We start from the raw sequence: 60,948 nt of genomic DNA on the forward strand, positions 1-60,948 counted from the left end.
CCCAGAGCTCCATCCAAGGTATGTTCAGCACTGTGCCCCAGCTGGGCAGCTGTGACACGGTTCTGCTCAACATTCTTTTGGGGGCAAGTGGCAGCCCATGTTAAGAGGAAAGCCAAAAATTCACTCTTGGTTTGACAAAAATCTGAACCGTTGACAATCAGGAGTGTGATTAGTCTAGAATTGGTCCTGCAGGTACATGACCTGCAGGGGCCTGGGCATGCACCGGTCACTGCCACCTCACTGGGACATGGGCATCCCCCAGGGATCCTCGCTGGGGCATGGGCACCCTGTCGGGATGTGGGCTGTTCCTCTTGGGACATAGGCACCCGCAGTGCACCTCACAGCCATGACCCAGCCAGGGTGGCTGCAAAGGGCAGTGTTGGAAGCCTGGCACTCTGTGCCACTGGGCAATTGCATCAGGCCCTGTGAACTCTGCCCCTTACTCCTAACTCTTAGTGTGCCATATTGTGGGGCAGGTGGCCATTAGATGTGGGCAAGCTTGTCAGGTACCCACTTTTCCTTTAAAGGGGTCCTGAGTGGCTGGGAACTTAGGTGGGACTTAGACCAGAGCTGCTGCTGCTGGATGGCAGGCCCGTGATCCCTCAGTGGTTGGTGACGCCTCCACCATAGGCCTGAGTCAGTTTTGTACGCGAACTTTGCACTCAAGTTATGGTTACTTTGTTAAAAGGACCTGATCTGCAGAGGATCTCCAATACTAGTTTTGTAAAAGGACCCAATCTGCAGAGGGTCCAGGTTAAAAAAGTTTTGATTGTAACAACTTTTTGTGTCATTGTTCTTTCTACCAAGGTCCCCAATAAATCTGCCTGTCCCCATAGCATTGGGTGACAGAATAAATTGGTGCAGTCGGCAGGATCCTTGGGTTAGAATGACGACTGATTCCCCTGATAAATGGTATCTATTGAAAAATAGTTTTATGGAAAATGGATGGCAAGATCCTAAGTGGGATAAAGAGTGACTAAAGGCAATAAGCCATGATTGAAAGCTGTATGGAATGAATTCAGTAATTGGAAGTGTATGTGTAAAATAAAGACAGAAGGAAGGGATGTGCTGACTGCTAGCTGCAATAAGGAAAACTGAGAACTGACAGGCTGAGAAGTTAGAAGAAGAAACTAGGAAGTGAAAGAGTGAATTTTCAATAAAGGATTGAGAATTAAAGCTAAATTAAAGGCTGGCAGCAAGTCTGAGAAAAGGGCACATCTCAAAAAACAATTTGTGCCACAGGGTACAGAGAAAGCAAGAAAACACTGTGAAACGCTATTACAAGGTAGCAGTTTAGACCACATAAAAGTCTGCACAGCTATGTATGACAGCAACTGGGATGGAGACATTTGGAATAGGCCAGATGGATCTGATGAGGAAGTAAGGAAAATAAGTGACTCTGTACCCACACAGCCCCTGGTTAAACAAGAAATCACTATTGATGACCCACTTGGAGACGAACTGTAGAGATGGGATACCACTAAAGTTCATTATTTTAATACAGATGATCTGTGAAAAATTCAGATAACGTGTCAAGAACAATCTGGGGAATCAACAGTTGAATGGTTATACCAATTTTGGTGTGATAGGACAGGAAGAGTGTCTGTTTGCGAGAGAGGCAGAAGATTTAGACCCAAGACCTGGAGTTTTCCTCACCCTCCCAGAAGATGCCATTTGGACCTTATGGACTCTACCTATTAGATGGGCAAAAGGGGTCCATTATCAAGACTAGGGTGAGGAATCCATTTTCTCTTGGCAGGGACCAGATGAATCGCAGAGAGCGTTGCTACAAGTGGCTGTTGTGACATTGCATTGAGCCAAAGCCCAAGGTGATGAACCTAGTCCTTGGAACATTCCTGCTATATCCCCTGATTTGAGATCTGTTGGGAAGGGGGCCATGGGGACAGGAAAAATAGTTTTGATGCAGATATGTCAGGGGCTACCTGTGGAAATCTCCTTTCCACAAGTGCTCAGACAGACTGTTTTGCAAATGCAAGAACTAAGCCCTGACAATTAATACGCTGAATGGCATGAGATCTTAATCATCTTGGCCTGACCTGGAAGTTGAATGAATGCTCCACGAGACCAACAGATTAATCCAATCAAACAAAACAAGACTGTTAGTGGATTTACCAACCAGACTGAGAGCGAGCGAGCCACATGAAATGAGTGGCGGCGCGCTTTTCTAGATCAGGGGTACACTCGCAACTTACTTCATGTTTATAAATGACAGGACAAGAGGAAAAGGCCTCAAGTTGCACAAGGGGAGGTTTAGATTGGTTATTAGGAAAAACTACTTCACCAAAAGGGTTATCAAGCACTGCAAGAGTCTGCCCAGGGAAGTGGTTGAGTCACCATCCCTAGAAGTCTTTAAAAGTCATGTAGACACGGTGCTTAGGGACATGGTTTAGTGGTGGACTTGGTAGTGTTAGGTTAACAATTGGACTCAATGATCTTAAGAGTCTTTTCCAACCTACATGACTCTATGAAGTACAGAAGAGTCTTCGGGTCTAATTCTGGTTTTAATTGCATCTGTGTAAAACTGTTACTCACAAGCTCTGCCTGCAAGCTAACTGAATCAGAAGGTCATGTGTAGCCTGTGGGAACGAGAATTTAGAGCCATTATCGTCCCTCTGGAAGATTACTGTGAAGCCTGCTACAAGTTCTGCTGGTGCATTTGCAGTCCCCGAGGGACTGCATTTTTCCTGGAGTCTGATAGAGACTTGGCTCCTATCACCATTTTAATGAGCAGTCTTTTCCTGTATGTAATGACTCTTGGAGCAGCTAGAATAGAAAATTTATTTATTAACTGCACTGTATAGCTTTATGAATGAACACAGTGAGAAGGATCTGTGGTACCACTTCTATTCTGCAGTTTCTCAGAAGAGCATTGCCCTTCACAAAGGAGGAAGGTTGGAGGCAAAATGCGAGGTACAGATCAGGTTTGCAAGTTGTCACAATATATGGGATTGTTCAAAGATGAGGTTTTCTTTCAGGTGCCTCTAGATAAGGAATTATCTTGTTTAGTTTCATCACACCAGATGTCACTAAAGTAATTTTGAAGTTCAGCGGCTAACATGGAAGATTTACAGTGTAAAGCTTTGCCAACAGAACATTTGAAGAGCACAAGGGCCGCTTCAAAAATAGACATGGATCAATAGCGGCAGAGTTCATTACGACGACAATTTCTTTATTATGTTAGGAAAAGGCATGATAGCTTCATTAGCAATAAAAGGAAGACTCCCTTAGAGTTTACAGCTTACTGTATTAGTGTTTATATTACTCGTAAGGAATTGATATTTAGGCCTGTTTCTTGGCTTTATCTTAGTTGCTAGGTAACAAAGTTGCTTGTGACATGCTAATCTTTAAGGATCAAGATGTGAGAAAATTATATCCAACAAAGATATGTGTGAATCATTGCTCTTTTCTCAACCCCACTCTAGGAAAAAGAGGAGCTGGGAGAACACACTTTTACCAGCTCTTGGAAGAACTCAGTCAAGGTTACTCTGCCTGCTCCGGTCCAATGAAGTTTTAACATCACATGACTGGAAGAATAAAGTTCTTTTCTCACATTCCCTGAAAGTGACTGAAACCAGCACAAAGGCAAATGACCACACCATTTGCTCCTCTGCACTGGGTGCTGGGAGCCTGGTGCCCTGCCATTCTCCCAGCTGCCTTTCCAACCCTCCGAGCCTTGTCCCAGCTGCCCACAGCGGTTGCCGCAGACTCAATCCCTCCACCCCCTTAACTGTGGAGCGGAAGGGAGTGCCAAGGTCAGGTGGCATGGCTGCAATTTTGCTCCCTGGTATCTGGCTGCCAGAGTTCAGCTTTGAGATTTACGGGTGAGGCAGGCTGCAGTGGGTTTTTCTTTTTCCCCCATGCTCTGGTGGGCTGTCAGTCACCTGTCAAAGCAGACGAAACAGTGGCAGAAGCAGGTTTTAATGTCATCAAGCACAAGTCATTAGCCTTAACTGGAGAAGAGGAACAGCCTTCAGGGATCCATTGTTTTCTCTAAAGGAGTTGGAGGAAATGAAAATGTGACATGTCTCTGTGGGGTCTGTAGAGCTCCGAGTTCATTTCTTTCAGTGCCTTAGGAAAGGAAAATAAAAGATGGATTTCAGCTTTTAGTGCTTTGCTACTAAGATTAATGGTTTGTAGCTCTCATAACAACTATATTATTCTTGTAACAATAAGAATTATTATCTAATGGTTTTCACACTGTGCTCCCCTTGTGCTTGCAGCTTTGGTGTATCTGTCACACACCTGCTTGGTTGGAACAAGGATAATGAATGGTTTACTTCACGATTTCCAACTTTCTGCTGGCAAAGAGCAAATGCCTTTCTCAGGTAAAGGGATCAGCGCAGTGTTTTGAGGGCTAGCTCTTCTTCTGTTGATTGCTGGCACCTGATTCTGCCGCTTGTTCACATTGTTTACAATGGTTTCCACAAAGAAAGGCAAACTGATTTCAGCAGACATTTCACCACTTAACTTGCAAAGAGACATCAGCAAAGGCACCAGACTAAGGCCACTTCTGAACAGTTTCTTGAAAATACTGAAATGTGAACTCCGTTGTGTCTTTCTAATTGGTTACAGAAGTCATGTGTATCATTTTTGTCCCACAGACATAGCAGTGTATCTCTAAGAATTACACTACAGTTACAAAGATTCTTCTAATTCAGGTAAAAGAATTTGATCATTATTTTTTAGAACATCCTGTATGTGAGGATCCATGCCCACTTACAAGTAAACAAAAGAAATGGGGCAGGGGGGACTGAAGCCAGATCTTTTATATTTGTATTTATATAATATTTTCAGAGTACCTTAGCTAAATGCCTAGAGGATGTAACTCACAAGGTGCGAAGGCACATTAAGTCAGGTATTGCAACGCCTGTGCTGTGTTTTACATGCCTGGTTCCCAGAGGGAAATCCCAAACCCGGAGTTAGGCATTTACCTCTCCCAAGCAGCTGACATTCATTAAGATGAATCCCAGCTCCGGTTAGGCAGTGCCATAAATACAACCAATTAGAAATTGTACAGAAAAGTGTCTCAACTCACTCCCTTTTCAGAAGTTGAGCTCCAGCCCCTTGGGGTCTGGAGCCTACATCTTTTCTCCTACAGCTCTCTTTCAAAGAGTTGGGGAAAAAATTACTCTTTTTGTCTGTCTCCCTGCAAGAGTGTGAGATGAAGATCCCTCATCCCACAGGCTCTCGCCTAGGAAGTCGGAAGCTGGGACATCGGTCTCTCCTACTCTGCCATGGCCAAAACCTCACCACTCTCCTCAGCTCCTTTTTCTCCTCTAGCCCCGCAAAATGTTCATTTAAAACATGAAAACAGCTGTGCCACTTGTGCTCTCAGACAAATGCATCCAGGGCATTGCTGGGGCTATATGTCCAAGGCTGGATGGTCCAGGTGCCTGGAGAACAAAGTGGGTGTAGGGTTGCTCCTGCCAAGGCTGCTGGAGACAGCCCTGTGGGGACCAAAGGACCTTCGAAGTCACAAAATCCAAGGGTTTTGCCCTCTAACTTTAAGTGTTAACCCAGGTCACTTGACGTCCTAACAACAGGATGGTAATATGGGGTTTTAATTAACATCCTCCTACACTCTAACCAGTCAGAAGGTAACCACTGGATTTGGCTCTTTGTTTTGCATCTAATAGGTACTACTGGCAGGTTTGGGAGGATTTATTTGCATTGTCATAAAATCTAAGTACTGCGAGAAATTAGGAGTACATATTTATTTCTTCCAGATCAGGCTAAAAATACACAAAATCTTCCCAGTTTATGAAAAATTATTGCAGGTTTTTCATTTCTTCCTAGCTTAACATAAAAGGAAACTCAGTATAAAATCTCCTATGAGCATCATTTTATACTGCATCATTAAAAAAGACTGAGCAGATTCTACTGTATTTGAATTATACTACATTTTTATGCGCATATTGTCCAAGCAGATAGGTGAATAAATACACACAGAGTGAATCACACATGCACAAGCCACTACTTTTTTCTAGTCATAAATATATCTTCCTTTTGGGACTATCATTTTCTTTTATATAAAGCTAGTCCCCAAAAGTATACAAATTTTCTTTAAGTAATCAGCATGACATGGAGTGAAATTCTGAATGATTTAACAAACCGCATAGAGCCATTCAGTCTGATTCTCCATTGTACACTGCAAACGATGTAAAATGAAGGTGAGTGAAATCATAGCCTGAGTTGTTCACGCATGGCTTGTGGAGAATGATTGTTCAAAGTGAAAAGTCAAAGACATCAGACTTTTGGCGGAATGAGGAATGTGGAAAGGATTTTGCCCATTATGCCCATTATGATATTGGTAAACATATACAATCTCCATGACTGCAGCTGCTGATTGGACAAGAGTTGCAATGAACAATAAAGATGTCATTTTGCATTAATCTGGATCTGCAAGAAATTGCCCATTTAAGGGTCTGGGGTTTTTTAAGTATAGAGTAGGAGAAGGTATACTCCTGCAACATGTTTCAAGAGAAGACTTGCGCACTGTATTTCTCTTGTTTCAATGATGATTTCCCATTTAGATCTGCAATATATTTGAGTAATACAGCCACTGTAATCCTTGAAATCTATAAATATGTACACTTACCTCTGTATCTGCCCAGCTATATAAATATGTCTGTCTATCTATCTAGAGGTATCTATCTGTGCATAGATAGATAGCCACAGCATTTACAGGATGGCATGTACATATGTATCTATCACCAGGCAGGCCTGAACCACTCACATCTTCTCAAACATTCAGAGTAAGCATCAGAAACCTTGTAGCCTGGAATCTATGGGAACACTCATCATTTCATGCTTACCATGTCACCAAAACTTACTTTTAATTTAAAATTATTTATTTTTTATCACAAAATATTTGCCACTTTTTAACAATAGATGTAACATGGTGGCTTTATTGTTATTAATAATTATTCATACTATCTGGTGCAAATACACACAGTGATACTAACCACAGATTGGCCTGCTTACATCTTACCTTCATCTTGCAGGAGACTGTGCACTTCTTACCCTAATGAAGCTGTTATTCATTTCTGTATTTCTCACAGATTTAGGACCCCAGTAGTACTAGCTGATGGAATCATTCTAACAGCCTGCTGAACCAACTTATTCAAACCCCCATTCACAGTAGTTACTATTAAAAATGCAATAATTCAGCTTCTTTTTTTAATAATTAGGAAACTTTCTGCACTCTTTTTCCTGAGTCCAAATTTTGTTTTCCAGTTTTGCGCTTTCATGAGCACTCAATATTTGTCCTCTTTTTTCCTCTGGACCAAAGAAAACAACCATGATAAACTGACTTTAAGGTTTGCACTTAAAGTCTTATACCTCCTTTTCCTGGGCCTAGGAGGGTCCCAGTGTAGCTTAGGCTGTCACAGTGGAGTTACAATGGGGACCTGAGGGAAATAAAGTAATTTTACAGAAGGCAGTGTTTTTTGAAGCAGCACAGGAGTCAGTTGGTGAGCATCACGCTGACCAACATGCTCAGTGATGTTCATCCCAGAGGAGCTCCCTTAGGCCCAGTTAGTTCCTGCATTGTAGATTAGCGGATCATAGCAGAAATGGTAGGTGATGGACTCTAATCCGTGCCAATAATATAGCACAACTTGAAAGGACTAGATTCTTTCCTGAATTAATCAGGAAAGGCTTTTGCTGTGACCTGAAATGCTTTCGTGCAACCATAAGCCACCTTCTTTGTGACCTGGAAACAGCTTCTGTCATAGAGGCTTTTCAGAAGATGGGGTCATTCACGATGCACTCTGTACTGTCAAAGGCACCAAATCAGACCTGAGTGGCCAGCTGCATGCTAAAACATGAGCTACACAGTGCCTTGATTGTAACCTAGAAATTTATGTCAATCATCACGGAGGTTTTTGTTGATTACCACTGAAGAAACCTCAGTCACCTACTCCACCACACTCATTCAAGCTCAGGTTGTTAGTTCAAGTGGGAAAGAAAGGAGGGCAAAAGCAGTTAAACTTTATTGATGTGGCTGCAGCCACATATATATTTTTATATATATATATATATTTTGCAGTTTATATATATATATATATTTTGCAGTTTGCAGGCACCACTTGTAAGTGCATGCTTTGGCAGCCCTTTGGTTCAGAAGACAGGGCTGTCATGTAACACATCAGATGACTGTGTACTGTTACGCCAGGGGCTCAGAGGAAACACACAATTGCTGTGTAGCCCCCCCAAAAATAAAATCCTCCCTAAAATGCCCTTTGCAAGCACAGAACTTAGAACTACAATAGAGACCATCACAAGGAAAATCACACCCACCATTCGGTGCCATCAGAGCAAAGCCAGGTCTGTGCCTACCAGACTTCATCTTTACAGACCTCTGTTCTCCTTGATTAACTCTTCTATCCATCATGTCCCTTCTCTGTGCCTACCTACTGTCCCCTTTCCCCAGTCTGATTCTTGACAGTTTTCTACCAATCTCTCCCCTCAATTTCAACTTCAATGCAATTTTCTGTAATACTTTAGTTCCTCTCTTGGGTCACCCAACAATAGCAAACACAGAGACACCAGACTTCTGAATCATCGTGGAGACATGCAGAGTGCTATATACCTGCTCTGCTAAGGTACTTCTTTCTAAAAGCAGGCTGCGATAGTGATACTAATAAGGATTCGAGCATCTGAATCATTTGAATATTAGAAGCTGTGCATAATTCAGTGTTCAGCTCTGAAGAAAGATGAAGGCAATTGCAGGGTTATGTCCTGACATGCACATTCACACCCACACATCACACATCTCATCTGTTTAATTTCAGATTTAAGAAATTAAAAGGGAAGTCTTCAGCTTGAGAGATGTAAAATTGGCATCTATTTCTCGTACCTGCATAAGGTATTGCAAAAGTCAATGAGTGTAATTGGGATGGAGGAGCTTTTCCTCTAAGAGAATTTGCTTATGTTATTGTTTTTCTGTGATTAATGACAAATCTGTCAACTCAATTTCTTAAGCACCTAGTAATAACAAGTCAGCATTCATATGTGATACTGGACAAAATAAAATTCAGCGAGGAACCAGAGGGTTTTTCATGTTCCTAAGGGGAAAATTATTTTAAATATTCTGGAAAGTACTTTCACCTTTTCCTTTCCATTTCCTTTGACTGGTTTTGAGGTTTTCATTCTCCTAATGATGACCAGAGGCAAAAGCAGATGACAGAAGAGTCTCATGTCAGACAGAGCAGGTTCTGCTGATCACAGAAAAGCGACTTAATTAAAGCCCTATCACTAGAATGGTGCGGTTATTTGTCACACAGGAGAGATTCTTCAACACAGAAATATTTGTACAGTCCGTTGCCGGATGTTCAGGGACAAACACCCAGCTCCACATCTGCAGGCGGCTTTCACAGCAAGTGTTGATGTCAGTTCACTGTGAAATTTGAATGCACCAACCAATGAAGTAACAAAACTATTGTTCCCAGCGGAGAGAAATTTCTGGCTTGAAGGAAGATAAATATTATAAATCCAAGATAATCTGATCCTGGAAATGTTTTTATAACATGCCTGTGAGGCTTTTAACTCAGGTTATCATTTTCTGATGAAGAATGAGATAGATACCACCCTCTGAAGTGTGAATTTTAATTTGATTCTTGAACTTAAGTAATCCTGCAACTAGTTTTAACTCTTCTTTGAATTTTAAGTTTATTCCCAGTAATGTATTTGACACCAATTTTGAATAGCCAGTTCAAAACCTGGAATAGTCAAAAGTTTCTGCCTTTGGAGTGGTGGAATACTACATTTATAAGTATTGCATATTAAGTCTGTGTAATACATTGTTCTAGTTACCATGACTACCTCTAATAAATGTTTGTATACCTCAGCAGTGTCTACAGCCAGTTAAAAACCCTTTAATGACATTCACTTCCTGCTGCATTTGGCACAATAAACTGAAGCCAGGAACAATTACGATTTTAAAGGAAACAGATACCGCATGTTCACACTTTCAAACCTGTTTTTTTCAAAATCCCAGGTGGTTAAAGTAGCATATACACAATTAGAGCATGCACAATTATTTCAGTCATTTATGGAGCAGCCAGTAGGAGGGCTGATGCCTGATTTGGGCATACAAAAACATGCTCAGGCAAGCTTTAGTACCTGGCTCAGTAGTGTTAGTTGTGTTACAGTACAGATTCCTATGCAACCTGGAGCACAAAAGGTTTTATAAGTCCTGCTTCATGTCTAATTATTTTGCCTGAAAATATCACAGGCAATGGATACAAGTTGAGACTAGACTTTAGGAAAAACTTCTTCATAAGAAGGGCAGTGCAGCACTGGAGTGAGGCTGCCCAGAGGAACGTGGGATCTCCATCCCTGGAGGTTTTCAGGACTTGGCTAGACAAAGTCATGGTTGACCTGATCTGGTGGTGGCAACAGACAACAATTTTGTATGGGAGGCAGTACACATTGACCACCAAAGTCTCTTCTAAGCAACATTTTGATGACATCTGTCTGCTTTTTAAAGTTAAGAGACTGGATGCTGTAAGTTTAATGTTTCCATACATTCACATAGCTGTATACATGCACAAATATGCTTTACATGTACAGAAATTGCAAGTAGATATACAACCTGTACTTTTAAGAACACTAAATATGCATGCATTTTCATTCATACCTCTGCAGACCAGTTCCAAACAGGACTTCAAAATATCTGCTTGACATATGTGTGTGTATCATTTTTGCTCAAATTGTGGTTGTGGCCTCCATTGGGGTTTGCAAGATGATTCAGAGAAGGGAGGGTTGCAAAACGTAGAGTGCAGCTGTCAGCAGCAGCTCAGGTCCTCCAGGGTGGAGGCATGAGTGTGAACAGCTGCTGCAGACATTTTAGCTGGTTCTTACTCTCCTGCCCAGGAGGAGCTGAACATCTGCTGGCTCAGGAGATGGCACAAAGATAAGATAAAAGTGTGTCACATATTCTAGGGCTTTGAAAGGTACTGATATTATCTGCCTCTTGCAGCACAAGACTTCTGAGTTTTAAGGTTGGATGCATTGGATAGGTTTATTAGCATTGGACTCCAAGCCTCCGTAAGGGTAGGCTGGTTTTGACAACTAGACCAGGCTGTGAGTAAGGCATGTTCAAAGAGGAGCAGCTCTTTTGAGCAACCTCAATAAATCTTTGGGTGTCTGGAATGCAATGAGAAGGGGAGTACGCCTCTGTGGAACAAGGCCAATCTTCCATTAAGTGAATTTTGCTGTGCTGGACTGATGTTAATTTGCAGTGTACATTTTGATGGGAAGAAACCATCATTTTAATTGAAGAGTTGGTTACGCTCTAAGTCTCTCAGGCACTGCAATGCCACTTGCAGAAAAATTAACCTTTGGGCTACAGTTTCTTGTTCTTTAGTCAAAAGCAAATACTTCTAGAAGTTTGATAAAGTCTACTTTAAGCAGCACATACAACAGGCATTTTATCTGCTTTCAGAAATATTTGCTAGCCTCAAAAGACACTTAACTGTAGATTTAATCACCTGTGTATAAAGTTTACAGAAAAAGAAACAAATCCTGCAGAGCTGATATATTTTAGTACACTCCTTACCCACAAGACTGGTAGCCAATGTGTCTCTATAAGGATCTGTTTTAGGGTGTCCTTATGTAGAAAACTTCCAGCAGCCAAGTAAGCTACAGTGGCAATGCAGCATAAAAATTGTTCAAACACTGACTAGCATTTACTCTTTTGACTGAACTGCAGCACGGGATAGAAATACATTGTTAATACATTTTTTTAAATTCAAAATTTACTTAATATTAGTGTCATTATTCTAAATACTATTTGCTCCAAAGTCCTTCCTCACAAATCCTTCCATTTTCTGTCCTCTATTCTCAGCCAAGATACCCCTTGCAAAAGTGGGCTTGGACTCTCTGGTGCACAGCAAATTCCACACCTTTTCATTCACCTCTCCCTGATCCCTGATATTTCTGGCTCAGTGCAGTTCTTCCTCTTTCCCAGACCTCAGTTTTCCAATACATCCCACCTACCTCAGCTGGTTTTTGGCAGAAGGGGGACAGTGGGAACTGGCAGCTGGCAAGCAGCAGCTCCCAGCAGATGCACAGCACAGGGAAGGAAGGAAATCCTGCGGCAAATGGTGCAGATGGAGCCTGACCCTATTGTGTTCATTTGGCCTTGCCATTCAATGAACAAATCCTTTCCTGAGCTCTGAGCAGCTCTTTCTGTGGCTGCTGCAAACCCAAGGCTAGTCAACAACTCATTACACAACTGGACACTAAGAGTTTGTTTTCTTAAATGTCAGACTTGCCACAGGTTTAGTCTGTCATGAGGAACAATAGCTTCTGCACATATGAAGAAGTAACTTTAGAAACGGTAAAATAATGGGAAATCACTAAGAGTTGCTTTAACAAGGTGTTAGGTAGGAGGCATTCCAGATGAAAATGCCTCAGTACCTCTTTTTTTTTTTTTTTTTAATAAACACAGCTATCTTATTGCCACAGATTCCTGGCAAGCAAGGCGCACAAGCGTGTATTACACATAATATGCAACAAGCTGTACTAGTAAGCAAAAAACAAACCAAAAAGTCTAAAATCTATCTTCAAAAAATGTAAGAGAGCTTTTATATTAAATCGTAGTGTTACATCCTCATAGAATTCCCAGACAATTTATTAAATGATGTTTTCTATTCAGCCTTAACCTCAATTTCATGTTTAGTTGGAATTGTAGCATGTGGTTTATTTTAAGTCTTGTGTTTGTTTTCTTTTCTTTTATTTTTTTTTTCCCAAATTATTTCAATGACTTGTAAAAGCTGATAGGGAAGTTTGTTCCAAGAACAAAGTAAATGAAGGCAGCAGATCTTGATTCCTTACAGAATTAGAAAACTGTGTCCATGGAAACAAAAAGAGAAGTAAAACCTGAGATTCCCCTTTTCTTCTCTGCTGTATGACATGACGAGAAATAATCAGTGCAGTGGTATCTGAGGACAAATATTTTGTTGTTGCAACTCCAAGGCATGAGGTGCCAGGAAACTAGCATCAGACAAGGTCCAAGTGATGACACATACTAAAAGGTAACACCTGCCATTTCCCCAACTACTGTGCCTTGGCATGCAGCTTTGCGATGAGTATCCCTAAGCTATTGCTCTGTGGGTTTGTATTGGTTTTGTAGCTACTGGTTCTGTATAAAAACAGAAATTAGTTTTGGTACCGGCTCGTGGAAATATGTCACAATAGCACTTTAAACCATGAATTAATGTGTTACCATAACTTTAACATTGCTAATGTCCCAAACATGGTTTGGGAGGTTATCTCCCTCCCACAGCTACTTACATTTTATTTGTCATTGTAATCTAGACAGTTACAGCACATTTTGTGACGATATGTCAGCAAGCCTGATCTGGGGTGGCTTTTTTCTCCAACTGTGGTTTTTATCTTCCCAGATTTTTTCATTTCCTATTGAGAACTGTGTGCACATATTAGTTGTCTCTCTCAGAAGAATGTTATATTTATAGTACATATTTTTTAAAACTTTGTTTAAAGAAACACCATCTTAACAGGATAACTCCCTTCTCTTATTTCCCTTTGACATGACTCACAACACCCTTTTAACATCTTCCTTACTCTTCATTTAGAAACGTTGGCCTCCCATCCTTTTACTTTCCCAGAGAATACAGACCTGCTTTCCCTACTGTTTTTTACTAGGTTGTTTCTTCTGTATTGCTCTTGGAGCAGTCTACTGAATCTTCTCTGTTGACACAGATATAAGTTAACTGCCTCTACTTTAATAGCTTGTGACCTTTCATTTTAAACCTATGAAGGTTTATATCCATTTGGGAAATTTGGAGGAACGAATTAGGAAACATAGTCACAGCTATGAAACATGAGTCACACTGAGGTAAAATACACACATGCGCACCCCACACACACACACGCATGCATACTGGACATGAAAAGAGCAGTTTGATTTCATTTTAGTGACCAAAAGCTAAGTCTCATCACCTACTCCAGGTAGGGTTTTGCTCTCAAAACTTCCAGTTCTTCCAAACTGGGACTGCAGGGACAAAAGGCCCAAACTTCTTCTGACCAGTAGCAAGAAACTAAATGCTCAGACTCCACAAGACTACTACACAGCTACTGGTTTTCTCTTTACTTTTTCAGCTAGTTAACCCAGTCCAGCCATTCTTTCATTCCTTCAACTGTCTTGGTACCTCCTATAACAGCAACCCTGCTCATTTAAAATGCAGACCCCATTTATCCAGCTGTACTCCCTGAGTGCCACACCAGTAGTGATCTGAAGCCTGATACTATCTCAGAATAATCTGAAAAACTAGATGAAGTACAAGTCCAGCAAATGGTCAGCACAGGAACATCAGTAAGGTCTTCTCTGACCTAAAAATCAGTCTTTTCTTATTCATCTGCTCAATTGACTAGAACTGAGCAGGAGGTGGCTCATGGCTTAGACAAGTGTACTCTTTGCTGGGTAAAAAACTGGCTGGACAGCCGAGCCCAGACAGTTGTGGTAAATGGAGTTAAATCCAGTTGGCGGCCAGTCACAAACAGTGTCCCCCAGGGCTCAGTTTTGGGACCGGTCTTGTTTAATATCTTTATCGATGATCTGGATGAGGGTATTAAGGGCTCCCTCATTAAGTTTGCAGACGACACCAAGTTGGGTGAGAGTGTTTATCTGCTTGAGGGTAGGAAGGCTCTGCAGAGGGATCTGGACAGGCTGGATCGATGGGCCCAGGCCAATTGCATGAGGTTCAACAAGGCCAAGTGCCAGGTCCTGCACTTTGGCCACAACAACCCCAGGCAACGCTACAGGCTTGGGGAAGAGTGGCTGGAAAGCTGCCCATCGGAAAAGGACCTGGGGGTGCTGGCCAACAGCCGGCTGAAGATGAGACAGCAGTGTGCCCAGGTGGCCAAGAAGGCCAACGGCATCCTGGCCTGTATCAGAAATAGTGTGGCCAGCAGGACCAGGGAAGTGATCGTGCCCCTGTACTCAGCACTGGTGAGGCCGCACCTCAAATACTGTGTTCAGTTTTGGGCCCCTCACTACAAGAAGGACATTGAGGTGCTGGAACCTGTCCAGAGAAGGGCGACAAAGCTGATGCCGGGTCTGGAGCACAAGTCTTATGAGGAGCGGCTGAGGGAGCTGGGGTTGTTCAGTCTGCAGAAGAGGAGGCTGAGGGAAGACCTTATCACTCTCTACAACTACCTGAAATGGAGTTGTAGACAGGTGGGTGTTGGTCTCTTCTCCCAAGTGATAAGTGATAGGACAAGAGGAAATGGCCTCAAGTTGTGCCAGGGGATGTTTAGACTGGATATTAGGAAAAATTTCTTCACTGAGAGAGTGGTGAAGCATTGGAATGGCCTGCCCAGGGAGGTGGTGGAGTCACCATCACTGGAGGTGTTCAAAAAACCTGTTGGTGTGATATTGCGGTTCATGGTTTAGCGGGCATGGTGATGTTGGGTTGATGGTTGGACTTGATGATCTTCCAGGTCTTTTCCAACCTTAATGATTCTGTGATTCTGTGATTCTCTATAGCAAAAGTGATGGTAATTTCCAATTAAATTATGCTGGGTAGCTTGACCTAACTTAGTTGGAAAAATGCCCTGTTACTTCATCCTAGTCTGAAAAAATCCCCAAAGCTTAGTCCAGAATTGGCAATGCTTCAGAAGTATCTTCTAAGTGCAGCAAAAAAACCTGTCTATCCCATGGCAGTGATTAATTTCCTTTGCATAGACTTCAACATACATCTTCTCCTGAAAAAAACAAATGAGACAGATGATACTTACGCTGTAGCAAGAGCATATCTGGCTAAAAATGTTCAATAATTATACCTTTTTCAACTCTGAGCAACTTCATCTTTTAGATAACTTTGGGATATCTTCTACAAGAAGGTTGGTATCTGTCCTTTAATGGAGATTATCCAAACACTTCTTTACACTATTTGAACATATTTAATTTCTAACCTCAGAGGGTCATTGACTTCATTGCAGTATCAGAGATGCCCAGAATGGGTGCTAAACAACATATCTCCCAAACTGGAAGCAGCATTAGTTATACTACTGCAATGCTCTCCTTGGGCTAATTAGCCCTGGTTCAGGGACACAGAGCTGTGGTAACAGCTGTGCTGCTGCCGAGTTCCCCAGATAGCTCACATGCAGAGCTAGCTCAAGTATTTGTGCTGTCTAAACAAATCCATAGTGCAGTTTTTTAACTTGCACTCCATAGAAAACTTTTTAGAAGTCCAGGATTATGAAGTCCTTGCCTTCCCTTTAAAATTCTTTTTGGAAATTCCTCCAATTAGTCATGCATGACTTCATATTTAATAGCTATAATTAAATCATAATTTATCCTGTGCTTTAACTGTGATCTACATGAACAGCTCTGCTTTCCCTAATAGGATAGTTACTCAAGTCAATAGTTTCCTGGCTATCCCATAGAAGCGACTCACATGGTAAAAGCAAGATTAACTTCTGGAGAGTGCTGAAACATCCCTCCTTCCAAAGGACAATTAAAGTATTTGAACTTGTTTCTTTGCCTGGAGACAACAACAAGAAGTCTTCCCGGCCCAAGAGCTTTCTTATTTCTCCCAGTTTTTGCTTTTTTCAGCTTGCTTCTGGTAACATCTCAATTTCTTTGAATAATTCTGCTTCCTATGGAGGAAAAAAGAACTTTCCTGTACCTACTCCTTTTCTTTACCATATATGGTGAAAATTACTATAATGTTTTCGCAATGTCTTTACAGACAAATTGCCACCTTTTCAAAGTCTGATAGTCTCTTTCAGCTGTTTCCTGTTTTTCCTATAATAAAAATGACTGATGTGTTATTGATTTCTGTGCAGTCTTGCTTTCTGTTAGTACCACCTGGTTTACAGCTATGCCACCATGTCACTGCTAAAGTGACACTCTGCTTAGGCTGACTGCTGGAAGGAGAGACTTGTCCTGCCTCAGGAAGTGCAAACAGACCACACACATTGGGTACAGAAGACCAAACACACTACAAACTTGACTGTGACTACTCATGAAAGTTCACTCAGAGCAAAGGGAGTGGAGCCATGTCTCAAAGCATACCCAAAACCTTGAGCCATACATTATTCTTTCATTGTGCTATTGCTTTTTGTTTCCATTTTTCTATTTTTAAGGTCATTCCAGACAAGTTCCAATGTTTCCCTTTATCCTTTGACATTTGGGCCCTTAGTCATGATTACAGCAATCTGAAAACCAACTTTCAAATCTATCAATAATAATAATTTTCAGAAAAGGTACCAAGCACATAGAACACAGAGTAAAAACAAGAAAAGATGAGTATTCTTGGGGTTTATTCTTGACTTTTTTTTTTTTTTAATCTTGCTAGCTTTTTATAATTTATCTCAAATTACTCATCCTTCTCTCCCCCGGCTGATGGAAATGGGTCCTCTCCTAATTTTTTTCCCTCCCTGGCCAGTTCTGCTGCTTTTAGAATTCTCTTTCATCTTTATTTCCCCATCCTTGAACAAAATAGTTAACACTATTAAATTAGAGATTTAATAGTAAATCCACTGTAATCTTGGTTTACTGGGATACTCTTGATCAAGGTCCATATTTTAACTTTCCTGCTGATTTCCCTAGTATCTCTTTATCTCTCTAACCATTTAGCAATAATTCATCATAATGAAAAAATTATCAGTTCAAATGATACTTATTTCCTGTTTTGTCATGTTATTTCATTGTTTTGAGACTGTGCATCTTTCAGTTTTCAGTCTGTCATTTTTCTATATTTTCTTTGCTAGCTATAAAAATATTATCTGGTTGATGTTGTTTCTTTGGCAGGCAAGGAGCAGAACATTAAAGTATAAGAACTGATGTACTTTGGTAGATCAAAAGTCTATCTAGTCCAATCTACCAATCTTGATAATGGCTAGCAAAAGTTGTTTAAGGAATAGCAGAAGCTTATGCAATTAATTCAGTGATCTTTCCCTGAGGTATCCAACCTGTTTCTGACAGTCAGCTTACAGACTTCCTGAGCCAGAGGTTCTATCCAAAATAGTTGGGAAGGGCTGTTCTTGCAAGAATTTGTCTGATCCCTTTTTGAACACATGTAAACTTTTGGCTTCCAGAATATCCTGTGGCAATGCGTTCCACTATGTACGTATGTGCTGCATGAAACCAATTCCTTTTTTGTGTGTGTTTTAAACTCAATCACTTCATTGGGTATGGTCTCGTTTCCAAATTGCTACAAATAGTGAATCAGGGTTCCAAATTTTTCTTCCCTTCACCATACATGATATTAGAAATTCTTCCATAGGCCCCAGCTCCTTTTTAAGCTCAAATCCTCACCTATTTAATCTTTCTTTATCTGGAAGGAGGTGAATAATCATTTCCAAAAGGCATCCAGGAACACCTCAAGCAGACTCGCAGAGCGTTTGATTTGGGGACCAACACTCAGGTTCCAAGCACAGCCTCTCAGTTGTAAGACAGGTGGTGGTGCTCTGCCTCACTCTCCAGCCATCTGTGCGGCTCACTTTTGGACTTAATAAAACATCTTTAAAGTCTGAAAAGTGTGGGGTCACTTTGCAGCTTACCCTGTCAGAGGAGACTTACAGATGTAAGCTGTGCATCAGAGTCATTTTGCGAAAATTCATAAAGGGAGAGCACAGCATAGCATGGCAAATCCTTCAGATCCAGCACATCTGGAGCTGAACTGAGCTTTTGGAACATGCAGGTAAGCAGCCAGACAAGCACCTACTTAGTACTCAGCCATCTCTCTGTTACCACATTACTTAAGAAAAATGTGTAATTACTCCAGCAAGCAGTTTTACATGATATGTAGGCAGACTGTCTGTGCTACGCTTTAACAGCCTCTAGCTATAAATAACGTTATTAGGAAAGCACATTGCCTTAGATGGAGAGAACAGAGATAACCACCTTTCTGACTGTCTAAAAATATATTTAGATTTCATGTTTAAAGATTAAAAATAGACTCAACAAATGCATTCTCTTTTAGACATTGGGTTAAGATTCCTATCCAAATGATACAGTTGACACAATAATGCCAACATTTTATTAAAAGTTTTAAAACTCATTGAAATGCTGGTCAGAAATCTGAGACCTTAAAAGGATCTTTAATTAAAAGGTGAAAATTAGGGCTGTGACAGATTCATTCCAGGAGGTAAAACACAGGTGGCTGAGACAGCTGCTCCCCAGCTGTGTGTACGTACCTCCCTCCCTATGGACACCACTGCCCTGATCCTGGGACAGCTGAACCACCACAGATTTCAGCCCGGGTTTCAACCCATTATTGGGGCTGATTTATGTAGAATGCCAGCCTGCAAATTCTGGCTGGTTTTGAGGGGGACATTCTGCGTGACTCCCTGTCATGTCAGGGATATTACGGCCTAAAGCCACGTCCCTGCTGTCTCTGTCCCAGCATCAGATGGTGGGGCTACTTGGCATGTCCTGCACTGTCCTCTTCCTGGAGCAAAATAGAAAAGCAGTGGCTGCAGCCTATCGCTCTCATCTCTCTTGCTCTCATACCTTCAATTCCTCCTTCTTTATGTGGTGGAAAGAAAGACCCTGAACCCCGTGCCTCTATCTCTGCTTTTGCACCACTGTGCCCATTCCCCGCTTCAAGCATCATTGGCTCATGGGCATGCTGGCCTGCTGAAAAGGCTGAGAGTCCTACCTGGCAGAGCCTAACCTGGAAAACCTGAAAGCCATTTGCCCCATGAGCATCTCCCCAGGAAGCTGTGTATCCACACAGCATGCAGCTCCCTATGGGTAGCCAACTTTAGCATACCTTCTGACCCAAGAAAGTGGATATAGCTTTGTGGTAAGCTAAATGAGTAAGTTTTCACTGAAGCCAGATTAACACACTGCCCTCTTGCAGTGTGTGGATGTTGATGCCACAGCTTTCACAAGCATTGTGAAATGTTTGTGAAATGTGATGCACAGAAAGGTCTGCGCTGGGTGTCTGTGGGGGACACCCTCGGGATTGTTAAAGCCCATTACATTGTTTCTTTCAGTTTGGTCCATTGAAGGTCCAACCAGCCCCAGAAACAGCAGCATTGCTCCAAAGCCTGCCAGCCTGACCTGCGACCAGCTGTAACCAACAGCGGGCGGTCAGGTGGAATTTTGCCAAGGGGATATGCATATCTCCATGAAAAAAATTAATTGGCCAGACTTACCAAACTAGTGAACTACCTATTAAACTGGGCCAACTAGGTTGGACTTCCACTTTCTCTTTGTAGACATGTAAAATAAATACATGCATACACTGAACCACAGCACCTTAGCAAACAATGAGCAGAGGACATAATTGGCCTGCAGCCCATACAGGATATTCATTCACACAGGATACCTGCTCCAAACAGTCCTTGCTATAAATTTTGGTTTGGTTGTTTTCTTGACAGAAGGGCAATCCCACACCCAGGCACTCCCCATATGTTCTCAGCAAAGTTGTAAAATGAGCTCTCTGAGTCAGCAGTTACACATTGTGGGTAAATACATCTGATAATGACCCACAGCCTCCCCAGAGCCCTACGTTCTACAAGAATATCAGGTGTGGGACTTCACTGGTGTGCATAGTCCTGTGTGAGTGCCAAATCTGAATGAGATCTCCAATGTGGGATCAATTATTTTTATAGTTTATGAAGAGTATAAATAAGATTAAAAAAACCTGCATATTTGTCTTCATAATTTGGTTCACCTGAAAACAAATATTTGCACCTTCTTTTGATTATCACATACTTGCCTCTGCTCATCATCTGTTCAGCCAGCCAGAATGACTGGTCCTTGATCTTCATGCCTTTCCAAACTTCATAGTAGCTGGCTCTTATTATGGTTGTTCATCTCAATTATTTCTCAAGAAGGAGAAAATGACCACAAATAGTGATGTGTCTAAACATATAAACACCAAAGACATAAAAACCACCTTTATGTTAATGGGTATATCACATGTATACAATATTAACTGAGTAGCTGAGAATACAAGTGACATCCAAGTAAAAAACAAACTTCATTATAAGCCAGGCAGTAAACAGACAGCTGGCTTCTAAAGGATATTCTACTTCCTACTGCTTTCCACATATGTAGTGTTTATTTTAAATTTCAGTGGGCTTATGCAAACTGGACAGATATACAAACTGATTAGATTATTTAACCTTCTGGTAAATGTGTGCTACAAAACCCAGAAGTCAAACATATTGCAGACTCTTGCCATAGAGATTTGGCTCCTTAATTCAGACTGTAGCAGCTCAAGGTCCTAGTGTGACGGTGAAGAAAACCATCATCCTTGCACATAACATTCATCCAGTGGATAATATTTGATATGTGCAATTTTTGTTTGCTTCATTCTCAAAACATCCACTTTGCGATTGCTAAACAGGGAAAGTGGAAGCTTTATAATAAGATCTTTCTTTAGTTAAACCAATTTCTCCCCAGATGATGAGGCTGTTACCACACACTTTGATCAAACACAGTGCCTCTAAAGCAAGGTGAGTTAAACGGTCTTTTTGCATAGGCATTTCTTATAGAATTTTTTTAGAGTAGTTTTACTTGCCATTAATTCCCATGAATATTCCTGATCTGATCTCCTTTCTCACTAGGGACATGACCCAGCTCTCCGCAAAATAGATGGGAACTTTTCCATTGATTTCAGTGGGAACTAAAGTGATCCCCTACATATCAATTAGCAGATCATTGTTTAGTTATGTGTAAAGCTCTGCTAGGGATGGATTTTACAACTGTTTTGTAAAGGAGCATCCAAAAACTGGACTTTGTTTCCTGTAATTCATGGCCCTTTTGGGTAATGCTGTAGAATGCATTATGAGTGCTAATGTGAATACCAATAACTAGACAAATACCTTGTTTATTCACTGCCATCAGGGTCTTGAAAAGAACACCCCATAAATTCTTAATGATAAGTACCTAAAATAAGTGTCACTGAGACACACTGGATCAGAGCAGAAAACAAACAAGGTATCATATTCTGAGATCTTTTTAGTAGTGTTTAATTATTACACCTGAAGAGAGTACTGTCCTTCCTTTTGAAAGAAGTATTTTTCTAAAGGTGACATTTACACAGATCATAAAATAAAGTCTTCCAGTTAGCGTAGATGTGGGAAAATCAATGCAGGAAAAAGGTTGCCTCACTGTTTTGTACTGCCTCCCAGCTTAGAGAGTTAAAAACAGATTCCAATTTCCAGATAATCCACCTTTGTCCAGAACCAAATACCAACACTTCTTGTGTTTTTTGTTTAATCAGTAATAGAGTCTAAATAGCATTCTGAAGACATATTAGTTAGAGATGTGGAAAAAAATGAAGAAACCAAATAAAATGCAACATGTGTTTACCATGCCACGCTATCCAGATATCTTTCCATGATAACTGTCTTTCAGGACAAATAAAAGGTGGGTAAATCATTTGAGGAGTGTCACTGGGAAATTATTACTTCAGCAAAGAGGTTTACTGCAAATATAGGTGAATAATGAAGAGAAGACAATGGGTAGTGTTGAAAGGGGAACTTCTGGCTAGAGGAAGACTAGCAAAGGAGTTTCTAAAAGAGCAGTCAGGGCCCATCTTGTGCAATACTATCATCAGAGAATTTGGCACAGAAACAGAAATGAGCAAATGAAAGCTGGTGACAATTCTTACTTGCAAATATTTGTTATCACAGTGAGGGAGCAGGTTATTTTAAAAGAAGAACTGGACAACTTTTGGGTCTAGAGTAATAGAAATGACATAAAATGCAACATTATGATTGCAAAGCCTTTCAATAACTAAGATTTTTTTTGCTAGAACACACTGGGTGAAAATAAATGAGAGGGGGCAATAACTGAGAGCATCAGTTGCTCACAGGATGATTATGATCCATCAGTGTGATCTTGATCTGACTGTGAAGAAGGCAAGTGCAAGCCCCCTAAATTCTTTTACCAGGAGAGATAAGAAACTATTAATGTCATTGTACTTGTAAAACCTCCTCCGGATATAGTTCTTATTGCTTGTGTTCAAGAAAGATGAATGCAAGCTGAAAGAAATACAGTGAACAGCGTAATGACAGGCAACTGAAAGCGCTTAACTTGTCTAGCAGAACAAGAACTGTGGTGGTGAGGTGGTATGTTTGCTGCGCCTCAGGGGTAAAACAGAGGAGAGGGAAAAAATAGTAGAGCTAGAGGACAACATCAGGATGATTAAGGCCAAGTATAAACTGGCCATGGGTGAATGTAGCCTAGAAATTATGAAAAATTTTGCAACCATCAGAACATTATGACCTGGAACAGCTTTTCTCCTGTGAGTGTGGGGCCATACTTTTGCAGTGGAGCTTCATGAGTTTGAGAATATAATGTGGCCATAAGAGATAGGAAAGATTTGCCCTTTCATACTAAAGGTTTATATACATTTATTTCAGTCTTCACTTCACTTAAAATCTCCCAGGGTGCTTTTGGTGAGTAGATAAGTGAATTTGGGTCATTCAGGGGCCCAGCTGTAGATTTGCCACCAGCCTTTGAGGCTGATGACTGGTTGCAGCAAGTTCAAGAACAGATTAGCAATCAGCCTGTGAGCCAGAGGTGGGATGGATGTAATCTTTGGGAGAATATTTTCTCTTGCTGCAGCACCACACAATATGAAGTGCATTGAAGAGATGGAACAAATTCTTTTTTCATTCCCTTCCCCTTCGCCCCATACTTACCTTCATAAATGTAGGTCATTACATTGACTGACACATAAGTATTCCCAAAGGAGAAAAGCAGGGAAATTCATATTCTTGACTTATTCCTGCTAAGAGTTGAACCAAGGATTATTCTCTGTGAACATTAAAAAAGCTTTCCACAGGTAGAAACTATAGTGATAACAGTGTTTCTTCAATAAACACTTCTTGGTATCACCAAGATTTCTGTTCATAGTTCTGCTAGGTGTCTGTGTGGCTTAATTGTAAAAGCAAGAACTGCTGCAAGTTGTTGGGAGGATTCAGATATCAGCAGTAATTTTTGTATGGCCTACTTTCATTAGCAGTCTTCCCTTTTGCGGAAGGAATGTCATGTGCTAACCTTCACGGTATTGTGTGAAGTGCTGTTACCTTTATTTTACACATGGGGACCTGAGACACTATGTGACTCACTGAGAAAAAAAGTATAGAAATACTGTGAAGAGATCACAATCAAGATCTCCCAAGGCCTGGAGTAGTGTTCCAACCATTGAATAACCCTTCTCTTTCACCCTAGAAAACTTCAGCTGAGGTTACTAGGGGTTCCTGCATGTGAAAGGCCAATGGGATTCATGCCTGGAATAGAAAGTACACAGTGAAGCCACATATATTTCTAGTTTGTGCAGCTGAAATGACAAACAAAAAGCCATCAATACTTCCTACAACACAGAAGCTATGTGGCTACAGAAGGACTCTTGGCACTCAAGCCTGTTAATTTTGGCTCTCTGAATAAAGGGTTGTGCTGTCCTGCAAAAAAAGGCATTCTGTTTCTGTTGTAAAAGGAGCTGTGTAAGAATGGAGACAGGCAAATACACAAGAGAGCTTAAAGAAGGAAACCTCTGATGCACTGTGTGTTTCAGATCTTTATCATTGATTTAACTTGTCCGTGGCAAGGAGCTGTTTTTTATAGACCTCATGTTCCTCTCTGATGAGTGATTTGATAGACCTCATGTTCCTCTCTGACGAGTGATTTGGGCTGCATTGATTTATAGAGTGAATGGTCTGACTATGTTTTTGAGTTATCTGCTTTGCCTACTTGCCCTGTAGGAGCCACCAAGAAATTTTTCCAGTGAGATACTCTCTGTGGCTTCTCAAATTGTGGCTTATGTCCTCTGTTCAGGCTTAAGCACCTATTAGAAATATGGGATAAAGTTATACCCACACTGCTTTGCTTTTAGAGACATGAGTCTGTCAGACATCTGAACATCCAGTACAAGCTGCTAAAGTTACACACATCAGACAGGTAATCTAAACAGCCCACTTACTGAAGCAGTCATTTAGAGTTAATCAGTAAGAAACACCAAGATTAGGGTTGTGTTTGAAATCACTTTTGCTTTGAGAGTTAAGGTCTCTGAGGGACACCTGCAAGGAAAGGTCTTGCAGTATCATTGAGGTCCAAATCCCCAGATTCTCACCTCTGGACAGGGTGAATCTGCACTTTTTCCCTCACGTGGTATCCCTAGAGAAGGAACCTACTTTTTCTATTATGGCCTACTGGTTGTAGTTTCTTTCTTTTGCCTGCAGAAGATTACAGCTGTATCTCCCCTGTAAAGTGGGATTACCTGGATAGGCAGGTTATTGATTAGCCTAGAACTGAGGAGACTCTTCTATCCCTCTGCTAAAGCCAGGCCAGTATGAAGCAAAGAGGTAAAGACTGGGGAGAGAGAGAAGGAATGACTCCATGGTCCTACTAGTCAGCCTGTCCCTTATAGGAGAGCTCTGCAAAACGACTGCTACTAAGGCATTGCAGTCCTGGCCCCTTGCTGAACAGTGGCATAACTGACAAAACAGATGGGTATTCCTTTGAGTTGGGTTTGAAACCTCTCGTGCTGAGAAGGGCTCCGGATCTTCTAGAGAAGAAATATACACCATTACACAAAAGCTGGACTCCTAAATCCCTAGGTTTTCAAAAGAAAGTGGCCAGCAATGCTTTTCTGAGAGGCTTTATGATACCAGCGTATATTAAGGATGCTCTGAAAAAGAGGTGTCTCCCAAGGGACTTAGATGATGGAACAGCTACTGCTGTCCATTTGCTCAAAAGAGATGTCTGTGTCAAAGCACTGACGTATAACTCTAGGCACCAGGAAAATTTCAGGTTAAAGACATAAGTACATACTGAGGTTAGCAGCTTTTTCTACCAACAGGGTTTTCTATAATGATTTTAGGTTTAGGCTCCTCAGAAACACTTTGTTCCTGCTTTAGGATTAAAAACCTCTGTGGTGTATAGCCCTTGGTCCAGTCACACGCATGAGCTGTAAAGTCCAAAAGCAAAAATGAGCATCAATTGTCAGCTTTGTCCACACAAAATTACTCATCAAACGTGCAAATGCAAAAGGTCTCTGGATTCTGTTATTCTGGATATGCACTGTGTCAGATTTTGGACCCTGCTGACTTCAGAGGCATGTAACTGAGAACAGATCTTCACCATGTGTATCTAAATGGCTTTGCTTTATATGCATTACCATCAGTTAACTCACCGTAGGTGACTTAAGTATTGAAGATGTAAGTGAAGCTAAAATGGTAAATAATGTGTAACACTGCATTGTTACATACCTAAAAAGCCTCTCGGCTTAATTGTTTGAACTCTGCCCATCGGTACTGGTCATACCGTGGTATCAGTGTCTCCCAGACACTGCAGTGACATTCCTTGCGAATATGCCAACCTGGCAAGAAGGCATAAAGAAATCACATTTAGAAGAACTTCCTTTTCACCTTGGTCACATTACATTTTGAGAAAAACTGGCAGAAACCAGCTTTGAGGAACAGCTTTGCCCTGCTTGGCAGCTGTGTTCTCTGTGCTGGCTGCCGGTGGAGCTCCAAGGTGATCTCACCATCACCTTCTCTTTAGCTTCATTTCCTGAGGAACTTGAGCTTCTTTATTCATGCTCTCTTTCCATTTGTATCTCAGTTTGTCTGTCATTCACCTCCTACCCCATTAGCTTTCAAATCTGACAGCTGCTGACAATCACGTCTGACAAAAAGAGAGAATTTCTGATGGGAGATGAGTTCCTACAAACCCTGTGAAAATCAACAGGTGGGTAGAGGAAGGCAACTAAATTAAAGAAAAGAGAAACAGAGAAAAGTTTCAATATGAGCTCCACAAGACCTTCTGGCTGGACAATCACCATGCATGTGTCTACTTTTTGATCAGCATGCATAAGGGCCACAGCATCTGCAGCACTGTGCTACCTCAGCCCGTAGTTAAGGGACATGGGATGAAATGAGGTGGTGAAAAAAAAAGGAAATAGAGGAAATAGGAGTAAGTTAGGATTAATGTGAGGATGTGTAGCAGACATGAGGAGACTGGGGAAGTCTCATGGACTTTTGAGAGAAACTGTGATTATCATGGGAAGGTCAGACGAAAATCCATAGGAAGTTGGGCTTCCTTGTTCTGCTTCTGATGAAACAGGATATGTGACATATTTAGAACTGAACTAGCTCAAAGTATAGTGGCAAAAATGCAGACCTTTAGAGTACAGCCAAGCTACAATTTCATTAGATACTGTCTTCATTCCAGATTAGGCCAAATTTGAGAATAGATGTAGCTGTGTCTGTGCAGTAACCGTGTTCAGAGTGAAAAGAGACTTGCAGCTAAGCTTTCAATAAAGTCTCTTGCTGAGTAGCTCCACTGCTAAAAACTGAGTATCTGAGTTTAAACTAAAGAAACATTGGCTGCATCAAGTACTGAATGTGGGTTATTTTCAAGCATAAACGATACCCTTCCTTGCCATGGATGAAACAGGCCCCCATCAAAGATCAACAGACGTCTCCACTGTCACATACTTCAGCGTCCTGTTTGCTGCCAGCATCTGATCCTCTCATCATTCATGCAGCATATATGCTCGTTCACTCCCAGGCTCGCTTCTGAAGTGAAATGACTAGTTTCCTTGGAGAGGAAGCCTGAACGCAGTTGACAGAATAGTTTGCTCCAGGCTCTGCTCCAGACAGACAAAATGGACTTGGACTGCAGCAAGTTTAACTCCCTCAGCCCATGACAGTTGTCTGATGTTACTCCAATAGGCCTTGTGTCCTCAAATCCCCTACGTGCTGTCATGGCATGTCACAAGCAGGCAATACATACTTTGAATTAGTAAATCACAAATGCTTAATAATAAGCTCTCAGGGCCGTATGGGGCCAGAGGAGACCCGGGCCAAGGACTATCCCAAATCTGGCTACGCTGCCCTAAAGAGAGTAGTTACTCCTGAGCAATGTGGATGGGAGTCATCTTGCACCACTTGGCCTGGGGTCAGAGAATACCCTTGGGGCAGCTGCCCTGGTAGCATAGACACAGCCTGGGAGAAGCCAGGGCAAACGCTGGAGTTCCCAACAGAAGGACTTTGCTTCCAGGCTTACAGCTGGAATTTGAACTATTCACACCGATAGGTGCCACCCCTCACCATCAGCTTTCCCTTGGGAGACTCGGGCGGCCCCTCCAGCCCTTCTCCTCAGAGCCCAGTTAAAGTATTCTCTCAAAATAGATAATGAGGTAATAATTTTATTTTCCTAGTTGCTTAAGAAGAGTGTTAGAAGAGTTAATCCAGGGATCAAAGGTCTTTGTTAGCAGAGAGTCTTTTGAATCCCATGTGTGCCAGTCACAAAAATAACACAGAAAGTGTACAGATCTGAAAATGACAGCCAGGATGGAAACGAAATCAGCCACTACCTTCCAATGGCATTTAGTGTCTTTTAAATGTTTGGGTCGAGTTTGTTTTCACTGGTTTATGTAATTTGTTGTGGGATTTAGCCAGCTGCTGAATCTTTGCATGCAAGTAAAACTTTCCAAAAGGGCCTTAAACGCCAGTGACGAGTACAGTTATTTGTATGTTAACTGCAGCTTCTATTTATAGGATGATGAAAATACCCCCCAATCAGTAGCTCTCTAAGAGACAGGCATTTCATAAAAATAGATTATAAAAAACAAAGAAGCAGGCATGGTTTTGGTTAACAAAAACATTGATATTCCAAACTCTCCTCGTAACCCTTATATTTAAGACATTGGCAAATTCAGATAGTAAACCCATTAAGGCACAACCACACCGACTTTACATAGGATAAGGAATTTGGGTATTCAGGGAAAAGGATTATGAATATATTCTATGGTGAATGGACACAAAAATAAGTGGAGGTTTTTAATGACTCATATAAAATTAAATTAACTGCTTTCTGTGATACCCAGTAGAGCCTGCATGAAGGCACTTACCAGAGGTGCATGTGCTTTTAAAGGGTGTTGATTTAAGATCTGATTTGTTTGAAGGTTGACTTGAAAGAATTTCAAAGGATGTAGCTTAATTAAAAATATTCCAAACTTTGCATTCCTTGCAAAACCTTTTGACCTCTCATGACATTTAATGCTTGAAGGTGAGGAGCTGACTGACTGCTTCTCGCTTCACCAAAGGCACTCCTGATCCTTCCCCCCATGCAACAACCGTCATTAATTGTTGATAGGTGCTCATTACACCAACCTAAAACGAGCTTCTAGAGAAGTGGCAGGTTAGTATGTTGCAGGCACCTATTGCACCAGGGCGACTTTTTCCAGCTGTGCGTCAAACACGGCTCATCCTTTCAAAGTTCCCAAGAACAGAGCGTGCATGCGAATGTCTGCACGTTGCAGCCATCGCAGTCTGGCATTCCCACCAACGGCGGAATCAAATGGAGCTATCCATTAACGGGCCTGCAAGGAGTCATTAGAGGGACTCCTCCGACCCCCGCTGCCTCCCATGACAGATGGCCTGCTGTCACCCCCTCTGAGGGGGCCTCTCACCATGCAGGCTGTTTGCATTCAGTCAACACTTAGCTTTTATAGGCCTGTGGAGCCAAAGATTGCTAGACTTTTGAACCCCAGGCTAACTTCTGTCTGGCTGCAGCCTCATTTTCTGGAGCCAAAATCTTTTTTAACAACTACAGAATAACAAGTAATTAGGGTAAAGTCTGCTAATCTCCTTTGGGCCTGGAGGTTGTGTATTCAGAATCCATTGGGGTGAAGGTAGAATTACTGCCATCAAAGCCTGAGGTTACTTTGTAAAAGGGGTTGAACTCTAGGTCAAGGAAATGTTAACTGGACAAAGAGAGATCAGGGCAGATAGTGTTAAAATTAAAACTGTCCTACTGAGATAATGCAGAATTGACTGCTTTTGCTCTGGAAACTAGCTGAATGCAAGATGTGAAGGGAAGGCTAGACCATTTCTTTCAAAAGGTGAAAGCATAGTTAGCAATAAAGGATCTATTGACTTACTTTCATTTGGGAGTTTATTTTTAGACTCTTTATTCAGTAAGACAAAAGTAAAAGACCTTATTTTTTATGTCACCTTGTATTTGGGCCACACTGTTTCCTAAAGCTGTTTGATTTACTAAATTAAATAAGCTATTTCTTAAATATCTTCTCTCTCTCTCCTAACAGTCCCATTAGAAATGGAGAGGTTTCTGCTTTTAAGAGTCCTGGGGACAAATGGGACTTGCTGGGTGGCCAGAAGGATAAGCAAGCCCAGACTCAAATGTACAGTGGAGGAAACGTGCTCCAGAAGACAGTGGTGTCCATGCAGTGTCCTGGGTATAGCACAAGGCTGGGTTTTGTGCCTGTGCTGCTTGCACATTGCATAGGTCAAGAAGACATTCTGGTTTTTCAAGGGATTAGAGCCCAACCACTGAAAATCCTTAAACATTCAAAATAAGATCACAGATTTTGCCTGGAAATCCGACACAGACTAGGACAGCCCTCATTCCACAGTGTGGAGTCACTGCAAAATTAATTCCGCTTGCTGCTGTCAAGGATAACAAATATGCCGCTACCCCCTCGCCAGTATCAAAGCTGACAGCTCCGACAGGATCGGCGGCACTTTGTTCTCCCTCGTTGCTGTGAGCAGGCCTTCGCCTGCTGCTGCCAGTGGATTTTGAGTCCCTATATGGGAGCGGTAGAGTGGAAATGTTGAGGCCAGCTATTTCCCATGCCAGGTCCCACTGGGCTCTGCCACGGCACCCTGGCCACCTCCCTTGCTTTTGGGAAATGGATGGAAATGCTTTGGCTGACACAGGCAAGGGGTATTTTTGGAAATCCTCAGTATGTGATGGCAATTATCACAGCAGTGGAATTACCTCGCAGTTCAATTCTCAGGGCAAAGATGTGTTTAATGGTGCTGCAATTGCCAGCTGGATTAAGCCAAGCACAGTAAAGCAGATAGAGCTTTCTGCTTCCAAGTTCATCTATCAGAAGGATCTTCTTGTGGGTCCTCTGCAAAGTTGAAGGCTCCCAGTGTAGCTGGTACACGTACCATCATGGCAGAAAAAGTGTTTTGTACAAGACCAATGGTAGCAAAAACAACTCTCAGATCTGTGGTGGGACACTTGAGTGCACAGGGAAAGACGTCTCCAGCCCAAGGAGGTGGCATCCAAGAGCTCCCCCCCTGGGCTCTGGACAGAAGAAGACTTTCCAGTCTCTCCAGAAAAAAAGGCAATAGCCAGTCCTGGTTTTAGGAACCCCAGGCTGGCATTAGCTTCATAAAAATGTAAACTTTCTCCATACATGACCTAAATGAAACAGGTCTTATAGGTAATAGCTTTCTTTTGTGATGGGTAGGTTTTGCATATATTTTCTTTTAATTTTATCAGAGTAAAATAAATTAGTGGTGATGACTGATCATGGACACAAAGCATTTTTTTTTCTTTTGAAGCATTCTTCTGACATGGAGATAGAAAATGACAAGTGCATTTTTATGTTAATTATGGCTATGTGAATTACCCCTGATAAATGGCACAACAACAATGCTAAAATCCACCAAAAAGTGAAGGGTGCCTTTTTTTCTGAAACCTAGCACTGGAGCAGTGTCCATGGTACAACAGACATAGGGATATGTTTCTTCAAGGTTCAGATTAGATGTAACTGCTCTCTGCTGCACTAACAGCAACACCAAAACTAGTTAACTTTTGCCTGGTTTAAATGCCTTACAGATTAAACCAACCAGTGTAACTGTGCTGTGAAGGAATTCTGGAGAGGTTCATCTCGAGGGCGCTCACAGGGCACGTGCAGAACAACCACGGGATCAGGCCCAGCCAGCACAGGTTCATGAAAGGCAGGTCCTGCTTGACCAACCTGATCTCCTTCTATGACCAGGTGACCCGTCTAGTGGATGAGGGGAAGGCTGTGGATGTTGTCTACATGGACTTTAGCAAAGCCTTCGACAGTGTCTCCTATAGTATTCTCCTGGAGAAGCTGGTGGCTCGTGGCTTAGACAGGTGCACTCTTCGCTGGGTAAAAAACTGGCTGGATGGCCGAGCCCAGAGAATTGTGGTGAATAGAGTCAAATCCAGTTTTGACTGACTCAGGCCTCAGAGGAAGCAGCCTATGGTGGAGGCGTCACCAACCACTGAGGGATCACGGGCCTGCCATCCAGCAGCAGCAGCTCTGGTCTAAGTCCCACCTAAGTTCCCAGCCACTCAGGACCCCTTTAAAGGAAAAGTGGGTACCTGACAAGCTTGCCCACATCTAATGGCCACCTGCCCCACAATATGGCACACTAAGAGTTAGGAGTAAGGGGCAGAGTTCACAGGGCCTGATGCAATTGCCCACTGGCACAGAGTGCCAGGCTTCCAACACTGCCCTTTGCAGCCACCCTGGCTGGGTCATGGCTGTGAGGTGCACTGCGGGTGCCTATGTCCCAAGAGGAACAGCCCACATCCCGACAGGGTGCCCATGCCCCAGCGAGGATCCCTGGGGGATGCCCATGTCCCAGTGAGGTGGCAGTGACCGGTGCATGCCCAGGCCCCTGCAGGTCATGTACCTGCAGGACCAATTCTAGACTAATCACACTCCTGATTGTCAACGGTTCAGATTTTTGTCAAACCAAGAGTGAATTTTTGGCTTTCCTCTTAACATGGGCTGCCACTTGCCCCCAAAAGAATGTTGAGCAGAACCGTGTCACAGCTGCCCAGCTGGGGCACAGTGCTGAACATACCTTGGATGGAGCTCTGGGCATAGCTCCTTCTCGCTGAGAAGTTCAGGGCACAGCCCAAAAAATGTAGGGTTCAGTCCAGCTCCCCTGCTGGGCTCAGTGTCCACTGGTGGGCACAGCAGTGGGAGCAGCAGGCTTCAAAATCCACCCACACAGGTCCTCCCTAGCTCTGCCTCAGCCTTCATCTCCTGCCGGGTGGCTGGGGAAACGCTTTGTGACATCACAGGGCCAGCCGTGACATCAGCTTGTGGCTTATTACATCGGCAACCCTTGCAAGTGCAGACATGTGGGGCAGCCACTCAGTCCTGCGTGAACTCTGCTCAGGGTGACAGCCCAAGGCAGCTCACGCGATGAGATTTTTTTCCTCAGGGGAGGTCAGGATGCTGTTCAGCTTCCTTGTCTCCCTCAGCATGGCCCTCTGCATGGTTTCTCTGTTCCTCAGTGGCCTTGGACTCGGCATCGTCCGTGGCCTTGACTTCTGCATCCTCCCCGACTGGGTGAGGGTCAGGGTCAGGAGAGATGTAATTTCTGAGGGCCTGAAGCAACCGGCCATTGTCGCAGACAGCACGGCCTCTGAACGGACCAGCAGCGTTGGCCTTCGCAGACCCCATGGCTGGGTCAGGTTCAGGATGGCTGTCATTCCTGAGGACGTGAAGCAACAGCCCACTGGTGCAGAGAGCGTGACCTCCAACCTACCCTACACTCTGGGCTGGCTTTGGGACTACCTTGCCCAGGTAGACATGACCTGGCTGCTTCGCAGGGCCTGGAAAACCATGTGTGGCTGCTCTGCGTAGCTTCGATTGAACTTGGCATCTGGAGAAATGTGAAGAGACGCCCGGGACAGGCGAGCAATTGAGATCAGTCACACAGGAAGGGACTGGGTTGTGGGGAGCAGGGAACCACAACAGCCTTGGTCAAGAAGGCCTGCAATGAAAAAACAAAACCCAGCGTGGGCAAGAAAGCCTCAGCAGGCCCCGAGAAGTCCTCTGCCTTTTCCCCAGGGACGCACCAAGCTGCAGGGCTGAAACCCTTCGGGAGCCCCCAGCATGACCCAGGGCCTGCCGGAAGTTTCCTTGGCCCAATGTGCTGCCTGGAACATTGCTGTGAGGCTGAAGCTCTTCCAGAGGTAGCTAAGCCCGACAGGACACTTCTCGGTCCCCGAAGCCCCCGCCCGCTTCATTGTGCCCCCGGCGCTGTCATTACCAGGGAAGGGGAAGGACAGCATCATCTTCCATGGAGACAGACTGCTGGACAAGGGGAACCTTCATTGATTATGACATGATCTGCCGGCTGGAGGCCAACACCACCCTACTGGTCAGGCGCCTGAGGCATGTCTGCCACCTCCTCCCGAAAGAGCTCTGGCATCAGCACTCCAAGAAGAAGGTTTGAGAAAAAGGCAAGAAGAGGAGAGCCTTCTCTAGCTCCCCATGCAACACCAGCTAGAGCGCGCATCTGGTGGATTGGCAATGTGAAAGGCAGCTGGTGCATCAGGACACGCCTCAGCCCACTGACGGCTCCAGGGGTGAGGGTACCTCCACTGCCTACAACCTCTTCTGTTGGCTGGAGGCCATTATCGCCCAGAAAGTTGTGGTGAATGCAGTCAAATCCAGTTGGCAGCCAGTCACAAGCGGAGTCCCCCAGGGCTCAGTTTTGGGACCGGTCTTGTTTAATATCTTTATCGATGATCTGGATGAGGGGATCGAGTGCACCCTCAGCAAGTTTGCAGACGACACCAAGTTGGGTGGGAGTGTTGATCTGCTCGAGGGTAGGAAGGCTCTGCAGAGGGATCTGGACAGGCTGGATGGATGGGCCCAGGCCAATTGGATGAGATTCAACGAGGCCAAGTGCCGGGTCCTGCACATTGGTCACAACAACCCCAGGGAACGCTACAGGCTTGGGGAAGAGTGGCTGGAAAGCTGCCCGTCAGCAAAGGACCTGGGGGTGCTGGCCGACAGCCGGCTGAAGATGAGCCAGCAGTGTGCCCAGGTGGCCAAGAAGGCCAACGGCATCCTGGCCTGGATCAGAAATAGTGTGCCCAGCAGGACCAGGGAAGTGATCGCACCCCTGTACTCAGCGCTGGTGAGGCCGCACCTTGAATCCTGTGTTCAGTTTTGGGCCCCTCACTACAAGAAGGACATTGAGATTCTGGAGCGTGTCCAGAGAAGGGCAACGAAGCTGGTGAGGGGTCTGGAGCACAAGTCTTATGAGGAGCGGCTGAGGGAACTGGGGTTGTTCAGTCTGGAGAAGAGGAGGCTGAGGGGAGACCTCATCACTCTCTACAATTACCTGAAAGGGTGTTGCAGAGAGGTGGGTGTTGGTCTCTTCTCCCAAGTGACGAGTGACAGAGCAAGAAGAAATGGCCTCAAGTTGCACCAGAGGAGATTCAGACTGGATATTAGGAAAACTTTCTTTACTGAGAGAGTGGTGAGACACTGGAATAAACTGCCCAGGAAAGTGGCGGAGTCACCATCCCTGGAGGTGTTCAAGGAACGTGTGGACGTGGCATTGTGGGGCATGGTTTAGCGGGCATGGTGGTGTTGGGTTGATGGTTGGACTTGATGATCTTCCAGGTCTTTTCCAACCTTAGTGATTTTGTGATTCTGTGTGATTTGTGTGAGTATAACAAATTGGTATTTAGTCAGACACCTCTCAGACTGAAATGCAAACCTGTCTCCTAATTCAAATGCCTCCATTCATACTCTTTTCTGTTTTAACTCTGTAAAATGTCATTTTGCAGCTACCAGTGAAAACTGCCCATCAAAACACCACACAATACTTCTTCAATTAGGACAGCTTTTGGTTTTAGAATACGATTTATAAGCACATTGTTGCTGCTACATAAAGGTCTGTTTAAAATGGGAAGAAAAAGTAGACAGAAAATCATGCTGCAGAATAAAAAACTGGCCACCTTCGGTGAGGAACTTGTAGTTTCACACATGGGTGTTAACCATGTTGGGCAGCTAGCAAGCCGGTTTGAGGGTCTTGCAGGCTTGTTTCCTTTAGGAAAGAAATTAAGTGTGTGAGTCTGGCATGCCCTCTGGTAGCATCCCATTTTAATTCCAAAGATTTTTCCCATGAACCCAACAGAAGCAGACATCAGTAAGTACTTTTCTTTCCCAGAAACCCCGCAGCCTGTCTTTCCAATTAATTCTATGCCCAGACACTGGGGCCATAGCTAGATTTTATAGCTAAGCCAATCTCATAAAATCATAGAATCATAGAATCAATCATAGAATCATTTAGGTTGGAAAAGACCTAAACCTAACAAATACTGCGAAGTCCACCAATAAACCATGTCCCTAAATGCCTCATCCACATGTCTTTTAAATACCTCCAGAGATGGTGACTCAACCACCTCCCTGGGCAGCCTGTTCCAGTGTGTGACATCCCTTTCAGTGAAGTAATTTTTCCTAATATCCAATCTCAGTTCAAGCTAATGCCAAAAGATTCAATTCTGTCCATCCCTCTGTTGCCACTAATTCCATCCTTCTATTCCCGACATTGCACTGTGTCTGATGCTTTTCTGACCTCATGGTGTGCTACATCAGGGCTAGATCACCAGAAAAAACACTGGTAAGTTTTGTAGAGCTTTGCAGATAGGCAAGTGCTTATGACAGCAAAGGAAGAAACAAGAGGACACAACTGAAAACTGAGAAGAAGGAGAAAGGAAATAGACTACCTTTTCAGAGGCATCTGATCATCTGATTGCCTGGCCTAGCATCCGACTGTACCCTGCACCCTGACTGTCTGCTCCATTTCAATGTGATGACCATGACTGTTTCCCTTATAGTCTGGTGATGTTTTCTTTTCTGTACAAACAACAGCTTGCCCATCATATTCTTTTTCTTGCACGCACAGACCAAGTATTTCAGTACTGCTCAAACTTTGTCACGCATTCCTTGCCTTGGGCCATAACCCATGTTTGCTTCCTACCATCTTTGTATAAAAGAACATTTATTAAACTCTCCGGTACTGAGTCTGAAAGAAGCAAACCCACTGTCTTTAGCCAGGTCTGTGACTACCAACAGATCAAAGACCTGCCTGACAAAAACTGTGACTTCTAGGCAGGCACCCAAGATATGAAAACAGCTAGAAACTTCTACAGGGAATTAATCAATCCTCATCATCACTGCAGGTAGAAGGTGCGAGGAACAGAATCATCTGACATTCACTTTAGAACAATACAGGTTCCTTTCTATGTTTCTTGAATAACAGTAACTCACATCTAAGAATACATTAGAAAGTCTATTTTTCCTTTTTTCCCCCAAGTAATGGCACTCACACGCATGGTTCCTGGGCCTGATTCATCACTGTATTACTTCAGCTTTTTTTCAGAGACTGCATTTATAGTGCTGCAACAACATGAACTATGAGTCCTGTCTGTGATGCTCTCAAAAGCAAAAGAGTAGGATGGACTTCTAAGCAGCTCATGACTTAGGACTGAGTTGTCTAATTTCCCTGTTTGATGCTCCTCTGTGGGACCAGCTCCCCAGGATGTGAGTTAGGACTCTGCACTTCCCAAATAAACTGCTTCTTCCTCCCTTATGCTGAGCAGCCAAAACACAAGGGCATTTAGCTCGTTAGTTAATTCAGAAAACTCTAGTAATGTGAGAAATTGCCCTGCCCAAGAATTCCTGACTTCTTCAATCATTAGCTGATATTATCAATTATTATGCAGCCTGCAGTGTGCAATGTGTTTTCACAGACAAAAGAATGCCCCAGTGCCTGATTTTGCCAATAGTTAAGCATGTGAATAACTTTACTGACAGGAATAAGCTCATTGAACTCTGTAATAAGACTCAGAAATCCAAGGACGTAGATAAGAACTGTAATTCTGGAATATTGCAACACACACATTACTTAAGTCAAGCTACACACTGTACCTGGCTATGCAGGACAGGAAAAAGGGAAATTTTCTTTTGACCTCAGATAATTATCGTATTTATTATTACCATCACAATAATGTCCTATGGGTCTAACCAGCTCTCATTAGCCAAGGTACTGTATAAACATACCAGATGATTAAATCCTTGCCAAAGGAAGCTTACATACAGTTTGAAGCATAAAAAATAAGAATCCTGTTAATTTTATTCCACCATAATCAACAGGATCTTTTAAAACCTTAATACTGTAATAACAAACTGAGGGCTTGAGTCTGATCTCTGCTACCCTTGTGTAAAGCCATAGGAGTGCCATTCATTTAGACCTCAAAAGAGAGGTTGAAATATGTATTGCTGGCATGAAGTAAAAACACTATTAGAAGAATATTATTAAGGTTACAATGTCAAGCACTTTGAAGCTTACAGAAGAACTTGTGGACCTAGCTGGCACCTAAGACACCTCAAAGTGTACAAAGTTTAACTGCCTATGAACCTCAGAAACAGCTACATTTTCTCATCTCCTGCCTTTCCAGCAACATCACCAAGGTGCCCTGCCTTTTGTCAGCTGATGTGCATTTTCTCCTCTACCTAACACCAAAACTGTTCTTAGATGACTGATCTCATCCATATTTTGCCTGGAGAAAACAGGGATGTAAAAAGTATTTACACTGCACGGTGCAGAAACACTCAAGACAGCTGTGATTGGTACTGCTCAGGTACAGAAACAGTACAGCTGTGCAATCAAACTTACCAGTTTTGGGGCAGACTTACTGCACAATCCTCTACCTCACTGACACAACATCACACATCCCCTCCCTCCTCCTGGGGTACTGTGCCATCGCTGCTCGGTGGGGCTGGCAGCTCAACACCAGGCACCGGCTCAGCTAAATTTTATCATTGCTAACTTATAAAGAAAGTTCAAGATGCAGTTGCTTGGCATGTGCAAATCACCATCTTCCAACAGCTCAAATCTTGGGCAAAAGGAGCTTTTCAGGGAAGCAGCACCAGGGACATTCCCGACCCACCCTGCCAGATTTCATGTCACTTCCTCCAGGCACAGGCTGCCGAAGATGTTAGAGGAAACAGTAACAGATTTTGTTACATAGACAAAAAACAAGGCATTTTCTTCAGAAAAAAGGGCCAAGTCTTTTCGGATGACATTTTAATAGGGTTATTAATTTCTTTTCATCTTTATAGATCAGCCTGAGGCATTTATATTTGAGTCCAAACAAAGTCTAGCAAAGCTGTAAACATCTGAAAAGAAAAGCCCTCTTTTAAGAAGAAGCATTGGTCCACCTTAATAATAGACATTGCCTACTGTCTGCTCTGACGGGAATTTGCAAGTATAAAAAAGCTTTTGTTCACATACAGTAGTCTGCAAAATTTTACTTAAAACAAAAAACCTGGCTGAGGGATTGTAAAGGTGTGTGTGAAAGACTAATTTGTTGTTTCCATTTTGTATTCCCAGAAATCAGACATATTTTGTCTTTATTTATAACAAAAACATCCTGCACAGAGTCTGAGCGTTATTCAATTCCTAATGCTTAAATTGAGTATCAGCTCAGTGCTGGGCTTCAGCATGGGCTGAATTTCAAGCCAGATGAGAGGTGCTGCACCATATTTCTTCACAGATAGCAGGGTTGGCCTAGAAACCCCTCAAACAAATGTGGCAGAAATACTGACATAGAAAATGCAATTTAGATCGCTGATAACACAGGAAATCCTAATCAATTGAGCAATAGCTGCAGTCTCCCTGGTCCTGAATTTTTTTTTTTAATGTGTTAGTAGGTCCTCAGGACACTAAAATTATTGGTTTTTAAAACATGGAGAAAAGTTCTCTCTCACTGCATTGAGACATTTTGACTTTCTAGCTCTGTGTCTAGTTCAGAATCCTATAATATTACCATATGCAGGGAAAAAGGATCTACAAAACCCACTAATGTCCCTAATGGTCTCTATATAGAGGTAGATAATGTCTTCAAGGGGTTCAAGAGTGTTATGACCACCAGTCTGTGGTGGAGTCTCCACTGGTAGTCTCTGCTGCTATGCTGATTTACATCATTTGAGTATCCAACCTACCAACTGAACAGCTGATGTGTCTTCACAAATACTAAGTACTAGTCCTTCCAGCTTGTTTTTGTAAGGACATCATTTCCCAGCAAAGGGAAAAAATGCCACCTTTAAACTATAAAGACCTTTTGCCCTGAGTAAACCAAGCGTCAGCCATCAGTATGTTTTTCAGATGGCTTCACTTGCAGATGGGAATCTATTTCCTACAGAGTTGAGGTCAGCAGGAAAAAAAGATGAAAAAAGAGACTTCCGTAATGCTCCAAAACATGGCTTTAACAGAAAAACAGAGAAGTTCATTAAAATAAAAGTCTTGGAGTTAAGCAAGGACATTGCCCATTTGGGAAGGTGGAAGATCTTGGTAGCATGACTTCCCAAAACACTTGTGCCTCTGGCAAAATGAGCAAAGGGCTTCACCATCGTCTCCACATTATGGTAAATAGACCTCCCACGTAGCATCATTTTTTGTCGCTGGTATCTGCAGTGCTGGAACAGCCCAGGGATGGGAGAACGCCAGCATTTTTGTGCACTTCCTGCGTTCTGGGGATCGCAGCTGTGAAGTAGAGCAGGGCGCACTTTCTGTTGCATCTCTTAAATATAGTCCTGAATGCAACTTCTGTCATTAAGAAGTATTTGCTAAACAGACTCCATACCCCCACTTTCTATCTGATAATCATCTCCTTGTGTTTGTGGTAAGTCAACATCCTTCATCTTTGCCTTATGAGGAAAAGCTATGGCTGCGAGCACTCCAAAATTCCCTCAGCGCTTGCAGACCCCTACGACAACAAACAACAGAAAGCATCTAACATGCTTTTTTCCTTTCCTTGCAGAGACAAGCATTTTACGCAAAAGAGAGCAGCTCCCATACCAGCTTTCTGCCTGTGCTATCTACTAAGTTACAGCACATGCTTATCTCTCAAAATTGGCAATCAAGAAAGGAAATACATGATGCAGCACCATCCATTTCTGGCTGTTGCCGGGGGGGAGGGAAGGGCAGAGTTCGTATACCTCAATGTCATCAGATGCCATGAGAAAACACCAGTGGGTAGCCTTTATTTCCCTTTGGCTATGAGGTGTTTGGAGCAAACTCAGCCACCTTCCTTGAATGCAGCATCTCGCTGGAGTCCCAGGAGTCACTCACATGCGCTGCTGCGTTATGGAGGGGTCTGGCCCCTTACTTGTGTTCCTGGGGTAACTGAGCAATGCTACACACACAGACACACAGACACACAGACAGACACACACACACACTCTCTCTCAAGGTCTAGAGGGGCACTGAACTGAGCTTAGCAATTTGTTCCACCATCTTCACTCAGGCAAGCTTTTGGTGATTTACAGCAGTGTGGAGAGAGGGCCTAAGCTGTAGCCTCGTTTAAATGTTCACATGCAATTGATTTTCCTGGAGCTCTGAATAAAGTGTCATCACACTCCTCAAGAGGGAAAAATTTTTGGATAAGATTTTCAGAGAAGCTGAAGAAATGCTCTCCAGACACATGATTGTTAAGCCCAGCTTCAGTTTGGCTCGCAGAGCTGCCTTTGGCAGCCATGTTTTCAGTCCCTGCCCGCTTTCCTCACCACTCCGTGCTCCTCAGAGGGGGGTCAGTGCCTTGTGACGCTGGATAGGCCCTGAGGAAAGGCTGCTTCCTCACGTCTGCCTTCTGTTAGCAGTGGCAGAGTGCTGGATGCTATTTAGAGAGGACCCGGGAAAGCCATGTGGAGCCAAATCTACACAGCAACAGGGAATGGAGATGGGGAATAAGGTCATCTGCTAGGAAATGGCAAGAGGACAGCAGTGGCATTTTCTTACTTCTTCCTCTCATATACACCTTTCCTACAACTGACCGAGTCCATGAGACTCATCCTGTTTTTCACTGTGAAAACAAAGAGGAGCAGAAAGGCTGAAGGCTGGGAGAAAGTGGAGTTGATTTAGGAAACATGAGACAAACAGCAAGAAAGTAACAGGGAAAAGAGAGTAAGAAAACAAAAGAGAAGAAAGGACCATGGAGCTTAGTAAAAGGTTTGTGGAAGAACAGAAGGCATAGGGGGAAGAGAAGCATTAAAAAAGGACAAGAAGGAGAATGGGGAAAGAGAAAATTATGGCTACAACAACAACAAAAACCAGAAAGAGTTGGAAGACGTTTTGAAGGTGGCCACAGAGTGGTTTGAAAGGGTGCGAGCGGGAAAGAGGAAATACAAGGGGAACCAGCACAATGAGCTACACAATGTTACTGCACAGAAAATGGAAAGCAAAGTGCTAATGGACACCCAGACACTGGGGAGAACCTTGGCCTTGCCAGAGCAAAGGGGACATGGATGACATGGGACACAATTCCACCCTTTGTGTTAAAGGCACAGATGGGTTGTGTGAGAAAGCTCTGATCACTCCTGAGGGTACAGTTTTCTGTCCTAGTATCTCCATAGCTTCTGAAGGAATTCAGTACCTCACACTCCTACATTATAATATGAAGCAGGTTGCAATTTTTTTAGCTGCAAAGGGGGGGATATTCCCCCCCTTTCCCCTATACACATCAGGCCTGTCCCTACAGGCACAAAGGATTTATTCTTCCCTTTACAAATTACTTTACCAGCTGAGGAACGGCAATAGCTGCCAAACACCCCAGAAGCCCGAGACCTCTGCCCCATCCCAGCAAGGACTGAAACGAGGGAGGAGAGAGAGGAAGCGAGTTATTTTGAAACAAGTGTTGGGGGGGAACTGCAGGAGCAAGCAGAGCTCAACCTCAGAAAAGCTGGGAAGTGCTCGTGTAGCATAAGCCATTCCCTTCACCGTGCTGAGGCAGAGTTACCCGGGAACCTGTGTGGGGAGGATGAACATTGCTGCTGAGAACCCTCACTGCTTTTCCCTCCAAACCATTTGTAATTAAGAGCCGGCACATGAGCGAGTGTGAACACCCCCAGCAAAATGCGAGGTTGAACCAGGTTTTGGTTTGGCTCCAGTTCTGGTTTGGGTTTGCCTGTGACCAAAGTTGTTCTCGCCCAGTCCTGGTTCAATTTCAGCCAAGGTTTCTGACTAACCGCCCTGGTCCAGGCCTCGCTTGAGCGAAAATCTGGAACAAGTTTTCTGCCTGACTCTGCTCGGTGTGTGCAAGCAAAGCTGGTCTTCTTTGCTTGCTTGTCCCAAAAAATGATGAATTGCAGAAGTACCCATTTGGTCTTAGTCATTTGGTGAAGCAGGAAGGAAGCGGGAAGCCCTTGTGAGCGCTAACTTTTCAAAGCAGCTTGCAAAGAAAGCCAAGGCCCTCCTCCCCGAGGCTGTATCACTGCGCGCTGCTCTATACCTCCTCACCTTAACGGCACCTAGTCACAATTAACATTTGCAACTCATTCAGCCGGAAATATTTGCCCGGTGCAAACAGCTGAGGCATTCAGCATCAGCCCTTTCTCTGTGCAAGGCATATTAAAAAGGGGGAGGGAAGAGGAGCCCTACACTTGCTGAACCGGAGAGGCCCGATTGAGCTCAACAGGTTCAGTTCACGCTGTGACCCTGCCTGGCTTCCTGCTATTCAGATGTGTTACTTCCCCTTTGTGGTAATGGCCTGTGGCAGCCGGCCAGAAAACACTATTAATTTCAGAAGTGGCCTGACAACAAACCCACAGCGAAAGGAGAGGAAGTGGCAGGGAGGCCATCTGTTGACTTCAGCAGAACAGTAGGGACGCAGCTATGTAGATTCTACAAGGAAAGCAGATTAATAATCCACAAAGAGGAAACTGGCTAAAATTATTCACAGTCCATATTAAAAAAAAAAAAAAGAAAAAAGAAAAAAACCAAGGGAGTCACTTGAGCTGCAGCTGGACAGGAAATTGCTAGAGCTGCTTGCAAATCTCCGCTTTGAACAGAGCAGCATAGGGAATGCCAAGAGCGGAAACCGTTCAAAACTGGATTAGCACAAGCCAAGTTTAACTGCAACCCACTTCTACTTTCACAGTTTATGCACTCAATCTAGGCCACTACTGCATGAGACACTGACTCACTTTTTTCCCATGTTTTGTTTGCTTTTCATTTCACACACTTGCAGTTTCTAAAATTACTTGAAATGTGCTCTGGCTGCCAGTTCTGCAGAACCCCAGCCGACAGCCCCAGCTGCAGCATCAGCCCATCACCGTGGTACTGCACACAGATTTTGGCACCACTCTACCTTGAGCCACTTTTCATCAGGAAGGATGTTAATGAAAATAAGTTGCAGCAGGAAGTTTTGCAATTGCTATAATACTCTCTTTCCTTCTGCAGAGACAGGACTACTTGAGGGGTCCAAAGAGGAAATGAGGTGACTATGGGCATATAGAGACTTTTCCTCCTTGCCTTCACCCGCTAAGTTGCAACATGGCTGAACAACAACGGAAAAATCATTTACAGGCTGCAGACTGTTGATGAATCTCTGTGAAATGAGTTCCTGCCAGACAGATAAGGAAGCATGAACCCATCTCCTGGCATCTGTAATAGAGTGGCCAAAACTTGTAAACAAATCCAGAAAACAGCAGCTCCTTACTCTTAAAAAAAAAAAATCCTTACAGCCAAGGGTTAGGTGCATCCTTGGGGTGGCAAAGGGATGCCGGCATATTTTGCAATTAACCTAAAGGCCTTCAAAAGCATTCCCTTCGCCAAAGCAAGATAAGAATACAGCACATACACTGTTTATTCATTTAGACACCTGTGGACCAAAGGGAAATCAAGGGTTTATTGTCTTAGGGGCTGTACAAAAGCTATCAAAAGCAATCATTACCTTTAAACACAATCGTATGCGTATGTGCAACTAACCACACCCACACGGGGGGCAAGGGGGAATAAACCAGCCAGGTTCTCAATAGCCAAAAATAGTTATTTATTTATTAATAATTTAAGGTTTTACATTCTTATAATAAATTCCATCTTAAAACTTTTACACCGTGAATTAGACTCTCCCTTATCGGCAACCATGTGCAGTTTCACTGTGCGTACACACAGGTACAAATGCTCGCACATACTTCCAGTTTTATACAAAAAAAAAAGACACAAAATATTGCATTTGAGGTGAAGCTCCCTGAAGAATTTGTACAGAGGTAATGCACTGTTTAGCACATCTGAAAGTTTTAAAAAGTGATCAAAAATCTTTCGCATTTAAAGACAAACCTCCTCCCAGATGATCTATTTACAAAAGGTAAGGCAAAAAATTAATTTAATTTAAAAAAAAAAATATATATATCATGTGGAAACTACATCAAGAGCATGAGAAAAAAAAAATCACCACAAGGAAAAGAAATATATATGAAAGAAGAGACTGTACTTGCTCACAAAACATGATTTGCAAGCTTCTCACCATTGCCATTTCTCCCTCATGGAAAGCTTGCTTCAGTTGAACAACAAAATTAAGCATGCTGCAAATATATTCTTTGCAATTAAAAAAAAAAACAAACAAAAAACAAATAAAGCAGAATTTATGAAGAGAACAAAAACACAGATGTCCCTTGGATTGATTTCTTGAATACATGTGAATTAAAAAAAAAAAATTGCAAATCGATTTAAGATTAAATATTTACATTGATCAAGTAGAATACTACCGAGCTCCCGGCAAACAAGTAGTCCAAATACACTAAGCTGAAATCTTTCTTTGGCTCCTCTAAATTAAAACAAACAAACAAAAATAACCAGTCTTCACTGAAGACAAAGATGTGTGTCACAGATCCGAAAGCAGAGAGGGAAGCAGGACAGTTCCAGTCTCTAGAGAACACGTGCTCAGCCTGTCCAGCCTTACCGTACCCCCCCTGGAAGTTCTCGGACACAAGCCACTGCGCAAGCAGGGATGAGAACGCTGCCCACCTGCTGCCTGGTCACCGTGGTCCTTTCCCAGAGAGCTCACCACGTTTCCTCCCTTCGCAATAGTCGATTCCATACTGTGTAACCTTTCCTAGCTGCACTGGCAGCTGCTTTTTGATAGCAGAGGCCAGAAAAAGAGAAAGCTGTGTTTTCTTTATCACTGCCAAAGAGAAACCATTGAGGAGTGATCCCATTAAACGGACAGGAGAAGGGAGGCGGTGGGAGCTCACGTGGACTGCAGGGAATCCACCTGGAAGACGTTCTGATTGGAAGGGGTGGTGAAGTACAGCTGCTGGTTCGGCACTCGATTGTCACAGGGGCTGCTCAGCCCCAGAGTCCGCTCAAAGTCCAGCAGCTGACCCATGAAGTTGAAGTTGGGCGAAATGTTGGACTTCTTCATCTTCACAATATCATAGGCATCGTTCATGGACAAGTTGAGCTTCTGCATGAGGTAGGCCACTGTCACTGTGACCGAGCGGCTGATCCCTGCTAAGCAATGTACCAGGACGCCGCAGTTCTTCCCCCGGGCTTCATCTGTGCAGAGACAAAGAGGCAGAGAAGGACACATAAAACAGAGGGTTGGTAACTGATCTCTCAACACAAGTGAGATTAGTATCAAGTAGGAAGAAAGGACGATTCTGATCCCAGTGGCCAGCAGTGCAACACAAGAGTTAACTTCACAGATGTAAAACCAGGACAAGAGGAGAATCCACCCCCCTACATTATGTACCCGAATCCAAGAGCAGAGAAAACTAAGAATGAGACAAAGGGAGCAGGATACGCTGCGTGACACTGTTTTAAAAGTCGGGTTTAAAAGACATGCTTTCGCCTGGAGATTTGCCTTAAATTCTTCCAAGTCCCCTTGCCCCAGCATGGAAATCCTGCAATATGTCACTGAATGCCTTTTATACAGACCAGCAGACTGCAAAGGTCTATTAAATTATTCTCCAACTGTTGTGCAGCTAACAATGGAGGTATTCAGGCATTTTAAAAGAATGAGGGAAGTCACAGGGGACAGCCCATTAGGAGGAACAGGATGTCAACATTGGTTGAAAATGGGTTCCTTTGTAATAGGAAATGCATTACAATGCCTGGAGATTAGTTTCTTTGTGGCTTCCAGCCCACATTTCTTCCTGCTGTGCTCAGATTACCTACATTCTCCACTATTACCGATATCATTGAACCGGATTACAGCACAGCTTCCCAACAGATAATGCGATGCCCACCCCACCGCACCCCGATGGGGTGATTTTAGTCCTCCCCCGAAACGAAGGAGAGTGCAAATTTTAACCAGAACTCCTTGAGCCCAAGGGGACGTGTTTCCAAACCTGACGGGTAATGTCTAAGGGCTGGCTAACCGAAGCACCGAGCCCGAGAGGTAGATCATTATTACCACGAGATTTAATTAAAGCTCTGACTATACATTTGCCAGCGATACCGCTTATGAGTAACTTGTACTTAAAAGCTAAAGTTAGCTTCCCAGATCGTTTCTTTTTATTATACTGCTCTTCAGTAACCTCAGGAAGAAAAAAAAAAAAAAACCAACAAAAAAAAGGACAAATAAGCCATCAACCCCAGGCTCATTTACACACACACACACACACCCCCCGCCAGGAAATGTAAAAGATCCCCCATCCTGCGGATTGCTCAGTCCCCAGTTCCGACACAAACGGCTCAGGGAGGAATCCCACAGCCAGCCAGACCAGGTGTGCGTTTGCAAGCTGCAAACGTCGCTTACAATTCACCAGGGCTCCTCAGTAACCCCCCAAACAGTCCACACCCGCCCCGCAACTTAAATCGGCTTTAAAACCAGAAAGCGGGGCATCCCCCAGACTGTCAGAAACGCTGCTACCGCTGCTCGCCCGAAATCTCCTGAATTCTGCAAAAGAAGTTGAATTCTGCCGCTTGACCTATAGCTGTTAGCAAATAATCGGGTCTCACCTATAAAGGAGATGGCCTCAGGAAAGAACTGAGACAGGTTTTGGCTCCAGTGGTCAGAGATCGGGATCTGTTTGTACTTGAATTCGCCGGCGTTTTCAAAGAGATTAGGCAGGTTGGGGGTAACATTCAAGATGTATTTAATACCAAACTCTTCTAAAACGTCCAGATTAGTGGAGTCCTTGGCACAGCCTAAGTAGAGGTAGGGTAAAATCTCCACCGGGAAGGAAGGCTGGTTGTTGGAGAGAGGGCTGCCATCGGAGTCGGTGGCACTATTGGGGTCTCTGTCAATGTCAGATTCAATGTCTGATGAGGAATCGGAGCTGATTCGGAGGCCTCCCAAGCCCAGGACTGGCAAAGGAGGAGAGCTGCTGCTACACGAACTGTCTAGGTTAGTTTCGCAGTGCAGGGCGAACTCGGCCTGGAACTTGCTGAAACCGCCTGGGGAGAGAAGCAAAGGGGGGGGGAATGCAACCTGATACAAGATGGCAAGCCGACTTACCTCCCCGGTAAAGCCCTTTCTGCAGAGGGGCGTCTGTTTCCCCCCCTCTCGAGCCCCGGAAAAACAGGAAAAAAAAAATATGTCACGCTCTCACGCAGGCGGACTAACCTAAAGGAAGGTTTAAGAAAATCGCCCGCTGCGGCGGAGGGCTCAGCACGTTCAAGATTAAAGCTCTGTGCCGCTTCGCCCTGCGGGGACCTCTGGAGAGCTGTCTGGGCGGCAATTCCTTCTGCCCTCCCCGGCTCATGCCGGGATCCCCGTTAGCCCTGTCCTCCCCGCGGTGCTACAGCGATTCCAGTCCTCGAGGTCTCTTTAAACAAAGCGAGGACAGGGATGCTTTTGGGGGGGGGACGGGGGACGGGGGAGAGGGCAGCGGGAAAAGCCCCCTGCCCCGGTTGGTGTCCTCCCGGAGCGTGAGTGTGCAATGCCTGGGGGACGCTGCCGACGCCCCCCCCCCCTTCCCCGGGCAGAGCCGCACCGCCGAGGCTCGGGGCTCGCCTCCCTGTCACCCACAGCCCCGGGCCCCCAGGCAGGCAGCGGTCTCTCCCCCAACCCCGGGCAGCCTTTCTCACCTTCCAGATAAAACGCCTTGCAGCCTTCGTCTTTGAGGCGCTTGAGGAGCAGCCCCAGCACGGACTCGCCGCCCGTGTTCTCGTTCCAGTCGCGGCTGTGCTCGTCGTACAGCACCACCGTGTCGGTGCCGCACCGGCGGGCGAAGCGCTCCCGGTCCTCCTCGCTGCTGGCGACGAGGGAGCGCAGGGGCAGGTTGCCCTTCTGCAGCCGCCGCAGCATGATGCCGGGGATGGCCACATTGATGGCCGACTCGATGTGGGACGACTCGTACAACTCCTGCGGCCGACAGTCCATCAGCAGCAGCCGGTCGTTGCCCATCTCCAGCTGCTCGTTCAGCCACGCCACGGATTTACTAATCGCCATTTCCGACGCGAAAGGGACGGGTCTGAACGTATCTAGCATGAGGAAGGACGGGGGGAGCGGAGCGTGCTCTGGAAGCGCCCCTCTCTCTCACAGAGGCATGCGGCTGGCTTGGCGGGCGGGCTGCACCGCTCCAACTCCGCACAACTTATCTCCCTCCGCCCCAGGAAAATGAATCACGCAGCCCCCCCGCGCCGCCTCCCCCGCGCCGGGCGGCGGTGGAGTCACGGGGAGGGAGAGGGAGAAGCAGCCCCAGCCCCGGCCTGTGCGGGCGTGCGAGTGTGTGTCTAAGTGTGTGCGTGTGTGAGCGTGTGTGTGTGAGCGTGTGCCTGCGCGCGCGCAGCCAGCCTGCCCGGTCTCCTCTTTTTTTTGTCAATGAATCCCTGAATGAACCTGCCTAATCGCCGCTGCAGCCCGAGCCCTTGGGCTTTTCCTCCGCCCCGGGTGAATGAAATCCAATTAACGTGCCGCCGAGCGGGGCTCCCCCGCTCAGCGCGGAAACACCGCGCTGGTGCTGATGCCGGTGCCGCCTCGGCCGCGGCCCCGCGCAGCCCCGCGCCCGGCGGCTCCTCAATGGGTACAACCGCGGGACGCCTCAATGGATACATTCTGCGGCGCAGCCAATGGGGGCGCGCGGAAGGGGCTGTTGCCGCGGCGACGGGCCGGCTGGAACAGGTTGTGTTGATGAATCGTTAATGAGTTTGTCATTCACAAAAACGGAAAGGAATTTCCGCTCCGGATAAGCCGAGTGCAAACAAGCGGCAGCCGCGGCGCGGCGGGCGGGGGCGGGGGGGCAGGTGAGGGGGCGCGGCCCTGCCCTCCCCCCCCCCCCTCCCTCCCCTCCGCGGGCGCTGGCGGAACAAAAGGCACCTTTTCTCGCCCTCCCTATTTTCTCTCCCTAAGTTTGACGCCCGCGGGGGGTCGGCCGCGTGTCGTGTCGTGTCCCCCCCCCCCAATTCCCCAGCGCTGATCCCGGCCCGGCTTTTCATTAGGGCGTTCCGGGGATCCCGTTTTTAGGGAGGCGGGTAGCCTCTGTCCTCAGCTGATCTCTACACGGGTGAAGGGTAAACCCCGAGCTAATCTCTTCCTACGCGGCCCGGCTTTATTCGCTGCACGAAGCGCAGCCGGGGAGCCGGCACCGCCTCAGGAGCAGCCTGCGGGCACTGCTGAAGCCGGGGCGGCCCACGCCAAAAACGTGACCGGGGAAAGCGGCTCGCCTCGGCGCGGCCGGCCCCTCCAGGGAGCCGGCAATTGAACGCCGCTCTCCCGGCTGCGGCGTGGGGCCGCCGCCAGCGCGGAGCCCGCAGCCGCCCCCGGCGGCGCGGGGAGCGCCCTGCCGCCGCCAGCACGGCGGGGTTCGGCCCGGCGGGGCCCCTCGCACCTGGCAGGCCCCGCGCCAGCGGCCCCCGGCCGCCGCACCGGCTCCTCCCGCGGGGCGGCCTGCGGGTGGGGCGCCGCCGCCGCCGTCGTCCGGCGCTTCCCCCCGGCCCTGGCCGGGCGGAAGGGCACTGCGCTCTCCGCCGCGCTGGGAGGCGGCGCGGGGCCCGGCGGAGCGGCGCCCGGGTAGCTGGGGCCGGGGGGAGCGGGCGGAACGGCGCCGGCGGGCGGGTGGAGCGGGGCCGCGGGCGGAGCGGGGCCGGAGGCTGAGCCGGGCGGGGTTGTTGCAAGGTGCGGGTTAGTAAATGGGTAAGTGAAAAGCGAGGAGCGAAAATAAATCGGGAGAAGCCTGGCCTAAGTGCTAATCCCGTCGCCAACATCTGCCTGGGAGTAAAATTGTTCTGAAGAGGCTAATCTCATTTACACTGCTGCTGTGCTTCAGGGCTGATTATTTTTAACCCCAGCTGAAGGAGGTTCCTTCAGTAGCCGGTGGCTGGAGAGCGTTGACCCTGGGAACAGATAGTGGCATGGACAGTCCTGTGTATTCCGTGCAGAAAACATCTGTGATGTTAATTAAAGTTGGCACATCAGTCGCTGCAGTTTCAAGCAAGGCTGACACCCAGATGGCATTAACGACATGCTCCCCAGCAGGGATTTTGAGAGGATCCCGGCTTGCTACCTGTTTCAGAGGCTTGCTTGAAAGTGGGACTTAAGTGTTACCTTGCCCTGACCCTAAACAGGGCGATTTGGCCAAGCTGATGTGCAACTCGCTGGACAAACACCACAAATACTTTGTCCCACCCCTCAGTGGGGGCAAATTGTCCAGTCCACCTTGCCCAGCAGTAAGGAGTTTCCAGGCTGTTCTTACCAGGTGCTTCACTTGCTGTTCAGCTCTGTGTATTCAGGGTATGGCAGGAGCCCTTGATATTTATTTATTTTTTGATATTTTTTCCCCTCTCTCTGCTATATTTAAGTCTTTTGTTTTCACCCATGTCAGGGCTCAGGCAGGACAGCAAATTCTTTGGGGCTGGCACTGTTGGTTGCTCTGCATTAGAATGAGAAATAGCACAGTCCTGGTAAAAATGAATAGTCAGGTCATAATTTAAGTAGGTTTTTTGTTTCTTTTTCCTTAAAATTGGCACCTTGTTTATCCTTCTTCTCAAGTGTATCAGATCAACTTTTGTTCAAATTTTACAAACTAACATAACCCAAACTTCAACTTTACTGACCATGAATTTCAGGCTTAAGAAACGAAAAATCTGGAAATGGAAGTTCTGCAAAGCATGAGCAACTGAAATAGAAATTCTCAAACCACCTCAGCTATAGTTATCTCTTAAGGCCATTCTTTTATATATATGCCATTCTTGTCTTACAACCATCTCAAAAATTTCTTGTTACTCATTTATTCTAATAATAAGCTGTATTTTCCCTGTTAACCTTCATCCCAACAGGAGCGAGCCACAGCCAGAAGAATCCTCAGATGATTGTCACCTGAGGGCTCAACTTAGAAAACAAGCAGAAGAAGCCATATTAAACTGTAGTGAATGTGACCTAAAAGTTAAAGACAGGGACAATTTCAGTATAACATTGTGACAATTCCCAGCAAGCTTGACACAATGATAAATACAATTTGTTCCTTGTAATCCATGTTATTATTAATTAACATGGTTCTTTGGGGTTACATTTTACTTTGATTACATTTTTAAAAATGAAGACACACAGAAAAACATCAGCATGTTGCAGTTAGGATTTGATGAAAACAGAACAAGCTCCAAATTACTTCCATCAAACACTTCTATATTCATATAAGGTAAACTTGCCTCTCTGATGACTAAAATATTTTAGGAAGAAAATATGTTCTGATTATCATCTTCAGGGCATTTTCTGTTATGTTTTATGGCAGTGGTTTAAAATAAAACTCTTAGTCATTCAACATTTTAACTGAAAGCTACATATTATGCAAGCAGTTTATCAAACCCATTGAGGTACCTGCCTAGTAGTAATGCAACAATAAATAATGATAACATTTAAAGAGATTTTTATCATTAGTACTGCCAGATCTGATTGAAATGTTATAAGCATTAAGGTTAAGTATACGAAGGCAATAAAATGTTAGATGAAGCACGCTCAAGAGAGTTGTATTTCCCGAGGGGAGCTGGAGGTAGAGACTTGTAATGATGATGGCTATAGCCGGCTCATTGCATGGCAGCAGTCTGAGGGTGGCATTTGGCGAGTTGGGAGCCTGGCAGGAGATTTTGCTCTGCAACAGATTTAAACAAGTAAAATACAAATGACACTCTTTGAATTTGTAGTAGTACCTCGCTCAGCACACACCAGCTGAAGAACTTCTAAAGGAGAATGAAAACTACGTGGCACATTGTTATCTTTGTGCTCGCATGCTTGTATGTGTTCGCTTTTCCTCTCTCTCTCTGAACCACGCTATCCTGTCAGTTGCTGAGGGATGCAGGAGCAGATTCAGTTAACCACGCTACCATTTGGTGCTTTGTCAGAAACCAGATCTACAACCCAAGCCTTGTCAGGAGGTCACTTATCCTTCAGCTTCCAAAAGTTTTTATAGTACTTAGGCAGTAAGAAGAGCCTGTTCCTGTTAACCGTGATCCCCTCATTCATCCAGTCACTGGCAGAGTTAGCTTTTGAACCCTGAAATGTTTATTTCTGTGTGGGGTTTGTTTTATTTTGGTTTGGTTTTATACCTTCCTGGCTGCGAATGAAACCTCTTCAGCCCAGCTCAAAGCTTATTCATCATGAAAAGCCTATTTTGCTGGCTTTTGGACCATAAACCTTTTGCTCATTCTTAGATGTGTAGAGGCCCGAATAGATCTCCATCAGTGCTTATAACCTGAGCTTGCGGTGGCCAGAGATGCAGACACAGAGGACAAGAGCCACACGTGGATGATGGAGATTAGAGTTCAGTGTTGCTTTGCCCAATTCCTTCATGTCTCTCCCTGTAATAGACGTCCCAGCCCTGAATTAGGCAGACAGACTATCTGCATAGTGTAATGGGAGAGAGAAGTACAAAAAAAGCAGGTATCTATGACATTCCGAAGCCAGACCAACTGGGCCACTGCGAGATGCTTCACAGACTGGGATACTGAGGCAGCGATGCAGAGGCATCTTCAGGAGGCTAAGTGCTGATGAAGTTCTTGCATTAGACATCAGGCATGGGAAGGTTTTTTCCTTATATAAGTGCTTTCTTCCTCTAAAGATGCAGGTTCACGCCTCTCTTCAACTTGATTTGGAGCAGAATTTGATAAAAGCCTGTCTTTCTATGAGAAGATGGGGGCTAAAATAGGAAAGGTTTTTCTGTTTCTTTGCTTAGACCTTTCCCATGTTGCATCAATCAATATTTATGAAAGCAGGGACTCCAGCCTCGGGTTTCCACATCCTGCTGATGCCCTGAATCAAAGTGGCAGAGACACCTTCTGTCTCTGCACTGTTTAATGTTGGGCGAGTGAAGTACCTGCTGGGATTGCCTGCCGGAGAAGGCCAAGGAGCATGAAACATGCTGGTGTCAGAATTTTGGTTGAGATGCCAACTCAACTCAACTCTGGAAATGCAAGACCTTGTAAAATGTAGTGGAGAGAGGTTTCTCCACTGACAGATCACACTTAGGAATGAATTTTGAGGATCTTGACTGTCAGCTTTGACTAAGCCAGCAGATGCCTGTGATTCAGCTAGGTAGTCATTCAGCTTTAGATGTCAGAAGTTAGATGTTCACATTTTAGGTAGTTATTTCTCCTAATAATCACTTTCAGGGGGTCTTCAGAGAGGACAAACTGCACTCTGGAGCTGCTCAGTTTCCTTCACTGTCTCTAAATGGTGCCTAGCGTGAGCAGCCCTTACTTTTAGGTGCTTACCTTACAGCCTGTGATTCTCACCTCTAGGTTTATCTCTAAGTCCTTCTCACAGTTCCTTTAAGTTCATTAAAAGTGAGAATTAATGGTCTGCCTGTTGGTTTGTGTGAATGATTTATTTGAAAATAGAAATACACAAATCGTTCTAGACCAAACTGGCCATAAACTACAGTGCCTTTGGTGCAAAACTGGTTAGTGCAGGGTGACTCAAAGGGAGAACAAAAGTGCCCTATAAAGCATTTTACTTGTTTTATGTAAAGCACAAACAATTTATGGAAGTGGCATTTAACTGATTATTCAATGTCCAATTATTCACATCTAAAATAATTCCTGAAGTTGGAGAAATAAAACACTGAATGACTCCATTTAGGAAATCCTTTTGACTCAAGTGCTTTCCTTGGAACAGCAAATAGCTGGACGACCTCAAGCACATATTTAATTGTGCCTTGTAATAAAGTAATGTAATTAGCAATTACTTAGGAATGACGCTTTAAAGTACTTACTTAACAGCTACTACAGGCATGCATTTATTCAAGAGGTTTTATTTTCTTTTGACTTCTTCTAGTATAAACTGAGTTCCCTTCTGAATGTAGCTCATACATGAGTTCTCCAAATGGTTCCTCAGTGTGTGCAAAGGTGAGCGGTTTTGTTTGACAGCAAACCACTAATGGCTGTAGGGTTCTCCTTTCTTAGAGGATAAAACTAACCTTGCAGGAGGGCAGTGCAAGGCACACATTTAGTCAGGCTCTCAGTGTATTGGCTAAGCACACAGGCCAGTGCTCTAATCTTTCTTCTTTTTTTTTTCCCTTTTTCTTTTCCCCACCAGGTACTGCCATTGGCAGTGGCAGTTTTGGTGGCACTGACCTGTGTATCACTTCACAGTGGTTTACATTCTGCTGGCAATAGGAACACAGCATGGGTGGGCAGCTCTGTCTTAAAAATAGTAAACATGAAGAGAACAGAAGGCTATGTGTGTGCATACTTTTCTTACAATTAATTACATGATAATTTGGAAGCTTTCAAATAAAAAATGGACCGTGTAATAGAGGCAAAAAAGAGAAGCAGACTGAATTTTAAAAGTGGTACTGAGACTGTGATTGCTTATAAATACTGATACGCCCTTAAATTTGGTGGCAGTGACTAAATTAATAAATTAGCTTACTAGTTGGAATCCAGATTCACATGATTCTGCTACCTTAGCTGAGGAAAATAGCAACTCCTATTCAAAAGTCCTGATTCGTGATCCAGGAATAGCATGCTATTTGTATAGGGACAGCACTGTGCTTATATTATTTCTTTGCCAATACCAAAGAGTTCAGTAGCGCCCAGAGTGTGTTCTCATGTTTTGCATGCTGGTGTGTCTCTCTCTGCTGTTGCCTGCTATTCAGGGACAGCCCGTATCACGCTATACTGGACACATACATCGCACCAGATGAGGCTGCTGAGAAAATGCTATAATCTCTTTAGTGCTGCCCATTTTGATGTGCTTGGAAGGGCTAACTAGGCACTAACATGTGGGCTTACCTGGGGAGGTATTAGCGCTATCAGTGAAGTATGTTCCTTCAATAGCACTGTCCTGTTTTCATCCTGTTCACTCATTCTACAAGGAAGCAAACCTGACAGCATCAAGCAAGCGTAGAAAGCAGCTTTCTGTTCCCAATGCTAAAGATTTATTTTCCTCTGTGTTTACGAGGTCCCCTGATCCCAAATCTCTCTCTTGTTCTGACCATGGGAATAAAGCCTGCCCCTGGGATGACTGAAGTCTTGTTCTAGATGGTGAAAAGAGTAAACAAGGACTGCATTTGCACAGTGCAGGGTAAATCAGCTGTGCAGAGAGCAGAGCAGGGACAGCAAATTACGTAAGAAAAAGATCTTCATCCTGGAACAGGCATATTCAGGAAAAGAAATGCTGTACAGCTATCTTATGTTTTGGTTCCAAAGAGAGGCAATTAGGAATCCAACCCAGGCATGAACAATTCAATTTCCGCTGTCTGGTTTTTATATGGCCACTGGAATGTGTCCTGGGGACCCAATGGAGCTGAGCACACAGCTTGGCTCCAGGATGTCACAGGGGGAGAGATGTGGACAGATATATGTCCTAGCACCTGCAACTCCCATTTAGCACATCTGCTTTGCTTTTCACAGATGTAATCCGCATGGGGACCTCTCCTGAGCCAGGCAGGACCTGCACCAAATGGGGTAAATGCATTGACAGAGGCAAGAGTTTCCTTATTACTGGGACTGGGGCTTTCCCTGGTGACCTGATGCCATCAAACACAGTTTGGTAAAAGCTTATCGAGGTGGAAGCACCAAACTGATGGCCCGACCTAGGTGCTAAATGTCCTACCCTGTTAAAAAACAGAGCTCAATCACATGCTGAATTTTGAAGCACCAGTGGCATTGCTGGCTTCCAGGGGACAGCATGTGACGTAAGTCTTCGTGTCCTGCCATGCAAGGGCCCAGCTTTCTGGTTTAGTTTGCTACATTTTGCACCACCCTCACCCCCCAAAAAAAACCAAAAAAGGAACAGGAGATAAAAAGAAAACTGACGAACTACAGGGGTCAGTCACCACAACTACTAAATCCCACAGATTAACCTAGTAATTTCTTTTAATCTGGAAGCTCAAGAGACATTGATCAGTGGGAGAGGGAAACCAGTAGAAAGAATTTGGTGTAAATAGAACAAATGGGGAAAGGATAATGCCCTAAACATGGAGCAGTATTAAAAATGTCTGGGGCAGTACTGGGTTGTGCACTTTACCGGGAAAGTATATATTTAAGGTGTACAGTCCTTTTGAAAGGCATACATCTCAAGGTATAGCCACAAATGGGGATGGTAGATATTTCTTCATCTTTGATTCAGCATTTAAGAGCTTTGCAGTATACAACATACCTTGAAGACTGGGTGTGTTCAAGTGTAATCTCTGCAAATGTTGGCAAGAGAATTACTGCTGTTAAGTTTATCCTGGCTTTATTATGTTTAGATATTTATGAGGACTTAATGGTAGAACTGTCCCATTCAAATACCAGGTCTTCACTTGGTATGTCAGAGCACAATGGCATGATGATTACAGTACCACTCATGGTCACAGTTTATGTTACTCATTTGGTACATTGGTGCCACCAGCATACTGCAAAGGTAAATTATATTAAATTATTACTTTCTCTGAGAAGTTTTGTAGTATAGCTGTAAAGTATAAACGATTTTCACAAACTTTCCTATTCTGGCTAAACTGTGCACATAAACCTCCATTCAAGTGTTCAGAAGAGGTTGTTGTAGAGATGCCTACACCCCTATGCTTTCCAGTCACGCATTAGAGCTTCCCCGCTCTTTCTTAGAGGTTTTTCCCACTAACTTATAAATGTTGGTTTGTTATTCATTTCTTTTTCCTTCCAGTCCCATTTTGCATGAATCTGCTTCATTTCATGTGGCGGTCCCATCAGATCAGTGAAATTAAGCATTTCTAGATAACGTCAGAATTTGAATGGGAATAAGACAGAAGTGTGCAGGAAGCAAGGACCAGGATCAGCAGTACCCTGCTCCCTTTCCAGTCTGCGCCAGGTCAGTGCCTCAGCACAGAGTTACGATGAGCTGCACAGGGGGGAGCGCTGTCCTGCAGGTAGGAAGGTTCATGGCCAGCTGGAATAACTGGATTTGGAAAGGTGAACATTACACAGCACAGAGGTCAAAACTGAGTAGGTTGTAGGTACAGTTGCTTCTGTATCTTGTTTCAGCAAGGAGAATCCAGAAGACCACAGCCGGCTACATCTAATGCCAGCCCTGCCCTTATATGGTGCTTGGGCAGGTTTTTGGAGAGCAGATACCCACCGCAGCACTGCCATTCTTGGCTACTTCCTCTGTGATGGGTGAGCAAGACCCCAAAGATAAAGATTATCCTTTTTTTTTCCCTGAGTGAAGTGTAAGTTTATTGAAACAGGGAAATCACATTAGAATTACGCTATAGATGATGTATCCTAGATCGTTAGGTCTTCAGATACGTAGAGGAACACTCAGTGAGTCAGCGCTGCAATTTTTGGTGGAGTAGGTCTATTCCGGCGTGTGGGTGTTAGCAGAACAATTACGTAAGTGTCAGGGTAGCAAGGAACTTTTGACATTTCTGGCAGCTTAACTGAGTTCTTTTCAGTCAGAAATATACTAACTGTTGTTCTCTTGCATTAAACACACATCATTGCCTTAACTGGATATGGGGGGCATTTTTTTAAGCATCAGTTGTCAGGGCAAGATATTGGAGCGGTTTTATTCTTAAGAAAACAGGAGATTTTTCACAGTTACAGTGAGACGAACATTTGTGAGAACCATTTTAAATCATATAAGAGGGTGCGAAAGTTGCTATGCCATATGCCTGGAATTTACTATGGTAAAGCTAATTACTGCCACTGAATGCAAGGGCCCATCAGCATTTTCATCATCACACCCACCCTCAACACCTTTTCTCTTTTTTTTTTTTTTGGTTTTTTTTTGCATTTTAGTTTGCCTGACTTTTTTGCTTATATAGTTTTTGGACTAAAGAATGATAGTGCAACCTCCAAACTAACCCTTGAAATGCCTTATGGCCTATATTCAAGGTGAGTATGTTCGGTACCCCACTGAAGTCTAGTGGCAACTGCTTTTCTACATGTATTACACAGGGAAAGAAGGAGAGCTGGTTTGTTTCCCAAGAGCAGGATACCAAAATTAGTCAGACTAGCTCAGTGTCCAAATGGCATTTTCAGAGAAGATTTCTCTCTAAAGATTAAATATGAAAGAAACAAAACCTGTTTTCTTTCTTGTTTGAGCCAAGTTGTGCCTTTGGTCCCAAAAACCTCCAGTCAAACTAGCCAATGGATTTTTTTTTTTTTAATCTGGATAAATATGAAATCTTTCAAACGTTCATTACCTTGATATACTGTCTCTTCTTCTACATGGTACAATTAATGAGCCAGGTCACAACTCTGAATGGTGCTGGGCATCCAGCTGACATGCTTGAGTGATCGTCTAGCAAAACAGCATTTGTCCATGGCTCTTGGAGAGTCAACAAATGGCTTTAGGATGTTTTTCACCTAAAAAAGTATATTTTCTGAAGTCAGTCAGAGAGAAGGGCTCTGTTATGTGCTCTGTGGGTTCAGAGGGAGAGCTGTGTGGGTGCTTGTCCACACACAGCATGTTGGCTGTGTTAGCAAGTCCTTACCGAGACTGGAAGTATGTAAGATGAGGACTCTACCAGTGACAGTATGTGGTGAGGAATCACTGGGATAACCTGTGTTCTTTGGGCTCCAATCAATGTATTTTTGGCCAGGAATTTTGCTAATTAGTGAGGACAACTTCAGCCTGGATGTTCTGGCTTAATGATATGTACATTATGCCAGCTCAGACTCTTAGCATAAGGGGGTACGTTTTATCACTTGTCTCTGAAAATAGCAGACTCAAAGTTTGCATCTGAAGTCGCTGCAATCATCCTATTACTTCTCCAAAACTTAGAAAATTCTGGAGATCTGCAGTGTGAATCCATGGCTTTATATCACTCACAGCCTCGTGGACTGAAGGGATTCATTGTTCTGATGTGTGCAGGAGGAATTGCTTAAATCCAATGAGCAAAAACAAAGGGGCTCTCAGTGCCTCATATTTCCTCCTCAGGATTTATGCAAAGTAAATAAAGGAACCAAGCCTTCTGCATTGAGTGCTCGGGATGAGAGCACCCTTCACTCTAGCCCAGTGCTTTCGACTACCACCCGTGTCGATTCATGTAGTTACTCAGAGAAAACTGGAGGCAAATAAGCATGAGTTCTTGCGTACCAAGAGCTCTCTATGCTCACTGATAAAATTAATCTCTCTTAGATTCAGGCATAGACTAATTATTTAAAAACAATTGCTCTCACTCCTTTGAGACTCATTAACAACACACGTGATGCCTCTGCTATGTCAGGTGGACAAGAACTGTTACCTACAGGTAGGGAAAGGTCACCTACCTGCATCATTCAGCTTCAGGGCAACTCAGAAACCTAGAACAGGATATTTCCTTTGAAGGGTTTTGTTAGCTGGACTTTTTTTTTTTTCTGAAAATGTACAAAAGTAAGAGTATGAATGCTGCATTATTAATTGGTAAAGCTAAGAGATACATTGCCATGGGAAAATACTGATTACAAGCCACTAATTGTCAGATGCACACCTGTCTGTCTCTATTGAGGAAGTATTGCTTGATTCAATCACTTTGATGCTATTTATCTGATCTGAGTAAGATGATCAGTATTCTTCAGCTAGAGACTGGACTGGAAACAAAGAGAGCAGTAGGTATTCTGGTTTTAGTGGTGAGGCAACTAGGTAAATTGACCCAATTGTCTTCATTGATATGTTCCACAACAAACAGCAGCTGTAACATTAAAATAGTAGCAAAAAACAATAGGAAAAATCATAGCCATTAGAATAACAGCAGCCTGTGCTGTGAAAACCATTTTAGGTGTAGTGCCTTACCTCCCTGTGAGTGGTGTAAGAGCAGTTTTTCAGGTTAGGTTAGCTGACATAGTAAGGCAAAAGCAGTGCCTGGAATAGAACCCGTGATGTTGACTGTCTTTTTGCTCTTATAAGCATAGTCTGTATTGATTTTGCAACTGATTCCCTGCAAAAATATATTGCCTATTACTTTAGAAGGCAAATGAGGCCAAAATTGCAGAGAAATTAACTGAGGGCTTTTTATTCTCAGGGCTTGGAATTGATCAGTCGCTCTGATCATCCATTAAGCTGGATTCAGCATATTGCCTTTAGAAAGAAGGGGAAAATGAACTTCTGACCATAGAGACAGTAGAGGTGAGATGGGAAAAACATGCCAGAGGGATCAGGTCCAGCTGTGGCAAGCTGAGCTCCAAGCAGGGGTTACAAGTAAGATGAAGGTGACCCCAAATCCTCACGTATGCCAACAGCTGCGCTGTGGATCTGTGCAGCTCCAG

At 44.1% G+C, this 60,948-nt stretch overlaps 1 protein-coding gene across 2 annotated transcripts; it reads right to left on the reverse strand.

Annotated features, from left to right (window-relative positions):
* Window positions 1–44,401: 44,401 nt before the first annotated feature.
* On the reverse strand, window positions 44,402–48,859 carry DUSP6 (dual specificity phosphatase 6). 2 transcript variants are annotated; one of them, XM_059816581.1, is made up of 3 exons: window positions 48,394–48,859; window positions 47,323–47,760; window positions 44,402–45,915 (listed from the first exon to the last, which is right to left on the reverse strand). In XM_059816581.1, exons 1-3 carry the CDS (start codon window positions 48,794–48,796, stop codon window positions 45,608–45,610), a joined length of 1,149 nt encoding a protein of 382 aa, XP_059672564.1. In that variant the 5' UTR covers window positions 48,797–48,859; the 3' UTR covers window positions 44,402–45,607. The 2 variants fall into 2 exon arrangements, with proteins under 2 accessions (XP_059672564.1, XP_059672565.1); XM_059816582.1 differs by lacking the exon at window positions 47,323–47,760.
* Window positions 48,860–60,948: the final 12,089 nt, after the last annotated feature.

Source organism: Gavia stellata, chromosome 4 (assembly GCF_030936135.1).
Source record: "Gavia stellata isolate bGavSte3 chromosome 4, bGavSte3.hap2, whole genome shotgun sequence".
NCBI lineage: Eukaryota > Metazoa > Chordata > Aves > Gaviiformes > Gaviidae > Gavia > Gavia stellata.

Excerpts from the sequence above, each read along its gene's own strand:
- DUSP6 (XM_059816581.1), bottom strand. The coding sequence starts at position 48,796 with ATGCTAGATACGTTCAGACCCGTCCCTTTCGCGTCGGAAATGGCGATT. Across the intron at positions 47,761-48,393 it reads CAAGGCGTTTTATCTGGAAG|GCGGTTTCAGCAAGTTCCAG; the intron begins GTGAGAAAGGCT and ends TTCTCTCCCCAG. Across the intron at positions 45,916-47,322 it reads TGAGGCCATCTCCTTTATAG|ATGAAGCCCGGGGGAAGAAC; the intron begins GTGAGACCCGAT and ends GTCTCTGCACAG.